The sequence below is a fragment of the Chelonoidis abingdonii genome, chromosome 3 (genome assembly GCF_003597395.2).
Source record: "Chelonoidis abingdonii isolate Lonesome George chromosome 3, CheloAbing_2.0, whole genome shotgun sequence".
Taxonomy (NCBI): domain Eukaryota; kingdom Metazoa; phylum Chordata; order Testudines; family Testudinidae; genus Chelonoidis; species Chelonoidis abingdonii.
Genome location: NC_133771.1, coordinates 21,483,582 through 21,555,670, shown reverse-complemented (window position 1 = coordinate 21,555,670; position 72,089 = coordinate 21,483,582). Strand labels below are relative to the sequence as shown.

General features: G+C 39.7%; 1 protein-coding gene across 1 annotated transcript; it reads right to left on the bottom strand.

Moving 5' to 3' along the window:
- Positions 1–16,562: 16,562 nt before the first annotated feature.
- APOB (apolipoprotein B) lies at positions 16,563–62,966 on the bottom strand. The gene is made up of 29 exons (XM_032782475.1): positions 62,903–62,966; positions 61,238–61,273; positions 55,736–55,851; positions 53,137–53,282; positions 50,338–50,491; positions 50,021–50,176; positions 48,714–48,838; positions 48,466–48,551; positions 46,803–47,022; positions 45,087–45,314; positions 44,784–44,901; positions 44,524–44,670; positions 42,868–43,079; positions 42,304–42,541; positions 41,553–41,729; positions 41,008–41,199; positions 39,799–39,966; positions 38,706–38,917; positions 37,882–38,064; positions 37,530–37,651; positions 36,637–36,847; positions 34,997–35,172; positions 34,642–34,829; positions 34,239–34,384; positions 31,572–31,945; positions 22,828–30,411; positions 21,705–21,819; positions 20,662–20,848; positions 16,563–18,386 (listed from the first exon to the last, which is right to left on the bottom strand). Exons 1-29 carry the CDS (start codon positions 62,964–62,966, stop codon positions 16,569–16,571), a joined length of 13,899 nt encoding a protein of 4,632 aa, XP_032638366.1. The 3' UTR covers positions 16,563–16,568.
- Positions 62,967–72,089: the final 9,123 nt, after the last annotated feature.

Below are 72,089 nucleotides of genomic sequence, written 5' to 3'. Positions count from 1 at the left end.
AGCCCCTGCATGCTGCCATGTATTTGACTGGAAACCTGTCTGCACATCAGTGCTGGCTGAACCAGTCATAACTCCTGCCATGTCCAGTACGACAAACCTACAAGGTTTTGGTGGGGCTGCCAATGGGGATCACATATTTCCCCATGAAGCTGGGCTGCTATGAGGTAGTGAAGAACCTCCCCACGAAGGGGTTGACTCACCACTAGTATTTCCTTGTGACCGACATAGTGTAGCGGTTCTCTTCCCATCAGGTACATCCTGCTGACCATTAATCCTGACCTGCAGTGGTCTGCCTCTTCCTGTGACTTGGCCCTTTGGCCAGGTCACTTTAAAGTCTCTCTCCTTCCAGGGGAGTCAACAAACAAAACCAAGGGGCATTAACACACACACACACAAAACAGTCTTGAGTTCACTGGTAATAGAGGGAAATGGTTCCCCCTCAAGATGCATCTGTATCTGGGTCTCCCTTTCCTCAGGGAGAGGTCATCAGGCAGCAGTTGGCTGGGGAGCTCCTGCCATCAGTCAGCCCTCTCCTCAGGAGCTGAGCACTGAAGGTCTGCTCTCTTCCCTGGCCTGCCATTAACGGAGCTGGGGCTTTCCCTCTTCATCTCTTTGCGCTAATCCTGACATGTCTTATAAGTGCAAGATAGCCTAGACACCTGAGCCCACATTAGCTCATTAACTCCATGTGTCCAGTGTGTGGAATTTCTAAACTCCATCACAGACCCCATAAGGATTAGCATGGAGACAACTGGCTTCAGCTCAGATGTCACTGACCTTTGTGGGGGTTCTGAGATTCATGAAGATCTTGAGACAACCTCAAATTTAGAGGGTAAAACACATTTCCTGTTTACTGGAGGGTGGGGGGTGGAGGCAGAAGTTTCCCCTCTGCCCCAGAATGAATCAAAGGAAACTCAACAGTTTTCCAGAATTAGGTTTTTCCATGTAGAGGAAAATATGGGCTATAGTTTGTACCTACCCCTCTGATTTCCAGTGGCCATGTTTCATGACAGTGTAGTGGAGCTTGGTGGGTGCCTCACGCAGTTAAGTCCTTGACATTAGACAGCATGTTGGTCTGATTGAGATAAAAAATATTGCAGCAATGGACAAACTGGTGAAAGGAATCATGAAAACATATTGGTTTCTCCAGTTGTTTCTGTTTCCTGAGTCTGATGAAACACGTTTCCCCAATTTGGCAGGTGAAAATTGTACTCATATTCAATAAGAGAGGTGTACATTTGGGAAATGAACACACATTTCTCTTGGAATTATGGAAATTAAAGGAAATTAAAGTTCTTTCTTGGACCAAATCAATGGATTTATAACAACCAAAATGTTGTGTTGGACAAACTTTGGATTACCACACAGCTCTAGTCAATCAGCTTTCCTCACCTTTATCAGCCTCACAGCTCATACTCCTCCATTAGTCTAACTCATTCTTCTGCGCAGAGGCCTGAGAATAGGGAGAGTTCCATTGTTCCAGTATGAACTGATAGCTAAAAGCTGATGGAGACTGTCTGAGAGATTTATTTTGGACACTGAAAAATCAGCTCAACATAAGTGTATTATGTGGTAATAACTAGTACTAACGTTGGAGCACCAGACAAGCTCTGACATCACTCTTACTCTACTGTCTTGCTCCTGATATCCAAACATTTTACTAAGATTTAATCCTAGTAATTATTTATGCTAACAAGTTGAGGTTCTCACTTGCAAATCATTGACTAAAGCATGCCATTCTGCTTAGTACTTCAATGTTGATTAACTCCTTCATTGCAACAGCTTCAATATCTTTTGCTGGGAGGTGCCTCCTCACAATCTGCTCTACCAGGGATGCCAAACGGGATCCTTTCTCTTTTCCATGCAAAGCCTAATATGGGCTTTGTAGCACTGCCAGCCCCAGATGACTGAAAGTCCTAAGGGTACTGGTAACATGAACCAGTGTACAATAGGTTATAGGGCCATCTCCTTATTAATGTTGAAGATAGTGTGATGGAAGTCATGCTGTTTTCTGAAAGATCTCTTGGGAAAAAATTGTACTTGGATTTTTTTCCCCCTTAATTTGAGTCAGCATTGCTCCAGATCTATCTTAACCACATTAACATTAAACCCAAATCAACTTGCTGGTAAGCAAAAGTTTGAAGGTAGTGGACTCTTCCTGCCCTTGGCAGATTGGATGCAAACATGAACAGTAGGAAAACAGCCTGTGGCTTGTGGCTTTCCTTTGAAAGTTACAAGTTTTTGACACAGTTCAGTGCTGCTTGTGGAAATGTAATAAAAATGAACTATACTGACTGTAAATTCAGAGGACAATTTGTTGTGTTTGGAAAGAAGAATATTTAAGGAAAAGAGAAAGCTGATGGTCAACTTTCATGTTGCTGTGCTGCTTTCATGTTTGTTTCATGGATTCTCAGATTGTTTTCACACTACCCCTCTAAAGAGAATGAGGGGAAAGGAGCAGCAAGACATAATATCACTAGAATTATAAGAATGCACATGTGCTCTGTCTATTCATGGCAAGAAGGGGCAGTGATCTCGAGAGTAAGCCCTGGCTATTTGGACAAAATGATTCTTTTCTTCTGTTTAGATTCTTTACACCACACGAGGATCAGCCCTTTGCTCCGTGCTTCCCCAGACGTAACTGTGGTAGTGTAATGCATTCAGGCCTCAATCTTTCCTCATGTTCCTACAAAGCAACACATCTGAGATCACAAATGGGGCAAATTCCAGAGAGAGGGCCAAATCCTGGCCACAGACAGCAAATTTCAGTACATGGTAAGTATTGTATTTGAAAAGCTCATTTTATTGTTCTTCCAAGTATTCTGTCTATTCTAGGACCACCACCTACTCCACATGTGCAGTCCAGATACCTGATAGTGGGCCATTCCAGCTCAGACATTCCAGCAGTCATCTGAAAAATGTAGATCTAGACTTATGGAAGAGATTTCATGACTATCAGTTACTGCCAAGTACTGTACAGTGTTTGAATATGTTTTATATAAAAGTTTGTATATCTTTGTGGCCAATAGGAAACTGTCAAGCTACATGAGCTTTTGCACACCTAAAATCAAAATACTAAACCTAATGGTTGGGCACTGGAGAGAAATTTTCAGACAAACAGTGTATTTGCTGAAAAATGCAGTTTCACTTGACCCAAGAATTTACCAAATAGTTTTGGCCAGTGTCACAGGGCACACTGCTCACCACCAGATTGGCACCTCCTTCTGGTACTCTGGTGATTAACTCAAGGCTGACGCCCCCCTGTCTGCAGTTTGCATACTGTCTCTGCCTCCCCACAGCTTCTCTCACAGCCTCAGGAACCACAGCATCCTCTTTGTGGCTTGGCCCTCTGACTGTGTCACTGACCGTGTTCCCCCCTCAAGGAAAGGTTTAGCCTGCAATAGTCCTAGGCAGTCCTCTCACTCACTGCCTTGAGGCCACTCACCCAGTGGCTGGTAATAAAAAAGATAATAATTGGAGATATACTAATCTCCTAGAACTGAAAGGGACCTTGAAAGGTCATCAAGTCCAGCTCCCTGCTTTCACTAGCAGGACCAAGTACTGATTTTGCCCCAGAACCCTGGGTGGCCCCCTCAAGGATTGAACTCACAACCCTCAGTTTAGCAGGCCAATGCTCAAACCACTCTGAGTTCCAGCCCAGGGGCCCTCAGCTCAGCAGTCTGGGCCTTCTTCCTCTGGCCTCACTGCTCTGTCCCTGAACTGCTTCTACTACTGGTTTCTCTTTTCTTCCTAGGCCTACCGTTCCCCAAAGCCTCCTTTCTCTTCCCAGTGAGTGACTGCAATCTCTGCTCACTCCTCTCTTTCTCCTGGGAGTGTCTGCTTTTTCCAAGCAGCCTCTTCTCCTTTCAGCTCTTGGGCTTTTTAGGCCCCACTGATTCCTGACCAGCTGAGCTTCGTTAATCAGCTGCCTAATGGGCTAATTGGACCAGGTGGCCTACATTAAATCCTGTAGAGTGAGTGTGGGGTAGACACCCAATCACAGCCAGAATGAAAAATGTCAGGTTAGGTTCGCAAAATGGCTGGAGGAGGAAGTGGTCCCCACCTCTTAAGTTTTGCCTACTAGTTAGGGCACTCACCTATGATGTGGGTGAGCCAAGCCAACTTCTGTTCCTCCATCTGCTTGATGTGGAGAAGGGATGTGAATGTGGGTCTCCCACACTTCAGGAGAGTGCACTAGTCACTGGGAGATGAGATATCTGGGGGAGAGCTTTCTCAGTCTCTCCCACTGAAGCTATTCCACTTTGCATAAAATACTTGAACATTCACTAGGCTAGAGAGAGAGAGAGAGTTAAGTTAGAAAGACTTTATAGCATGGTCATTCAGGCACTCACCTGACATGGGAGACCCAATGTTGTGTCCTTGTTCCAATTAGTATTTAATGTAATCCTTCTCCCTCCTACCCCCTCCTGAGTCTAGGCCTGCATTTTGGACTAAACAAGATGTTTCGTTTAACCCAAACTAGACTTTTTGTTCCAGGTCAAAAATACTTTTTTTTGATGGTATGGAATTGCCAGTGAATTAAAAAAAAAAATCTTTTTTTTTTTTGGCCCAGCTCTACAGGGGGCATCATGTGAATTTGTGAGACACACGGGAAGACATGGGTTCTATACAGTTATCCATTTAGATAACCATCCTTGCTATTCATAACTGAGTCCAAATGTTTCAAATTACTGAGGACTGAACGATGCCTTACATTGCCTAGGTGTGGGGAGAAGAAAGGAGAAGAAGACTCTTCTTCTCCCTGGTACACCCATACAGTAACGAGACCAGAGATCTTTGGTTGAAGTCCTGTCTATCACATCCCTCAGCGCACCATGCCCTTGAAAACATATAGCCTTCCAGAAAGATCCTTAGTTGTCTAGTGTGCAGACTGAAATCTTTTCAAGTAAGAAGAAGGTTCTCACAGTGGTAAGTTCCACCTTGAAATGCTATGAATCACATTGCTCTGCCTTAGAGACTATGATTTCATAATTCCTCTGTGTTACCTAAGATGTTTGCATTTTACAGTTTGAAGTGAAAACAATGTATGCTCCTCAGATAATGGTGATCACACTTGCTATTAGAGACAGTCCAACTTCAAGTGATTCAGCATTTGGATTCAGTTATGTTAAGTGGATCAAATTTTCAAAGATGCCTAAAACGTTCAATGGACTTCAAAGTCACTTAGGAGTGTTAGAACATTTTTGCTCAGCATCACTAGGTTTGGCTGCTTGTCCAAAGCTTATCTGGACTTATCCAAGCCTCTTTACTCTAGAAACCAACCTGGAAATTTCAAAATACTCTTATACTCTCATGAATTGCTTTTATGATTTTCCAGTTAAAATACCACAAGAATAGCTTCTCCTGCAATACTTAAGGACCTTCTTTCATAGCCCAACCAAGATCTGGAAGTGGAGAACTGCAGCAAGATTTAGATGCTAGGGCATAGGGGACCCCATGGTTTGGCTGTGCAAATTTGTGTATGTCATTTTACCCCTCTTTGTTCTCGCCTTTTGTCTTGTCTATTTAAAACTTAGCTTTTGTGGCAACGACTGTCTCTCACTGTTTGTTTGATATGTAGCCTAATGAAGGCCCATCACATATGGAGCTGGCCCTTTGGGTTCAGCTTCACTTGTGGCTGGTGTAGCTCATCTTGCTGGGTGAAAGGAATTACAGGGTAGACATGTGACAAGAATCAGGTGCTTAAACCAGGCCTGCTGGGAGATAAGAGAAAACTGAGTTCAGCAAGGGAGGGTAGATCTGAAAGCAATTCTAGTGAGACTTAGGGAAGACTCTAAGTAGGGTGACCTGATGTCCCGATTTTATAGAGACACTCCCAATATTCAGGTCTTTCTCTTATATCGGCACTTATTACCTCCTACCCCATCCCAATTTTTCACATTTGCTATCTGGTTACCCTAAGTCTAAGGAAAGTAGACTTGGGAGTCATTATTTAATTGAGAGCAAAAGGATAGTTGGGAAAGGGATTGTGAAGAGCCCTGGATGGACAATGTATAGAAAAATGCCCTGAGAAGAATAAGGCAGGGCAGTTTTGTATTTTGGGCAAACAGACCAGTTGTTTATGGAACCCATAGTGGAGAGTGAGCATGGGCATGTGTTCCCCCATATGGACACCCTCTGAGGGAATAGAGTGACCCTTGCATATGAGGGGAAGAAGAGACTGATTAAAGCCCAGGAGAATGGTGAAAGACAAGGTGACAGAGGACAGATCTTCAAAGGAAGGGTTGTGCCCAGTGGAAGAGTTTAGGGGATGAGATTTGTTTGGGGGCTTATGTTAGACTTTGAGTTAAACTCCAGAAGGCAAGGACTTTGGGATTTAGGCAGAGGGCTACATTGCTTCTGAGATCTGACAGTGCTGGAAGCCAATGAACGACTAGTACTAATAGGAAACTGAGGTAAGGGCAATTTCTGATACGAGATTCAGAGAGATCTTGCTATAGGACCTGATCTTGTTTGGAGCCTTTAGATGTCACTGGAATACATATAAAATAATAATAATATGGAGACTTCCACCCCAACCACATCCAAAAAAAAAATTAGTTAAGGGTTGGAATGATATTTTGCAAAACATATTTTGGGTTCAGTTCAAATGTTGGGAAAGGGTAAGGTCAGTTCTTATTATATCTTCCTTAGTTCACCCTTCATTAGATATATGATGTTACTCTCTGTTATATTGAGTAAAGAATTGATTAGCTCTGTGACAGCCAGAGCAAAGCACATGCTAAGCACAAAAATGCACAAGGAGAAGCTAATTGATGGATGTAGGAATGGTCTGAAAGCCAATTATGTTGAGAAGAAATATGCATCTGATATCTCCTACCACAGCTGTATCAATGGCGTAGTCAAAGGGTAGAATTTTGGGAAATTCTCACTGCTATTATGCCAGACAGACCGTTTGCTTTAAGGGCAGAATTTGAAGTGATGTATGCAGCCAACCAGCAATGTAAGAAAAGACACAGCTAGCTCAGAGCTCTTTGTGAGATAAGAGGAATAGAGCCCTTAGAATATATGTTCAACAATCAGATTAACTGGCAAATGCTGAATGCTTTTGAAAATTTCCCTCGGTTTCCTTGCTTTCTTAATGTACCCGTTTGCACTTGTTGAGTTGCAAAATTCATTGCAGTAAAGGCAATTAAAAAGTCCACCTTCTTAACACACCATTAACACACATACCATACCACAGGTACCTGTTCTAAGTAGACAAGAAAACTGTGGTTGATTCTGCTAGCCCTTTGTGGTAACTGTAAGTAAATGATGACTTATAAATGGTGACCATTTGAAATCCATAATGGCTTTTAGTCATGAATGCATTTAGGCGAAGACCTACTCTAATTTTTCTAATAATGGAAACAAATTCTAACAACTTTTATCTGGAGCCAAGTTTATGTGTTTATTTTCAAAACAAAGGCACAATTTCATAAAGTATAGATACTGCTTTAGCCAAATAATTGTAGACATTCACCCTCTCCTCCTTCCAAAGATGCCTTATCTGGTTGACTGCAAGAGCAACATTCTTAGGTTAATCATTCAAAAGCATCTAGTTGAAAGTAGGAATGTATAATGTCAAAACAAAAGATCACATTTATGAAGCATTCCTTTTCCAAAAGCAGTTTACGACATGTGTTGAAGATAAATTACAGTGTTGTGGGAGCCAATCTGTACCCATAAAAATCATTTTACAGTGATCACTTTCTCATGCTTTTTCATTAGAGTGGGGGTCTAGGATCTTTTGAAAACATGTCAAGCTGAAGAAAGAGATGCAGTTAGATGTGAACAATAATTAAATAGATCCAGTGATACATGGCATATGTATGTCAAGGATCACCAGTGATCATGCTTTAGGGCTGATTACTGGCATACATCAGGAATGAATGTATGAGAAATGTATCAGCTATAGGCCTCTCTCTGACACAGGGAGTTCAATCCTTAGCTGTACTGAGATTGTCTTTGGCATAGATGAGGAAGCGTTGGGGGCAAGGTGCATCTACACCACATTTCTACTTCCCTGATACTGGGCTAGCCAGAGCTAAAACTGCCCCTGGTATAACTTAGAGCAACCTTAGGGCTCCTCTAAGTTATGCCACCCGCATCCAGGGACTGTGGTGGGTCAGAATCTGGCAGAACACAACAAACTCCTCCACCTCCCATGTCAAAGAGCAGAGAAGCAGGTGGGATAGAGGTGCCTACACCAGCTTTGTGGCACCCAGTGATTACCCTATCACAGGGGATTCCTGAGATATTTTTTTAGAGTGGCATTCTGGCTGCTTTGTGCTCCTTCAGAACAACTAAGCCCAAGGTTTGAGCCCAGGCTCTTGAAGCAGGTGGGTGGTTTTTCTGTTGCAGAGTGGCAATTTATCACAAAGAGCTTAGTAAAAGGAAGAGAAAAACTCTTCCAGCTACATAGAATTTTCCTGCCTGTATATGTACGAGGCAAGATTTAGCTCCCCCACCCCCAAACAAACAAAACCTGCATGCCAAATAGCCTTGTGAAACCATTAATTCCAAAACTCCAGCTAATTAACACCAGCAGCAAATACCTTGTTTCTTACTAAAATGCATTGAATTCTTTCAGCTTTGTCAATCCCCACACTATTCAACGTCAGGCCCTGTTACATAATAACAACCCCGGAAATGTTCCCGAACAGTGCTGAGCATCCTCAGCTTGTAGGGTTGGGACCCAAACTACCAACACGTCATACTTGGAATCCCTGCAGTAGCTGAAAGATGGTGGCAGTTGTTGCTGCATAGGGTTATGGAAAAGAGGATGGGGAAAAAAACCTGACCTCAGCCTGTGTGTGCGAAAATACTTCATGATCTATCTTTTTATAGCTACGTTCTAAGCTCTCATTGTCCCCTGTGAAAAACATTGTGGTCTGGATTAATAGAAATGCTGACATTAATTTAGCTAAAGCAAAACAAACTGTTCATTTCATATATAATTATATTCCATGGTGGATATCAGGGTTTGCTGTTTCTATATGGCTGTCAGAGATGGGAATTGTTCACTCCAAAGGTAGGGAGGCTGCAATGAACAATACTCCTAGAAGACAGCTATGGAGAAGGGGGTCAAGATACAAAGAAATGGAGGAAAAGGAAGAGGAGGTGAAGCAGTTAAGCTTAGCATCAAGATTACCAATATATGCTGCAGGACTTTTTTGTGTCAATCATCGCAGGCTATGCTTTTACATCCTACACAGCTTTTTTGCAATGACTTTGCTTTTTTTTATGGAAAAAAACCTCTTATTAAATAAATCATCTGCCCCCTGTAATCTACTAGTTTGTATGCCATGCTAAACATTAAACCAGATGAAATGGGGCTTAGTTACACACAGTAAGTGGCCAGCATTTTGTGGAGGGTAAATGAGATAGCTGTTTGTTATTTCTAGGGGGGAGGAAAACTGGACTAAAAAGAAACATCTCTGTTAGGCAGAATGGTGTCTTTACAAAGGTGCATTATGCTTCAGCCAAAAAGTGAAATGGGTGGCAGATTATTTGCAAAGTTGAAAGCGTATGGAGAAACCACAATATAAATTAACTCCTAGCAGCTGTTTAGGCCATTCCTTGGAGCATTTATCGGCATGAGTTTTTTATACGCTGTATACTTGGCATGTGTGATGGGGGATGGGGTTAAATAGAGAGTTTCTGTCTGATTTAGCACATGAAGTCCAATGCAAGTTTCTAGAACAACGAACATAATGATACTAGAGATAAACCCAGTATAACTACTGATTTCTTGTTGTCATTACGGTGTCTCTACCTACTTATCTGACCTTCAGCATGACCCTACCTGGGCATTTCATAGTTGTTATCCTCATGACAGCCTTTTGAGGACGAGAAGCATTAGCTCCATTTTACAAGCAGGGTACTGAGTCACAGGCGAGGTTAAGTAACTTGTCCAAAGTTGTACAGAAAGTCTGTGGTTGAGCTAACGCTTGAGCCCACACCCCTTGCACTTAGTCCAGTGCCTGATCTACTAGGCCGCCATTCCAGTTCCCACATATGTATTCTCCAACATTATCTACAGCAGAGATGTAAATAGGTGCAAAGGGGAATAACACATGAGGAACAGGATGGGGATTAAGGTTTTTAGGAGAGGCAGAAAAATGGTTACGTTCTAAAAACTAGATTAAGCAAACTCAGACAGGAATATCACACAGGGCCAGACTATGCTCTATAGGCACATCCTTAGGACATCAGCTCCTGGAACCATATGATGAAGGCAGAATCTCAGCTTTCATTAAAAAAAAAAAAAGAAAAAAAGATTCTAGCCTACACAGTTGTGATAAAAGCTTGAAAAATACATCCTGAGTCTGTCTGATGCAGGGACGCCTGCCGAAAACAATAGCTCAGGGAAGTGGGAACTCTCTCTGCATCTCAATAGGATGTTAACTCCAAAACCCAATTCCCCTGGACTCTGTCAAACACCACTCCAGCAGAGAACACTGTCTGTGGCAGATGAAAAACATAGCAGGCCTGGCTTATCCACCCCATCAGATAGTCCCTAGAAGCTGGGTTAAGTACTGAGGCACTCCTTGCTGCCACTCCTGCTTCCTGCGGCAGGAGGAAGTGAGTATGCCTGCCTCTCCAGGTCAGAGCAGGACATGGGGATGGAGCTGTGGGAGGCCCTATGTAAACTGCTTTAATCCAGCCCTGTTTACATATGTGAGTAGTCCTGGTGAAAGGAATACTACTGTCATGAAGGAGTGCTTCTGCAGGAACTGGTCCCAGGTTAATATATAGCTTGACATGTGATGATTACAAACCCTGAGGAACAGGGGGAATGGTGGTCCATGGGAGCCAATAATAGTGTGTAATTTCTTTGTTTGGCAATGCATGCACCATGGAGGTTCTGAGAGTTGATTTTTCATGAGCGTGTACATGGGTGATGTTTCTTTAAGGGATGGCTAGCATTTCTGTGCTTCACAGAAGTGTTTCTAACAGTATAATGCAATGTGGAGGTTGCTAGGTGCCAGCATGGCATTTATCACACTGGTAAGAAATGTTCAGATCAACGGAATGAGGGTCTATATTGTCATAGGTTCAGCTAGAATGTCAGGGTATTTACTATGCAGTGATATGGTGTAAGTACTTTTTCATTATATGATGATAAATTGAGAAATGGGAGGGGGAGGGGATTGAATTCTCATAACTCCAGCATTCTTTACTCATTCATCACAGGGTTCTGCCACATCATGTGCCTTTAATTACGTGAGCACACAGAACACAGCGCCATTCAGTATAAAGTCCTACAACCCAACCTGAACCCGATGGGTCCCGACTGCAAGTGTCTGGTCCAGGGCAGGTTGAGAGGAAAAACAACCAGACCCTTTCAGGCTCGGGTTGGTTCAACTTGCCTCCTCCCACTCAAGGGGTTGGAGGAAGCTGCATGCCCCACTCCTGCTGGCCTCAGCCACCTTGGTGCGCTATGTGTGCTGTGGCTGTGGAGTGAGTGTGCCGAGGAGCAGCAGTGCCTCTCACTCTGCAGCACACACAGCGCCACCGGAGGGGACAGACAGCAGGAGCTGGGCATGCAGCTGCTGGTGTGCACAAACCTCACAGGTAGGGGGAAGATAGACTCCCACAGGCAGGAGGCAGCAGCGGCTGTGGCGCTGACTCGGGTTCACAGGAAGGATTGAGGTCAGCTCAGAAAATGACTTAGCCCTCACAGGCTTGGGTCTGAGTCAGGTCTAAAAATTAGGCCCAAGCAGACTCTAATTCAGTGCACAAGGGGCAGAGAGTTGCAAGAAGAGTAAGGGTATTTTCTTGCATTTCAGACACTGGAGAAGAACCCAGCAGAGTTGGCTCTATTCCTGGATTTCCTATGTGATATTGGGCAAGACTGTACTGTGGCAGATATGGTAATTTTCAGCAATATCCTTGCAAGACCTTATAGTATTACGTTTTATGTATTATCGTGCGCTGGGATCGTATGTAACTTCTCTATAGAAGAGAGGTGACAAATATTGCAACACCATGCAGGGGTCCATTGTTTGCAATTAATGGTTTATTTATGGTGGTATCCTACTACACGGGAGGTGATGGCTGAGAAGCCTAAAGGCTAGAGTGGGTGCCATTAAAGTACTACTAAGGAATACAGGTACAGTTATCCTGAACTGTGACGTTTCATAATATGACTGCATAAGGGGGGCAAATTAACATTGCACAGGCAATCTTCATTCGTGCATTTCTCAACTTGTGAATGCATTACTTTTCAGTCTGAATGTTCTTTCTTTAGATGTTTGTATGCAGTATAATAATATAACTTCTCTCAAACAATGGGATTCCAAAGTGCTTCTCAAATTATACATGCACAACAGGCCAAATCCTACCTCCATTAAACCCAACAGAAGTTTTGCTATTGTGTCAAGGTTCCTTCCCCATTCTGAACTTTAGGGTACAGATGTGGGGACCTGCATGGACGCTTCTAAGCTTAATTACTAGCTTAGATCTGGTACCACTGCCACCATCCAGAATTTCAGTTTCTGGATCCCTCCCTGTCCCCCAAAAACCTTCCCCTCCCTGGGTAGCCTTGAGAGACTCATTCACCAATTCCCTGGTGAGTCCAGATCCAATCCCTTGGATCTTAAAACACGGAGAAATTAACCATCCCCCCCTCCTTTCTCCCACCAATCCCTGGTGAGTCCAGATCTAATCCCTTGGATCTAAAAACAAGGAAAAATCAATCAGGTATTAAGAAAAAGGCTTTTAATTAAAGAAAAGAAAAGTAAAAGAAAACCCTCTGGGAGAGATTAGCATACCAGCTACTTCCACAGACAACAGATTCAAAACACAGAGCATGTTCCCCTGGGCACAAATTTAGTTACACAAAAAATACTCAGTTTGATTCTACCTCTATTTTTGATAAATCCCTTAATGGTACCAAGACAAGTTACAAAGAAAATAAACATAAACCTATTTATCCTTTTCTAAAACTTACTACTCTGATAAGAGGCTGATTCCTTGATCTTTTTCACTCCGGCTGAAACACAGACTCTAAACAAAGGAAAATCTTCCTTCCTTCCTTTTGAAACATCTTGTTCCCCCATTGGTTCCTCTGGTCAGGTGTTAGCTAGGCTAGGTGAAATTTTTAACCCTTTACAGGTAGAAGAGGCATTAACCCTTAACCATCTGTTTATGACAATTGATTTTAAGTGAATCAGGATTTGGCCCGGTATCAGTGAAATGCAACCAACTCCAGGTGTCAATAGGAGTCCCAGGCCCAGAACAAACATAGAATTCGCCTTAATACATTGTATTTTCCTACCTGACTGATACAGTTTCAGGCAGCAGAGTAATATGGAGTTTGGTCTCTTTTACTGAGAAAGTAAATGTCTCATCTTAAACCTTTTGTCTGCAGTCTAATAAAATATATTACCTCACCCAGCTTCTCTCTCAATTTAAATCTTGTAAGGTGTTGATTAATCATAGTGATGAAACAAATTGCTGTATGCCAGCAACAGATACTATACTCTATGGGCTATTGGTCTATATAGCTGTATTCCTATATTCCTTATTTAAAGCTGGTTCTAGGTAACACTGCACAGCCTAAAATTCTGGAGTACTTTTGCTGTCCTGCTTCTTGCAGTGATTTTCCATTTAGGAACACACACGTTTCCTGTCAATGTTATTTCTGTGATGACTGGTTGAGAGCAGGGCATATTGTTCTCTGAATTTCTTCATAAAATATTTTATTTAATTAAACTTTTACAACCAACTGTGCTCTATGTCTAATACTTGTTAATTATAAAGAAAAGCCCCTTCAGCATTTATGAGAATTCCGATAATAAAAAACTATAGGCAAAGAGAAACAATGTCACTGAGTCCCAGATAGCTGATCATTCCTGATATGTTTCTCCCACGTAATGCTATTTAATGAAATATCTAATTTCTCAGTGTAAAAACTAGGCTAAAAAAAAAAAGGACAGGATGGGAGTACTGATATTTCAAGAGATTATATTGCTAAAGTTTCATAAATGGAGCAAATTGTACCATAATTTGAATAATTGTGGTTTAGTTCAAAATTCTATAAAATATCACTCAGGAAAGAAAAGTAAAGTTTGATACAATCTAAAACAAAACAAAACAAAAACAAACAAAAAAAGTCAGAGAATTTAAAGTTATCCTCAGTTGGTAACGTTATTGTATGGAAAAATTAGTTTGTTCTTCCTGTTGTGTACACACACACACATACAAAAGTGTTTAAAATGATTTTTTTTGGGTGTGGAAATCTGATGCTATTTATAATTACAGTGAGAGCTCTTCTCTGAAAGCAGCATGCTGCTACCAGACACTCCCCAAACCAGCCACAGAATGACTGCAAAATGGCTACCACAGAGATTACATCACTGAGAATTTTAATCCATTGGTTCCACTGTTTTGAGACTTGGAAATCACCCTCTAATCTTTCAGCACAGTTTGGTGTGTAAACTATTGTCTTTGCTCTTAGGAAACTTTTGCCTTACCGAATACAGCCAGTATTTATATTAGTTGGCAAATGTATTATTTGGTTTACCCATCCCTGACATACTGGGCCTTCTGTAGAACTGTTATCCCTCCCAAGAGATATAGATGATAGACAGAATAAATAGTCATGAGGAAGACAGAGGAAAGAAAACTAAAAGAAAAAGATACAAATGTTTAAATCTCTCCCTCCCACCCCATGATGTTGATGGTGTTTTTCTGTTGCCATTTGTCTTGTAAATCTTTGCTATGAGGGTGGCATGGTTCAGGATGTGTTTGGAAAATCTGGTTAGGCTCATACGTTTTGGGGGTTGCTGTGATGAGTTAGGTAATCTGAGGTAAAATAAAGATCTGGTGACTCATAGGCTTGATATTCCTTATAAATGAATGTGGAAGGGCTTCTTGCAGCCAGGGTCATGAGACTGAACCAAAAGTCTGCTTGCACTCAGGCACTCAGTAGATGTCATGAAAAGGGCTTCTGATAGCAATGTTTTTCCCAGCTCTCAGGAAGCAAGGGAGGCGGGAAGATGTCTAGATCCAATGTTAGACCTATTTGGAGCAAGAACTCCTTTTACAGATCACAACCCAGCTCTTTCACTGAGCATTACTTGTCATGACTGAGATCCCTGGGGACACTGGACCTGTGGACACAGCTGTGGTAGTTTTACTTTCCAAGGGTCAGTCTTCCCTCCTAACGACTGGATAGATGTATGCATTTGATTGGATGTGGCTGACTCTTTGTTTCTCTGGGTTAGTCTTGCCCATCTGATCCCCATTATTAGTGATATAATTATTAATAGTATCTGGTAATGGCATAGCTCACAATTACACCATGGAAGGAACCCTGCCTCCAAAAGCAGCCAGATCAGGGTGGTGTACAGGCACACGACAAACATGTGCTATACAAAACCTCATATAAAAGCACTCCTTTCCCATGAATAAACAGAAAAAACCCAGGGTGAACCAACTACACCAAAATAAACATACTCACAAAATTTCTAGTGACATTTTTAAAGAGTTTATTTTGAATGAGGCAACAAAGAGTAAAAAGCCTATTATTTCAGCCTTTTCTGGGTCTTTTTGTAAGGAGTATCTACACAGAGTTCTAACTACTGTATATAAGCCTGAAAAAAATTATGTCCACACGTTTTCCTCTCAGAAATGGAAATATTCATATTTTGGCATTTCTTTCATATGACCCCTGACCCCAAGGCCATGGGAGACAGTAGTAAAACTTCCTTTGACTCCTGTGGTGATCAATGTTGGCAGTAAAACTTGTGAAGAATAAAATAATCACACAATTTGATGAAAAAACTAAAATTTTGCAGTGCAAAAAAATCAGAAAAATCCCTAAATTTCTGGGTCACAAAATTATCCCAGAACAATATTTTATTTTTTCCTTAAATTCATGGCCTATTTTTCTAAATAATACTGCTATATACATGTATTGTTTACGATTTGTTTTTAACAAAGCATTATTTATTTATTTATTTATTATTTTTTATAATTTAGTGGAGGAAACTATCTGATTTTTTTTTTACAATGAGAGGAATTTTTCCTTCTTGATTTCATTCCCAGAATTTATTTACTTTCCTCTTTGGTTTGTTCAGAGTGCATGTATTCATCTCCTTTTCTTTTTCTCCCAGAGATAACTATGAGAGTATTTTTGTGGTTAATTTCTATTCTTTGAAATAATTGCATTTGTATTTCCAAGTTGTTCTTTAACAAGATCACAAATCTTACCTTTATCTGAAACCCTAGCTTTTGAGACTATTTACAAAATTTACCATACATTATTTACTTTGTCCAACACACAGTGAAGTCAATGTAAAGACTTCCATTGTTCCTAATGGATCAGGCTCATGGCCCAAGTAAAACTGGTTATAATGAATAACACAGCAGTGTAATAAAGAATTCATTTATTGGCTTTTGAAGCACATTAAAATAACCCGCTGTAGATTATTCAGTTTCATTTACAAGTACAAACTCAGACAGTATCTTCCTGAAGTTCCAATATGTTGATTGCTGTCATCTTTTAAATACAGTGTGATAACAAATTTGTGATTTTAGCTCTTCTACATGTCCATTCAGGTTCTTATGCGCTGCTGTATATTTTCAATAATCTGCTGAATATTCAGTTGCTCATCAGCAAGCTGCTGGTCAATAAATGTTTGCAATTCTATCCATGTCTTGGAGTCTTGGTCCATGCCCTTCTGAATCAACATGCGTGTTACTTCCAATTTTTTTCTGAGTGCCTCCTCATATAATTGGGGCATTGATTGCCAGTCAAATGGTGTAGGCACATCTAGTCTAAGCTCTCCTTGACGAACAGCTATGTATGGCCTTATGCTATCAGTTGTCATTTTCTCAAGATGATGGAGCAACTCCGTGATGTACTGGAGGAATGTAGAGTACTTTTCTATAGTCAGATCAATTAATTTTTGTGTTGCACTGATTAGCCTTTCATAGGCTTGGCTGAGTTGGTTATAGGCATCCTGTATTTTCACTTTGACTAGTTTGTTATATTCAGCAGAACTCTTTTTGGCAGTTTCAGACCAATATTGGATCTTTTCCTGCGCAGCAGAAGAGAGCTCAATGGCTTTCTGTCTTCCTTTTCCATCAGCATCAATAACCAGATCATAATACCTCTGGCCATGGTTTTCCACAAATTCTTGTATTTGATCAGTCAGACGTGAAACCAAGTCAGCAGTATCTCCAATGTATTTGGCATGCCAGTCCACTAGAGCATCTAATAGGCTCTTTAACCAATCTAGCACCTTGTCTTCTACTTCATAGTATTTGACTGACCACCCAACTAAACTTGGATCAAAATATTCCTCCCGCAGTGCTTTTACATATAGAAGAATCTGATGTAATTTCTCTGAAATCTCTTGAAATGTCTTCTGGCTAAAGTCTTTTAACTGAGAAAGGTGTGTTTTAATATTCTCTGTTGAGGATCTCAATTTTTCTGCATAGTCTGAGTTGACGGCATCACTGTACATCTGTTGTGCTTGAACTTTAATCTCTTCAAAATTTTTCGATTGTAAATTTCCAATAATTTCTTCTACATTTTGGAAAACTTGCTGCACTAATTGTTTCAGTTGCCTAAGTTTTTCTGCAAAGTCAGCCTCATGAAGAGTAGCAAATATCTGTCTGGCTTTGTTCTGCAAATGTTTTAGCATTTCTTTAATTTGATCAAGCACTTCACTGCCTTTGAGAATTTTGTCAGAAGCAGGAACTTTAACTTCCATCTCATTGACAAATGCAATCAAAACGTCGAAATACTCCTGCATTTTTGAAATGCATAGATCAGTAGCTTTTGCTGCCTCCTCTGTAGCCATTACATAGAGTTCTTCACCAGTATACTTCTCAGCCAGTCCAGGGACCCGGAATTTTGTGATCTTCAGGAATTCGATGGTTGAGTCAATCAGGTGCTTTACCCTCTTGTGGTATTCCCTTATTACATCCATTGTAGCATCAAAAATCTTTGTTCTTATTTGCTGGTAATCAATCTGGCCTGCTTGATCTGATGCTTCTCGATATAACTGTTTAGCTTTGGCTGTCATCTCTTGGTACTTCCCAGTGGCATGGTAGGCAGCTGTGCGGAGGTCAAGATCCATTTCAGCTATTTTTCTTTTGGCTAAGTGGTATGCTTTGTCAGCCTCGTTTTGCATGATGTTCTTCAGCTTTAGGGTGGCTGCACTGATTTCCATCCCTGTATGCTCACGGTGGTACTTGTTAATACTGTCATAGAGCGCCTCTGTCATTGTAGGTATCTTTTCTTTTAGACCACTCAGCATGTCTGTAGCAGCAGCATCGTTCCAGTTAGTTTTGATCTGAATCAGCTCAGGCTTCTTGAATGATATCTCACATTTTAATAAGTCGATTTCTTTCTGAGAGGCAGACTGAAAATCCAAAAAGGATAAGTGAACAAACAGATTCCGATTCAAACAATTCAGATATGATTACATGCTATTTCAGTTCTAAAAACATGACCCTAAATTATAGAGGGATTTTAGATAAGCATTTTCTTCTCTTGCATTCAATTTTAATATAAACTCAGTTTTGTCTATCATGTGTCTGCATATTTTTAATTGCTGTATTGGATTAAATTCTGTCCTTACTCCTAAAAATAGTGGAATAAGAAAGTAAATCAGGGCAGAATTTGGTCTCATTATTTTTTATAACATCTTTCTGATTCCTTTGTATTACCTGTTAATTGTATCAAAGCAAGAATTACTTGGAAAGGTATCAGTTCTGCTCATTCACTAAGCTCTCATCATACTATTGTTAAGATTCTATTTAATTATTTTATATGATGAATTGAAAGAGATCCACTATCTTAATACAAAAGCATTAGAAGTATGCAATCCTCCAATGCTTTAAATCAACAAGACTACTAGCATAAATGTTACTCTAGTTTTGGTCCCCCCACTACAGAAAGGATGAGGACAAATTGAAGAGAGTCCAACAAGGGCAATGAAAATGATTAGGAGGCTGGGGCACATAACTTATGAGGAGAGGCTGAGGGAACTGGGGTTATTTAATCTGTAGAAGAGAAGAGTGAGGGGGGATTTGATAGCTGCTTTCAACTACCTGAAGGGGGGTTCCAAAGAAGATGGAGCTAGGCTGTTCTCAGTGGTGGCAGATGACAGAACGAGGAGCAATGGTCTCAAGTTGCAGTGTGGGAGGTGTAGGTTGGATATTAGGAAATACTATTTCACTAGGAGGGTGGTGAAGCACTGGAATGGGTTACCTAGGGAGGTGGTAGAAGCTCCATCCTTAGAGATTTTTAAGGTCAGTTTTGGGAAAGGCTTGGCTGGGATGATTTAGTTGGTGTTGGTCCTGCTTTGAGAAAGGGATTGGACTAGATGACCTCCTGAGGTCTCTTCCAACCCTAATATTCTATGATTCTGTGATACTCAGTATGATTAAGCGTTGTTAAATCAGACCCTAAGAAAGTAAATATATTTCCCTGATTTCAATTTTACACAAGTTAAATTGTTAATTTTATGTGATACCTAAATTAACATATTGCTATCTTGGAATATTAAGTCTGTAATTCTGAAGTTATTGTGGTAGATTCTCAGGAATGGAATTTTTTGTTGCCAAACCCAATAAGTGGCTTTTAGCTCTGAGCCTCACAATATACCTAAGGTGTGTTAATGATTCCACACAAAACCCTTGACAGGGACCTAGAACATAGGCTCAGTATCTCATTACCATCACTTCAAGGTTGCTGGTTCTAGTTTGGGCCATTTCTACAGTAAGTACAAGTACAGTAGAACGTCAATTTTTATGAACACTTATCTTACATATGACCAGTTATACAATCCATTTTCCCCAACAGAAGAAAAATCACATAATAAGAGATAATGAGGAGCCTGGTGGCACCTTAAAGACTAAGATTTATTTGGGTATAAGCTTTTGTGGTGAAAAACTGAAGTGGAGTTTTTCACCCATAAAAGCTTATGCCCAAATAAATCTCTTAGTCTTTAAGGTGCCAAAGGTGGGGTTTTTTTACCCACGAAAGCTTATGCTCAGATAAATCTGTTAGATTTTACCGTGCCACTGGACTCCTTGTTGTTTTTGTGGATACAGTCTCACCCGGCTATTGCTGTGATACATAACAAGAGATGTCATGAAGAACAAATCAACATCCCTTCACATTCCCATGCCTTCAGTGCATTTAAATTGCTTTGCAGTGATTTGAAGGACAAAGAGAAAGTAGTGCAGTGCATCATAGAGCAACTTCTGCACCATACCTACTGTAATTGCTCAGTCCTCAATTAGTTCATAAAATAGGGCTTCTACTGTAATCTGATGGCTGTACAGCGGTTTATATGCAATTAGTTTGATGCCCTTTGTTCACTTTTTAATGGATGTATATTTTTGATCTCAAAGCTCTGCCAAGACTAAATAGATAGGGAGCTTGAACTATTTTCTTACCTCTAAAAGTGTTTACAGAGATATTACTTCCAGAATGGAGTTAAGTCATATTGATGAGATTGGATGGCGTAAAAGAAGCTCGCATTGCAGGATTTATGGTACGCTTTCCTTGGACAGAAGTCAGTTTTCAAAACTGTCACTCTAGCCCTTTTAGTAAGCATTACAGTCACTTTAAAAGGTAAAAACCCAAGCCCCATGGTGTCTTTTTGCTTCATTTCAAGACTTGCCTACCTGTTGAGTTTGGTAGTAAATTTTCCCCCGGAGAATATCTGTGTCCATCTCAACACGAAAACCCAGGGTGCCCGCAGAAGGTGAAGATACCGATGAGGAGATCCTGTGCCTATCTCCCCAATAACGCATCTGAACATCAGTAAAGGTTGGGCTGGTGATCTTTAGTAACGCAGTGTGAGCCAAGACGCTGATATAACCAAGAACAAACAGTGTTTAAGAAACAAATGAATGCTAAGCTACAGGGCAGCTCCTAAAGAAATACATATTGCAGTCTGATTTCTTACAGTATCTCTCGTGATTAATAAAAGTATAAAGAAAGCCAAAGCAAGCAAAAAAACCCTAAGAGTTTTACTGTCCACATTTTACCTTGGGACTCTGACTAACACATATGCAAATGCAGGGTAATATCCTATACTGTTTTCTCAGGCAAAACTCCATACTGAGGTTGGTTAGGAGTTTTGGTTGAATTAGGACTGCAAAATAGGCCCTGAATGTTGTTAGCTGATTCTTACAGTCAGATTTTTACAAACGAGCCTCCTTCTTTCTCTATCTGTGTACTGCAGGCACAAATAAGTGTAGATAGAAATTTTGTGCCCACAGTTATCGTTGCTTGCAGTCACTGTTACTGAGCCCCTGATCTGCAGATGAAATCAGGTAATTGGACATCCAAGTCACTGTAAATCTGAGCATAAATAATTGCAGGTGAAAATTAGGCTTCCAATGACTTGTGCTTGCAGAAAGAGAGCCTCGGTGGAGGCTGTGTTGAAAATCAGGATCTTCAATTATATGAAAACCTTAGTTACATCTCACCAGTTATGTGAAATGGCAGGCTCTTCAGAACAGTCATATTCGAGAAGAGTGCTTTCCAACTTCCCAGTTATCTATTGGGAGTGGAGTGGTGAGGGGTAGCCCAGGGAGCAAAGGGAGCACATTTATTCTTTATAATTACCACGAAGCGCTTTGTAGGAGTTAGGTTTCTAAGCCATAGTCTGTTTCTTGTCATTTTGTCTATTATAAACCATGTCACCTAAGCAAATCTTTACCTAAATCCTTGCATAGTCAGATCTTCCTTATAGTCCATACTTATGTCACGATGTGAAAAGCTGGCTGTTATCTTTTCCACAGACACATCACCTTTATATCTGTTGGTTGATACAGCTGCAAAAGAGAAATTTTGCATTGTGTGAATTTCTGGAATCACTGCAGAAAACAGATCACATGGTATCCTGTATTTCAGCTGGATACATCACTGTGGTTCCATAGTCACACAGCACTGTCACTGTGTGGTAAGAAGTTAGATGCCCACAACTGCAAAATACAAAAGGGTATGCATATATCTGTTTTGTCCCAGACATTTTAAAATGCAAGAAATGTACTGTAGCTAGAAAAGGAGGGAAAAATAGGGAAATAGAAATTGGGAATTTTACAATTCCTTCTTCATGTCTTTTATTGTAATTTGGATATAAAAGGCCCTTTTGCTTTGTTTTTTGCCCTTGATGCAGAGTATAAATGGAGCTCTCTCTTCTGCAGCATGTCATTTTACATTTACCTCATGTTTTTACTATAACTTTGAAGTTTGGTGGTGCTCATAAAAGTGGCAAAAATGTTTTTGTGGTATTCTGAGTGTGTGTTTCAATAATTTTTAAATCAGATGTGCTCAGTTTCCAAGCAAAAAGATGGATATTTTTTTTAACTGACAGCCTTACAAACTGATCCTGAGATCAGTCAAGCTGGATTCTGCATTATCATGAGTGATAGACCCTAACTAATCCAGATCCCATTCAAGTCAATGAAAAAATTGCTACAGAAGAAATTATTCCCTTAGTTAATCTGTGCAACCCTCTGAGCTTTCAGTTGATTTTTACAAGTGTAAAAGATCGAGCCTTTAATTGATACTTACTAAAAATAAACGAGTTGATGATGTGCAAGAAGAAATAGAAACTAGCTCTTTCTTTTAGCTGTACTGGCTATGCAGGGCTAACAGGAGTGAGAAGAAATAAAGTTATTTTGTCACTAAAATGAACACAGAGAAAGAAAAGGGATCCTCTTTTACATTCCTCTTTCACAGTACAACTGCACTTCAAACACAAAATAATTGTTGACAAAAAATAATGTTAACATTTTCAACCCAAATTTTGGAGTATGAAATTCTAAAGTTCATCTTACCTTCCAGGTCATATTCCAGGAACTGTAGTGTTGAACTGGAGGTAGAATCAATGGAATATGTAAAAGAGTCCTTGTTGTTTTTTACATCAGTTTTCCAGGTGACATTATACAATGGTGAAGCAACTCTGAAAGAGCCAGTCAAAGCACCGAATGCAGGGAAATAAATTCCAGCAGGAAAGAATATTTTGAGAGGTGGGATCTCTATTTTCTGCTCAGGAATTGTAATTGTTGGCAAGTCAAAGTCTGCAATCTTACTAGCCACTTCACTCAGATCCACATACATATTACCAAGGGAAATGCTTTTTGGAAGTGTGAACTGAGATAGAGTTATTTGGTACTGAGGTACTGTCACCTCAAAGTATGGAATTTTATATTCTTCCAGTGTAATGTACTTGTTTCCTACATCTACTTTGGGGAATCTCATTCTTGGCAGAGAGGGTAAATTGATGTCAAAAGGCATTATGCTTAGCTTGTGTGGAACTTTTATATTGCGCAAGTCAATGGTATACGATGGAACTTGCAGGGTTGTGAAAGGAACTTGAAATTCTGGAGTTGTGAGAACTGGACCTGGAGCTTCTAGATTTATCTCAGGAATAGTGATTGTGAAGCTGTCAGCCAGTCTGTTCACATATATAGGTAAAAAGTAACCATCTTCGCTTTTTGTATAAACTATGGATGCAGAAGTATTTAAGTACTGCTTTGTGTCAGCACTGGTAGTGAGGTCCAGTTTCAAGATATCCCATAAACTCTTTTCATAAACTGGAAACACAACGTTCCTGAGGAAATCGACATGTCCTTCCAAAGACCCAGAAATGTCAAATTGTGCCTTTGATTTTTCATTTGCTAACTGCATACCATGACTGAGAGATAATGACTGAATTTGGCCTTCACCCTTCCAGCCAAGTTTCTGGTTTTCAGTGTTGATGTTCATTAAAACTTCCTGATTAACTGAAGCTATGTCCAGGAAGGAATTTGGCTGAGTAGCTTGTAGCTGAAGAGAAGCTGACATACTCCAAGGAACCAGTTCTAAGGTTACTCTGCAGCTCTGAGTCCCTTTAGTTCTCAGAAGAGGGGTACATTGTGCATAGTTTTCCCCATTGTGCTCCCAGACTGCATAAACACGATGTGTAGATGCTTCAACAGCAACTTTTTCTGTCATTTCCACATTCCAGATTCCATCTGCTTTAGAGTTAGCCTCCAGCTTGACTGAGGAGCGAGCTCCATTAGAGTTCAGGTAGGTATTTGCCTCATGTATTAGCATCCCAGAAAATGGATTTAAGGTGTATAACATTCCATTGATGTTTCCTTTTGTTGCTGTCTCTACAGAAATGTAAGATGTAAGACTTTCCAGAGTAAGTTTGTGATCAACTGCACCTTTAGCACTTGCACCATATCTAAGAGTATCAAAATCATAATTTAAATTAATGGCCGAGGAAACAGTAGGCTTGGACTTAGTGTTTCCTGTAAGCTCTTGCTTGAAATTCATTTTAAAAACTGGAATGTTGATCTTTGCATTTGTTGTCACTGAAGCTTCCATATTCCTCTTTGTGAGGCTAACAGTGCTGTCATGCTTTCCTTCCACAAATTTATTATTACTCAGGGACAATGCTGTGGCCAGTTTCAAACCTCTTTTCCTTGTCAGGCTTGTTGTAGCATCTAAATTAAACTGCAGTGCATCAATGACAGAAGAAGATGAGGAACTGAAGCGAGCAACAATATCAGACTGGTTGAAAAGCCCAACATTTGTATTCAAGGTAATCACACTGGATTTAAATGAAAAGTCATAGGTAATGTTTCCCAAAGCAGGAATCAAGATATGGTTCGAAGGGCTGTGCACTGTGAATTTAGGAAGCTTAAGTGTGCGCAGATCTTTGGGAACATGAAGGACCGGCATCTCCAGCGATGGTAGGACTAACGTGTAAGACGGCACTGAAAACCCAATAAGTGGAATGGTGAAGCCTGTTGTGCTTATTTCTTTGGGGATCACATAACCGAATGCTGGCAGCTCTGCTGTAAAGGGAGACACCTCAATGTTCACAATGGGAATGGTATATCCAGGAATTCTGAAAGTCCGTGGTAGTTTGTTGAATGAAGTTTCTACTTTATATTTGTCAAACTCTATCTTGGCTTTGTTGTACGAACTGGTGAGAAAATCTAATGCATTGTCCCTTCCTTTCTCAAAATGTCTGTTGAAGAAGATGATGTACTGATTAATTGCTTCATGCACTGCTTTTAAGGGAAGTGGGAGTGAGTGCATGTCTTTGTTCTTCTTATATTGGGCATTCAGATTTAAATCAAATGATTGCTTCGTAGTCTTCAATAAATCCTTCAGGCCTGTCTGTTCCCACAGTGAATACCCTTTCATCGCCTGAGAAGTTTTGATTCCAACATAAGGAATGTGAAATTCAGGAATTGATAGAGGAATATTTAGGAAGTCCAGGTTGGCTTCACCATTCATTCCCACATGAGCTTCAATCTTGTCTTCAGTGTTCCCTGCAGACATGCTGTGGGAATATTTGTACTGATTGAACCTGCCGCTAGCTTGCCAATGGACTTGCTGAGCAGAGGAACTGAGCGCCAGACCATAGTTATTCTGAAATTCAATTTTACCAGTCAGTTTCAATGGAAAACTAACTTTCACATTCCCATCATTGTTTGTTGATATGCTAACTTCAAAGGGCTTCACCAAAAAGGCGAAATTATTATTTACGGTTCCAGCAACTCTCCCATTGAGCATAGCCACATGATTTCCTTTTATTTCTACTTTCATTGTTGCAAGCTGCCCTGTGCCTTGTACACTTAAAGTGCTACGACCCACATGTTGCGACTCAACTTCAGACTGAAGCTGAAGTGTTGCATAATTTAGGAGACCACATTCATAATTCACACTCTGATTGATTTTCAGGTATTTACCGTTTATCCTGTTTTCAGCAGCAAATGCAATAATGGGCCCCTCCATCGTAAAAGTGACACGGGACTCATGGGTGCCTTCATCGGAGAAATCAGGAGAAGCCCATTTCCAGTTTCCTTTACCACTGGAAGAAAATGATATGTGTCCTGCTTCTAACTCTGTTAGCATGTCATTCATTAGATCAGCCTGGCTGGAGAGATCAGCTTGTGGGATGTTCAGTCTGTGAGAATATGTTGTCCTGCTCTGCATCAAAATTTTCCTCTCTAGCTTGACTAGTAAGTTGTTGTGTACTTCCATCAAATTCTTTGTAGTACGTAAGCTTGTAGTAGTTTCAGCTTTCCCCTGTACAGAAGTCCCCAAAAATATCACTTCACTGTTGTGATCAACTTTAAGGAGTGTATGAGTGATTTTCATGGTTTCTTTAAGGATCAGTTGCTGCATCTCAGGGGCTGAGAGGCGTGCATCCGCGTTCACTGTGAAAGCAAGGAAATCTAATCTGGATGTTGCTTGAGCTGAAACAGTGGCTACAAATTCTGGGCTGTTTACAGAAGCTGTAGTGTTCTGAATGCCAGCAAAAGTGGACAGTGTGAAGAATGGAGAAGCTATTCTGAAAGCACCAGACAGTTTGCCGAATGTAGGGGCAGTGACTGTGTGTGGAATACGTGGCAGTTGGAACTCTGGTACCTGAATGTTAGGAATCTGGAACTCATTTAGATTTAGTTTAGGGATCAAGAATTCAGGTATTTGTGGCTCAGGTATATGAATTTCTGGGAAAGAAATGTCAGAAAAAAGCATATCTTTCATCTTTAGTTCTCTAAAATACACGTCAGGTACTGGCAACTGAAATTCACTGGACATCATTTGGTCTATTGTTTTCACAATCTTGAGTTTGATTTCATTCAGGTCAATTGTATAAGAAGGAACCTTATAGGTATTTAGAATAGTAAATTCTGGGGTAGTAAACCTGACTGGAATTTGTATGTCTTTAAGTTTTTTTATGTGGATTTGATAAGAAGGGATATGCAGGTCAGTTAATGGAACTACGAAATCTGGTGTTTGAAATGTTGCTTCCCGGAGAGCTCGGAGACTGACTTGAAAGGCAGGTATGTTGACTAGGCCAGTTCTGATTTCAGGAACATTGAAACCTGTTTCAACAAACACATTCACTTTTTCTGCCCATTTTTTTACATCATACTGCTCAGCTAAAAGAGCAATCTTCTTAGAAGCAATGTCCCATTGGTCAGAAATATATGTGACAATGGTATTGTAGAACTGGCTTGCCTTTTGAAGATATCTCTGGCATTCTTTTGGAATGTCCATTTGATAAATCCTGTCTCGTAGATCTTCCAGGTTTTCATTTAGCTTGACTTTCAGATCAGCAAATACTGTTGAACTTAGGAGGTCCCTGAACCAATCAATGACTGCTGTAAGCTTGGTGTCTTTTAATTGTTCCATGAATTTTGAAACTGCAGCATTGACATCCTTCATATACTGTTTTAATACTTCTGCTTTCTGTGAGAGTTCTAGGGTTCTGATTTCATCATTGATTTTCTGGGTAATTTCCCGGATTTTGTTGTTTGTTTGATCTACAAACTGGTTATAATCAAAATTCTTTAGCTGTTTTATAACCATGTCAAGGAATTTGTTGACTTCATCCATCAATTTTTGATAATCAAATGCTTGCACTTGCTTGACAGCATCATCAATAATACTAACAATTTTATCAAAGAATGATCTTATGTCAATTGTTTTCAGGGAAATGGTTAGCTTTTGGACAGTTTCTTTCACTTTATATTGGTCAGACAATTGTATCATCCTGTCCATTAGAAACTGAGCCTGCTTATCAATCTCATACTTCATGATCATGTCATGCATTTTGCCTCGGAAAGCACTGATCTTCTCAGCAACTTCATAATCCTCCATCAAATTGAAGAGAATATCTTTAATTTGTTCAATAATTTCATTCATTTTTTGAACTGGTAATGAACTCCTGATTTTTTCTAGAAGTTTTTTAATGTCAACAGCCAGTACCTGTTGTTTCAAATTTTCTGCAATACGTTTGGCATCAATATTGTGAATCTGACTCTTGAGCTGTTCTAGTTTTCCTTGTACCTGAGCTAAGATTTTGTACTCAGCATCCATATTTTGAATCCAGGCTTTGGCACTGCTTTCTGTTTTGCTTGGGTCATACTGAGCAATAATGGACTGTAAGTCTTGAATAGTGTTAATCATCGTTGCACTGATTTTATACTGTTGATCCAGAACTTTCATTTTTTCAACTATTTGGTCAATCAGTTTTTCAATAACTATTCTAATGTCATACTGATCATAATTATCTCTGATAAGTTGCTCAAGTTGTATCAGGTAAATCTGCAGCTGAGACAGTGCTTCCTGCAAACTGATTCTGGCATTTTCCAGTGCACTTTGGATGTCATCAGTTGTTATTCTATAGTCCTTTGTGAAAGCAACCAATTTCTCTTTCATGCTGTTAACCTTGTTTTTGAAATCTAATTTGTTCATGTAGTCATCCACCTGCCGTGGGAGTTTATCCATAGTTGTCCTGTACTTCCTCATATATTGATCTATATTTATGCTTTTAAAGTACCTTTGTATAGACTGCAGCGTGGATAGAATCACACCCCTGATTTGTTCAAAGTAAGCAGGCAGGTATTCTAGGAATGGAAGGTTGATAACATGCTCGTCCTTGTTCTTATCATATTTCACAGAACCAGAGATGCTGAATTCTTGAGGCTGTTCCTTGGCATCCCTCAGACCTAGAACATCAATTAAATTAATTGGTTCAGACATTAATGGTACTTGAATTGGTGAGTCCATTATAGTGAGGTATGCTAAAGCTCGTCCGCTAAGTTCCACACCAGTTTTTTCTGCATCATTGTAAGCACCAAGGTCCTGTGTGTATACATTATTGTTCACTTGACTCTTCAATTTCCAGGCACTTGACTGCGCTGATGGAGTGAAAAGCATATGGATTTTGTTATCAAGTAATGTAGTGTATTTTTTTCCAGTAGTTAGGATGTGACTGGTAGATCCTTTGTAATCATGGGAGAACGTGAAAGCTAGGGGCTCTGCTTTAAACAGGAATTTGCTGTACAGTTGTCCAGTATGTTCCCCCATAGCAAATAGTCTCCCATCACCAGTGGTGTGTACATCAGCAGTGACAGTAAATGGGGCCATAGCGGAACGTACTACATTGGTGAAATGCAGGGATTTTGCATCATAGTTTGTATTGATAGTAATTGAGGAAGCAAGCCCTGCAACATCCAGGTTAATTTTGTGGATGAGTGCTGTGCCTTGAAGTTTTGCAGCTGTGTCTGTTTTAAAATTTGCAGCCAGATCAGCATAAGTGATGGCGTATGTATGCTTCACTTCATCTGTTCTGTAGGCTCCTCTCACATTACCAGTCAGCGTCAGCTTCAGTGGCTCCAGTCGTAACTGTGCTTTGTTGGTTACATCAGTTTCACTGTATTTTAAGTCATTGTTCAATTTAGCTGTGAGTGAATAGGGCTGCAGCTGTAGCTCAAAATAATGCTTGTGGGACTTGTCAGAGCTGATGGTATTGTCTAATTTTGAAGTAAATGTTAAGGATAAGCCAGGAATGTTCAGCTCATTCACGTGCTCAAGATTCATTTCCTTGTATGATCCTATCAAATTATTTGAAAACTTGAGTCCTTCTCTATTAACTCTAAAGTTTAAAACATTTTTGCTGTCCATGCCCAGAACTGTGCTCTGATATACACTTCCTAGTGCTATTTCCGTTAGGGCCATTCTTCCATCAACGCTGAATTGTGCATTGTGTTTACCATAGCGCCCCTTAGCAGTAACTGCCAAGGTGCCTCCAGAAGCATCAATTCTAGCATTCATTTCTTTCTGCAACATTAGTGGATTAAACTGCAGGTTTGTGGTTGCGCTGCTGGCCAAACCATCCTGATTAATCCTTAATGTAGACTTATGTGCTGCTCGGTTTCGTTGACCATTCACAGCAACATCACAATTTAGTTCAAGACCCTGGGAATTAAGGGAACCTGAAAGGACGGTGTAATACCGGTTTTCTTCATAAGTTGCTTGGTATTCAGAGTGAACTGCAGCCATCTGCTTTGCCAAAATTAATTCAAACTTGTTGAGACCTGCGAGATTTTGGTATCTTCCATTTGTTTCCGACTTCACATTCAGTCGGCTCTTTTCATACTTCAGTGAAGCTGTGTTTGTTATGATGCCACTCTGAATATTAGAGACTGAAGTGACTGACAGTACATCATCAGTTCGCTTGCCGGTTATCTGGTTGGTAGCGTGAAGGTAAGATGAGTCAAACGTCAGATTGGATTTCCCAGTTAAGTCGTGGCTGTTTTTGTTATAGGTGCTTGAGAGAGTGTAAATTCCTTTAGCAAAGGCTGAAGCAACTCTCAACTCCCCTTCCATTTGTACTTTGTTGATATTCAAATTATTTTTCTGGCTGAAATCCATATCTGTAGAAAAGGAGAGCTGAGTGCCCAGAGTGCTAGATGCCATCAGTGAAATGGTCTGTTTTACAGTGAGAGTAGGTTCATATTTGTTTGTCCTGATATATTTAAAATTTGAATCTAGGAGTCTGTGATGTAGGGAACTTTCATATGTGCAATCAAATGTATTTTGATCATAACATGCTTCTCCAGAACCTGGAATAGGAGATAGGGAAGGGGGAAAACAAAAAATATAAAGGTATAATAAATATCTTACATTTCCAAGACAAAATAATATACTATTTATGATACCATTAAACTTTCAGAATTGCATATTATTTTGTTCAAAAAGCCAACACTGTTTTGGTAAATACTAAACATTTCTATAATATTGTATATTTGCTGTCTGTGGCTAAATTTTCAAAAACAGCCTTTAAATTAACTCTTATTGTGATAATACATATAAATCTATCAGATGAAATAGGCCATACCATTGTTTAAACTTGAAATGAACAAACTGTGTGCCAAACAAATCATCCAGATCACAGTGTTCATGACACATCTCTTTCATCGTCTTCATTTTTATTGTGCATCATGCTAGGATTTTCAAAAAAAGGCTAAAAGTGTTAGGCAGGTAACTCCCACTGAAATTTAGATTTAGATGCCCAGCTCCCTTTGAAAATCCCAGTTTCATGATCTATTCCTTAGAGTAGCTAACAGTCTAGAGCATCCATTGACCTCTCAATAGGAGTTTGAGTTAATTCAAAAGGAATTTGTGACACCTAGCTCCTTTCAAGATCAGATCCTTAGGCTGTGATTTCCTCAGGGCAAGGACTTTGTTTACATACATATATGGTTTTGTATATATACGTATAGGCACACATACACACACGCTATGGTGCTGTATAAATAATTAACGATAATTATAGCAATACAACTGCACCTGCATATTTGCATGGAAAATTGTTTGTGCACAGAAATCAGTGTTTGTGACCTAACTACCTGAATTGCAAGCACAGATAATTGCAAATACTAGTATAGGCCCTGGTTCTGCAAGCACTTAAGATTCCTATTGAGCTTAATGGGACTAGTCATGTGCTTAAGTGTTTTCAGGATCAGGGCTTCAGAGGCTGGGTTGTGGCCCCTTGGAAAATTTGGATCTGAATTTTTTATTAAAACTATTTGGATTTATTTTTATCATCTAATTAAATAAAGTTCATATTATATATTTTAAAAAGAAGAAAAGATTTGAGTTTACACAACCATGTTTTTAAATAAACAGTTTGCAAATGAATCTCCTTTTCATGGTACATATAAAAATAGAGACATTTTAAAAGTAGATTTAAAAGTGTAACACTATTAACAAAAATTCTTACCTTGCACACTGTATGAAAGTAAGTCGAAAACAGAATCAGCTTTCATCAGGTAACTAGTTCTCAGACTGGAAACATTCTTTGTGGTGTTAGCCACTGTATAAGATCCAGACCAGTTGTAATAATTGCTGTATACGTTTGTGGAGACCTCTAAAGTGCCCAGTAAAGGCACACGAAGTTGGTAGGACTCTGGAACAGTAAATAGTGGAAGTTGATACTCTTGAGATGGTACATTTATTCCAATTGATTTCATTACCAATGGACGTGTTTTTACAGTCTTTGGCAGGCTTATATCATGCGATGATCTTCCACCAAATGGCAATGGGATGTTAATTAGAACATTGTCCTTGTTCCAAATATATTTGATCCGTCCATCACTGTAACACAAATTACTCACTGTTATCATTATGTAAAACTCTATGAAACACACAAAGTAGTAGTTATTAATAATAATGATAATGAGGTAATTCATAAATACATTAATTTTAAGGGAAGAAAGAACCATTATGATCATCTAGTCTGACCTCAGCACTCCACATATATCCACTAATTAAAACTCTATGCAGGTAGGTACGTAAATGTTGTTATCCCTATTTTACAGACAAGAAGACTGAGAGATTAAGTGGGCCAACTCCACACAAAATGTCACTGGCAGGGACTAAATCTTTCCCCCCAAAATAAATTGACTAGACCATGCTGGTTACTTCTCTAGTTATTTTTTCCAAGGAAGTTAAACACAAGACTCTTATTTTGCTCCTCATTTTCTGCTCTAATTAATACTTTGCATCTGCCATTTGAAGACCTTAATATGCTTTATGAACAGTAATGAACAGAAATGAGTGTCAGAGACAGAGGTATAATATACATTTTATAAATGAGGAAACTGAGGCACAGACAGAAAAAGTCTTTTGACCAAGGTCACATTTTAATAGAGTTACAAAATGGACTCCAGTTTCCCAACTCCCAGAATAATGCTCTAAGTGCTCTAAATGGCATCTCTTGATTGGAAGCCCTTCCTTTCTGATATCATTGCCACACTTATGCAATATGCTGTGTGGAATAGTAGAAAAAGGGATCTGTTCATATTCTTGTGAATAAAAGTGATATGTTTGTAGAGTGTTACATGAAGGGCTTCATTGTTATTATTATTATATTCTATGATAGCTGCTGGTTATTTGCATATCTCAACATTTAATTAATTTTAGGAGACATTATTTATTCGTTCAAAAATTCATACTGGAAAGTGTGTTCATCATTATACACTACTCATTACTCATCTTTCAGTACCTATTATTATTTTTCTTTAGAAGTTCCAGTCATCCCATCGGGTAACAGAAATGATACCATGTGACTGTGAAAAACTCTGACTGGCAGCTGTAAACAGGTTTGGTGGGGCTGGGGGATATTGTTATGAACAGAGAAAAATGAAAAGAAATTGCACTGTAATTTATAAGATCTGTGCTTTTGGCAAGTTCTTTTTGTTGTTGTTTGCCAGTATCGGTTTCTCTAAACTGGCTTTAGATTATACAATGTTTGGGACAGAGATTGTCTGCTATTTTACATGTGTTCTGTGGCTAGAGCAACCAGGGTTGGAATCTTTATGTGCTACCAGAATATTAATACTCGTAATTTAATGATCCACCGCACAGCACAGTGAATACCAAATAGTTAAACTGAACAGTTTCCAACACCATAGGCTGAAATTATTTGCATAAACTGTTCTGTGAATACTAACAAATAATAGATACATTTGCTGTAATCAAGACTGATTCATAAATAATTTGCAAATAGTACAACAGCATTATTTGTAATGATTATTCTATCAGCTATACTTGATTAAGTTTTTTTCCCTCCACATGCCTGTAAGGACCACTCCAAACTTAGAGAAAATACAAAGTCCATTGGCACATATGACTGTCTACAAAACAGTTTTACTGAAGCATAAGATTTGGAAATGTATTAGTACCTTTGGGCATCAGAAAATATGTTTTATAAAATATGGTCCTAAATGACAGTCAGATACCACACGGGTGAGTACGGTGCACACTCCAAGACAAATAGCTTAGCTAGGCAGAATGTGTGCTGCTGAATAGAAGTGAATGGCACCAAATAAAAAGTTGGGATTTTTAAGAAATGGCCGATAAATCAGAGGCACTGAATGGGAAATGGTTAACAAAAATGTAGTGTAGGGCAGCAGAATTAGCCACTATTATAATAATGGGCATAGCTGGTAAGACTGTAGGAGAAAGATCACTTGGTTCCTAAACCATATTCAGCCCATGTACAGACCGAAAGCAATGAAGATGCTTATGCCTAATATGAGCTTCATGTTACCACAGTGAAAGAAAGCAGAAGGAAAAACAATTTGTTTTCTGCTAAGGGATATGGAGGGCATGATATATTTATATGTGATGGCCCAGATCTTCAGCTGGTGTAAATTGGCTTCAATGGAGCTATGGCAAATGTCACTAGCTGAGGATTGGCCCATACATATTAATTATGTATGCCATTTAGTAAACATAATTATATATCTCGGCTCTTACAATTCTTTGTTATGGCCATTATGTGCTATTGTCTAAAACAAAGTCCAATCATATTTTAAATAAGAAATACGTGAGAAAGTTTCCAGTTTCAGTCCCCTATGGAGACTGTTCTCATTTCTCCATTTACCTTTTCAGGAAAAGTTCCTCTGGAATGGTGATAACAGGCAGCCCCATTGTCTGAATGTTCAGTTCCTGCAGTCCATTTAGCTTATCTTGTAAAGTTTGGGCATAAGGAATATCCTTGGATGCCTTCTGCAGCCAGGTGCGGGTTGCCTGCAATGACACAGTGGATGTGTTTTCCAGAGTAGTATGAAATAAGGGTTAGCCTTAAGCCAGTGGGACTATCCATGTGCTTAATGTGAAGCACAAGAGTAAATACTTTTCTGGAGAGGAGCAGATGGACCTAATAATGCAACCCTTACACACCCTAGTGATTACTTACACAAGTAGTCCTAGTAAAATGTGTTGCACTGCTCCTCAGGGTTGCATGATCAAGCTGTAATATTTTTAGAATAAGTATTCACACTTACCATGATGAATTGTGAGACAATATGCCGCAATGTCATATCTGTATTAGCCACTTTCCGATCCAGCAGCTCATTGGCATGCTTCTGTAAAGCCTTCGGGTAGTCTGCAAAGTCAACAGGGAAGTTGGCAGACATCTTTTTCACTGCCGTGCTGGTGCCTGAATTCCACTCTAGTTCAATCTTCTCATTATCTGAAAATCATGAGTTCAAGGGTGGGGGAATAAAAATTAACAAAATCACATTACTCTTGTATGGCTCATGGTGTATAGAGATGTACTAGATAACGGATGTAACAGGAGATTACATGTCTGGTTTTCACAAATGGATGAAGTTTCTACATCATGATCAATGCCCATACCATATCTGAAAGCAACTCTCTCTGAAATCGAGTTCCCATAAACCGTTACAGATGAGTCCATCTGAAGAGAAACGCTGTTCAGTGAATGATGAAGCAATGCTTCAGTTATGAGTTCAGTCCGTAGGCGAGGGATAGAAATGACACCTCCCAGCATTGCATCTTTCTTCCCATCATATCTGTGAAAGCAAAATAGTAACAAACATGAACATTCACCAGTTTGGCTATATTATGGCTGGCACTTTTTCAGGAACAATTATAATTAAAACTGGAAAAAGGAATTCTAGGTCTTACAAGGAATGGGTTTATTTGGACCTAGGAACTTGACCCATGAGCTGATTAGTGCTCTGAAATTCCATTGATTTCCTTGGGACTTCACTGATGTAGGAAAATTATTATAATACTATTGTAGAGCTCTTTCTGACCAGGTATATATGGGCCAAATCCTAAAATCCTTACTCAGGATAAACCTCCCATTCATATCAATAGTAGTTTTATCTAAGTGAGTAAACACTAAAGCATTTGACCCTCTGTGGGCAATAGTTTACTACTGAGTCCAATCTTCCTCTAGCTTAAGCACTGTACACATTTGTAACTTGCTGGCTTGAGTAGACTTAATCCTGATTTTACATTGGTGTAAATGAAAGGGAATCAAGGTCCTTGAACTTTGTTAATGCCTCTGGTGTTAAAAGCAGCTCTGCACGAGGAACATCCATGGGGCAGCATCAAAATAAGAGAATTCTGTTGAAGAATGAAGGGTATTAAAGAGTGTGAACAATTCACTTCACTGTGGGCCTGTGAGGCTGATAATTTTAGGATCAAGGGAAAACTGCCATTAATTATAAACTCTTCCATAGGTGCTACTGGAAATATTCTTATCATGAAGAGGGGGATTCTTATAGATAGCTCTCTGATGTTTTTATTCTTATTATTTATTGAGTGCCAGTGGCACACTTGACACTCTACCAGTATGACAGAAGATACAGGAATTACCTCAATGAATTTGTAACCGAAATTATATATGTCATATATAGTGTGAAGAATCCATTCTGAAGCTAGATTGTACTTATTTTCTTTTTATTTATCTGTGGTGGATTATAGATGAATGGCTTTATGGTAGAAATGTGTTTGAAACAGGGATTTGAGTGAAGGGAGAGACAAGTCACATGGTGCACGTAGATGACGGTCAATCTCTGCGTATCTAGAACAGAAGTCAGCAACCTTCAGCATGCGACCCATCAGGGTAATCCGCTGGTGGGCTGTGAGACAGTTTGTTTATGTTGACTGTCTGCAGGAACAGCCCCCGACAGCTCCCAGTGGCTGCAGTTTGCCATTCCCCGCCAATGGGAGGTGCGGGAAGTGGTAGCCAGCATGTTCCTGTGGCCCGCACCACTTCCCTCAGCTCCCATTGGCCGGGAATGGGAAACCACGTCCACTGAGAGCTGCAGGGGGCCATGCTTGTGGACAGCCAACATAAACAAAACGTCTCGCAGCCCACCAGCGGATTACTCTGATGGGCCATGTGCTGAAGGCTGCCAACCCCTGATCTAGAAGAACATACTCTTGAAAACCCTACTGTTAATAAAATATTCAGTTACCTAGTTTCAAAATATTCAGAAAGTCTAACAGGATGTCGGGATTACCTTATGCGACCAGTAAGAGTAACTTCGGGAATCTTCTTGTTACTGATGTCTAAGATAAAGGTATATGCCTTCCTTTCCAGAGTGGATTCATCATTGATTCTGAAGTTGGTACCAAAGTCAATATCAAAATTTGGAATTTGGACATCACTGGTCAAAATCTTCTTGTCTCTGTTGTATCTAAAGGTCAGCGTGGCCTCACTTTGTCTTACACCTGAAAAATGCACCATTAATTATGTCTTTTTAGGCTTTTATAGAAGGATGAATGAAAAAAAATGAGCATCTGAAAATAGCATTACCCCAACTATCTAAAGCAGACAGTGAAGAGAACAATTTGAGTACACAAGTTGAAATTTGCTCTCCTTGTTCTTTCAGATTTCTAAGGATTCCATCCAACCTACTGGAGATGCTATATTGTCTCTAATTACCTCTCTGCTTGCTCTCTCTCTTTATCTATCACTGATCTTCTTCAGTTTGTCTCTCCATATAATTTGATGTTGGTTCAACTCTTTTTTTCTGTAACAGATTTTCAGTATTTCTGTGGATTATTGACTAACCATTTATTTTCATATTTCACCTAACAATGTATCTTTCCTCTTGCTTATACGGTGCCTCATAATTTCCCTTCTTTATTGCTTTCATGTACCAAGGTAATTTTATTATTTAACATAGCAAAACATTGAGACACAAAATATAGCTATAGGCTTTCATAACACCTGTGCACTGGAACTACTCATGTACATAAAACTGAGGACACACGTTTGCAGGTTTGGGTATAAAGATTGTTTTGTATTGTATGTTGTAAATAGGAATCCTAATTTTGTTAATCTGATTTTTTTCATGTCATTGTCACAATTCAAAGATGAGCTAAGTCTGATTGTTCTTTAGATTCTTACCTTTTGCCTCAGTGGTAAATTTCAAAGTGTCTACCAGGCCATTTTCCTCTCTCTGTAGCTCATAGTTAGCATTTGCAGAGTATTCATGTACTGATCCTGTAGGCTGTATTTCAATTTCAATCCTAAAGAATGGGGAAAAGGTCACCTATACTAGTAACTAACAAATCCAATTAGTATAGAAAATGGTAAAAAAAACACATCAGTTCCCAACCATCTTGTTTCTGAGCTGATCCTGCCTGTCTTTTGTTAAAGTACATGGAAAAAAAGCAGTATGTGCTGCAGCCATAATAGACATGGTTGACGTTTGTGGGGTAGACAAAAAATAGATACAGTCAAGGATGACACGACTGACCTGCTTTCCCCAGTCAGTGGGTAGTATGGTGCTGCATCTGTGTAGCTGGCATTAGAGTAAGCTACTTTAGTACAGTAATTTAGACCAACGAAGAAAGGTTTGCAAGACGTCCACGACTCTCTGTTCTCAATCAGAGGTGGAATCACTTCAGTTTTGGTTGGAGAGACCAAATATAATGTGTTACTGGAAAAGAAAAATAAAGTCTACTTATTCTCAAGACAGGTATCTAAATATTACTGTTATTTGATAAATCCTATTTATGAGATTACTTTTCAAGTAAAAACCTTCTGAAAAAATATACCTATCACAAGCTTAAGTAACAGAAAGCTTTGGAAGTAGCAAGTAGTGAGAAAATGATAAAATTATGTATTAATAATTATTATATAATAAATAACCTGCATGCATACAGATCCTTTCATCTTAGAATCTCAAAGTGATTATGATAATTAAGTATCACGCCATCACATAGATTTGCATTGTTATTACCAACATTTTATAAAACGGGAAATTGAAGCATAAACAGGCAAATATTATGAAAGTGAGTAGCAAATTCAGGAATCATTCAGGCCTTACTCCCGGGCCCTAGTCTGCTCTCACTACTACATTACACTGAGAAGGAAGTTATCCTAGCTTTACAGTAGCAGTCATTTTCCAGAATAGCAAAAAACAAACAAATAAAGACAGAAATCCAAAACAAAAACAAAAACGCCAACCACCATCAAAATAAAATCCAGTACAATATTTATCATTCAGAAGCAAAAATGCATGCAAGAAAGGAGGATGCAATCTTGAAACAGCAAATATTCTTATCCAGGTTCAAACACCTGAAGCTGAAGAGCTTGGTAGGGGTCTTTGGAGCAGGGATGCTGAGTTTTAATTGTCCGGCTCTCAAACCAACTCGGGCTTCTATTCCAGACTCATGGTATATTTTGGAGATCATCTGCACACCGCTTCTAGCAAATGCTGGGATGTTTGCTCCCACATGAGTTATAAACTCAATTGCCATCGAGGGTTTAATGATCAGGTCTGCTTGCATCTATGGGGAAAAGACAAAATGATATATTTCATTCCCCAAAGAACATCATTTAGTTCTGATAATATCAATGTAAGAGTAATGTTCTCATTCTTATTGATGGACTAGATCTAGATATTGGTAGGTTAATTTATCAAATTAATGTCATTATTCAGTAAAGTTTGGTCACTAAGACACACTATAGAATCTGAAGGAAAAAGGAAGTGATATTTGTTGAGCACCAAATATGGGGGGAGATAACTCAGGGCCAATGAACTTGCTTTATAGTTGAAGCTGTTCCCACTGCAGAGAGACTTTGAATAAAAATTGGCTGTTTGGAGAACCTCATGCAATTTAAATCCTGTCAGAAGAGACTTTTCCACAGTGGGAGGTTTATACTAAGCTCCAGTGAGTAAGAGGTTTGACAAATAGGAATGGGACCAAATATCTATCTAAACTTTCCCAATGTATAAGAGCACTCAGGCTCAAGGTTTTAATTTGGTTGATTAACAAAATAGAGGCCAGATGCAAAATCTGGATGCAGATTCAAAAATTTACAGCCCCAAATTTCAGAGGTGTTTGGACTGGAGATTTTATTCCAAACCTATTTCTGGTGACTCAGCATTTCAGGGAAGTTAGCATGCTAACTTCGGTTAATTTGGATGAATAATCTTAGATAGCTATATAAAACTCAGGCATATTTTAATATTTGTTTTGTTCAATTTGTTAGTTTAATATTGCCCTCACCCAATAACAACCTGGAAGCATTGTAATTAATAATTTAATCTTTGTTTCTGGAATATTCTGTATTGTCTTTGACAACTTGCGATATCTCTGCTTTATTCCCAAAGGAGATGGCACACTTGTTAGGGTAATATAATATCATGACAGGAATTAAGACTCACATTCTTTGGTTGAATCTTCACCCCAGCCTTGGCTCCAGGAGTTGCAATTCCAGAGAATGCAACTTGGAGTTGCAAACCTGCTCCAGTTGGGAGCTCAAATTCATTGTCCATAAAGATGTAGTGAACAAATAAGTCACCCTCTGTACCTTTTGAAATGGCCTGCACAATCTGTGAATCAAATAAGGAAACATTAAACAATTAAATACTTTAATGTAGGCTTTGTAACATTAAAATGAATCCTAAAATGAGGTATAAAGGTCCTTTTAAAATATCCTTTAATCATAATCACATAATCTAAGACTCTAATTCTTATAAGTACAGAGACCAAGACGGCACAAAAATATTACTTTATGAGGCACAAACAAAAACATTCAAAAAGAACATTTGTCAAAATCTGGCTTTTAAGAAAAATATAATTTCTTCACCTAAATATGAGGAAACAATAGTGACCATATGATTACATGGTGATAGGTGTAATATAATTACCTAGGTGGGTCAGATTAGGTAGAAGGGAGAAATCCTGGCATCACTGAAGTCAACGGTAAAACTCCCACTGACTTCAGTGGGGTCAGGATTTCACCCAATATCCCTAAAGTGCAATACATTTCCTATCCTTTTCAATATTATAAAACATTTTAAAATATTCCTGTACATTCTACCTTCATTAACCCTTTAGCAATATAGCATATGGACAAACATTAAGATTTTAGGGATTACTCCCATGTTGGTCTCAGTCCTGCAATGGGATCCTTTTGGAGTCAATAGGTGCAGCCTTGTGTCTCAGCAGACCCCCACTGGCTTCTCTGGGACTCTGCGTGGATCTCATTGGTGGATTAGATCCACAGCATGAGAAATCAAATGGAATAAAGATACAGAGATAATCATGATATTGAAGACATTATTATGAATCTCACATTCTTCTATTGTTGAGATGCACAATTATTTTAGGTCCAGATTCTCAAAGATATCTAGATACCTAATTCCCATTAGATGGATTTGTTTCAATGGGAGTTAGGCACCTAAATAACTTTGGGCATAGGGTCTTTGTCTTTTTTTGGCTAAATTTTGACACTACATTTTAAGTAATTTTCTTTTTAAGTGACTAGTACTCTGTTCAAATATCTGTGCTTTATTTGGAAGATAAATATAAAAATATTTGATTGAAAATATTTCACATTAGGTTTTTCTTTCTGCACATCAGAAACATACCTTCTCTGGAATGGCTTGCAGAGTTTTAATGCTCTTTAAAATCACATTTCCCAGTAGCTTGAAATCGTTGAGTTTCATGTACCCAAGTTCTTCTCCCAGGATTCGGAGGTAGGCCCTAGCTTCAGGAACTTCTTTGTTTCCCATTTCTTTTATCAGTTTTTCAAAGTTCAGCATTATTCCTTTCATCACATCCTGAGAATTCAATCAAAAAGTACCACAAAATAAAATCCCCTTGCAACAAGTCTGAGAATTTGATACACCCAGTACAATTACATAATGGCTACCAGCTGATCTGCACAGATACCCTTATTGGAGACAGAACTCTGGAACTTTGGTTCTTAAAACAAAGGATTCTACGAAATGCAGTAAAGGAAAATCAGCTTTAGTTAGGTGTAACTAGGAATTTTATCTTTTGTAAATTAACCACGAGAAGGCAATGCTCCAGATATACAATATGTTACACATGCCGGAAAGTACAGAACACAGATGAATGCATGTGCAAAATATTTATAAAACACTGTCTAAAGAACTCCCTGAAAGTATACCTGTTCCTGTCTGTCATCCTTGGAGTAACCAAAATAGTCAAAGAGCACCTTGGAGACATGTTCTGGAACTCTGCCGTCAACCCAGTACAAAGCCTTGCTGGCACTGTCGGGAAAGAACCCTTTCTGCCCAAACAATGCTTCTACCATTGGCTCGAAACTCTTCCCTTCCATGCCAATCTGAAACACAACAAGACAATGTAATGACTGAGACAGATTCCCTGCTTCTAGGGAGCTTTACAGCAAAGAGACTCTCTGGTGAAAAATTGGTACATTTTAACATGTAAAGTGCAATGACAGAAAGCTATAGAGAAGGCACATGCTTGCAGCTGGGGAGCAGAGCATTTGATCTCTCTTTGGGTGAAATTCACCCCCTTTCAGAGCATCAGCACAAGACCTATGAATTGCTTACATCCCTCCTAAACCCTAATATGAGTGCTCAAGTGTGACATTAGGGTGCATGCACTTCAAGTGGGGCTTTTGCATAGGGGTGAATTTTATGCTTAATGAGATCTTGAATGACTCAACCTAAGCCTGAAATGCTCACAATGGTAATGAGTGCCAAGAAAGGGCCAGTCTGCTCCCAAGCCCACTGATGTCAATGGCAGGGCTCATTTTAACATCAGTGGGGTTTAGATCAGGATCTTGGTGCTTGTAAAACTAACATATTTAGTCACTGCAAGTCAGTATAAGCAAACAGAAAGAAAATATGTAAAAACTGAATAATAATGTAAGGATTTGACATCTGTTGTACCTCAAAGATATCCATTGGCCTAAGTCCATACAACTGCAGAGTAGTTTTTAGCATGGTTTCTTTAGGAATGTAGGTGTTTGGATCAAATATCAGATTTCCTTCTATTTTGGCTGAGACAGGATCATTCCCGGGCAGGGAAATACGTTTGGAAATCTGATAATTTTGTGAAAACTTTCTGAAGTCATTGGCTGCTGGAATCTGAGATCCTTTAAGAGCTTCTTGTACTTTGTTTTTAAGACTAAGAAAAAGGAAATTAATTGGAATACAGTTAGTAAACATTCCAGAAATCAGCTAGTCTTCAAACAATAATGATTTCTTCTGCCACTTGTCTTGACTGTATTTAGTGAATGCTCTCCACTTGTTCATGTAGAAAAAGCAAGGGTAAGAGCCAGAACCTCAGTGGGTGTAAGCTGGCATATCTGTATTGAAGCCACCAATTTATACCAGCTGATTATCTGGCTCTCTGACTTTAAATTGTTTAACTGAGGCTATTTCAGTTCACCATTCCAATTGGGCTTAGAACTTCGTTCCTATGTAAACAATGTACAATTTAATTGTACTTACTCTTCGATGCCTACTTCCTCAGAGTCCAAGATGTTGGCAATGTGGGTAGCAACAAAGCTTTTCACTTGTTCACTTTTGTCCCTTAGGAGCGCTCTAGTGACCTTGTTGAGATCAGATGCGGAAGGATCTTTCATCAGCATGAGATAGGCTGCCAGACGTTTATCAACTGGAGCATCGGCATTTTGGAAAGCTTTCAGAAGCACAGTACGGTCCTGTACCAACAATGAAAGGTACATTAGTGCACTGATAATCTGGCTAGCAGATGATATTGCCAGTGTCTGATTGGAACATGTTGGGTCAAATGATTCCCTTAATCATACCCATGTAACTTTGTTGCAACTTTACTGGAGTTATAGAGCAGGGAAGCTACTTATTTCTAGGATTGGTAAAAAAAAAAAATTCATTAAAACTTTGTTTTGATGGAAATTTTCATGAACAAAATCTGCTTTTGTCAAAACTGAAATTCGTTTTGGTTTCTGGCAACTGAAAATGAAAACTGTTGTTTGTTGGTTGTTGAAAACCAAAACATTTTTAGTTTTTATTTTGTCAAGAAAAGGCCAAAAACTTCTGAAGAAAATTTTGATGAAAAATGAAAAGGTTTTTTGCTTGACATTTTTCTTAGGGAAAAATAAATAATTTCCCAACCAGCTCTACTTATTTCATATATATTGCATAGTAATTCTGATTACTTCACCTTCATAGTACACAAAAAAAACATTCCCTGAAATGTATCAGAGGGGTAGCCGTGTTAGTCTGGATCTGTGGCACCTTATAGACTAACAGAAGTATTGGAGCATAAGCTTTTGTGGGTGAATAGAAGTTGCCACAGGACTCTTTGTTGTATTCCCTGAAATGTTTGGGGTGATGTACAACATCTTAACAACTATTTAAAATGTGAAAAAAGGTCCTGTAAGCTCTTTGGAGATGGAACTGGCTTTTTCTACATTTCTGTCTAGCACAATGCAACCAGTGTGGGTTAAACAAACCTGATGCTGCTGTAGTGCAAATACAAATAATATCTAGCTCTTACACAGTGCTTTTCATCTATAGATCTCAAAGCACTTTACAAAGGAGGTCAGTACCATTATCCCCATTGTAGAGATAGAAAAAATGAGGCACAAATAGGCTGACTTGCCCAAGGTCACCCAGAAGGCCAGTGGTAGAACCAGAGATAGAACCTAGGTGTTTGTCTAGTGAATTACCCACTAGACAACATTACCAGAACAAATATCCACCCAGTAAAAGCAATGAGCCTGCTTCTTCTCCTCGCACTGTAATTAAACCTGTGTAAATCAGAGGTAACACTCTTGAAGTCACTGGGCCACATCTTCATTGTAATTACTTCATTGAAGACACCATCCAGTAGCAGTGGACATATCCATTTCTCCTTTCACATAATTCAACCTGTGTAAAGCAGGTGCAACACAATGGAGCTATGCAAATTCACATATGCTAAAGATCTGACCCATTGAGAATGCTGTTGTGAGAGGAGTATCAGCCCTGGTAAAATCAAGGAAGGGGTTCTAAAGAAAGGCTGGAGAATAGATAATGGGGAAATAGCATAAAATATTCATGGATGGAGAAAGCCTGCTTTGTTTAACCATTAACTAGACGCATACAACTGAGATGAGCTAGAACTATACAAGATTGATTTACCTCATCAGTAATAGTCATTCTTCTCAGTGCCTGGATGGCTGCTTTCTGAACAGAAATGGACGCAACTTCACTTTTGATACATGTCTTCAGAGCAGATTTCAGGTTTGGATTAGCAACCTCCATTGCCTTGCCCATGTTTCCAATAGCCTGTGAATTATGAAAACAAGGCAATACATATATTTCCCCAATCAATAAGAATGTTATACTGCATGCTGTGATTTTAAAATAGATCATATAAAGAGAGAGGCAAATTAAAATACCCTAAGTGTGAGGAAGGTTAACTCGTCATTCCCAGAGCACTCATTGCCAATCACTGACTCCATAAAGTTTGCAACATCCATTATTTCCTGTGTTACAGTGTTCTTGTCCTCGTAGAAACTAAGGGAAGATAGAAATGAACCAAAAACCATTAGAAACACCTTACTTAGGTGTGTGTAGGGAATCCTTTTTTAAGTCAGTTTGCACAAACATAGTAATCTGAATGATTAAATCTCCACATAATGATTGTTTCAGAGTTTGTCCTAACATTTTTTTTCTGTACACATATATGCACCTATACTCACTTGGTAACGGCATGGCTTAAAGCATAAAAAGTAGCTCGACTTTGCTGATACTGGGCCATGTTAAGAATTTCCCGTATTCTTTTGGTACATGGAAAAGGCAGGAGTCCAAGACTGTATGTGACTGCATCTGCCACCAGAGGATCAACATTTCCAGTTCTTATTATTTGAAGTATAGAACCCATGCAATCTGGGGTACCGCACTGAATCAGACCCTGCACTGTGATGGAACTGAAAGGGAAAGAGATTATTGACATTAGTCCAATGTTCTTGAGTATATATCCATGTTGCATATTAGAAAGAAATGTGCAGCCAGTGTCTTAAAACTATATTCAAATGAAGATAGATATTTTCTACAATAGAAATGTTTTTAGGTCTCTATGGAGTCATGAAATTCAGATCTGAGATTCAAATCACAAATCAGAACTTCATGAAATCTGGAGTGGCTCAGAGTCAGAGTTTTCCAGTCAGGTCCACTGTAGAGACCAGTCCAAACCCTGAAGTTCAAATCTAGATCCAAACTTCCACAAAGTCCAGAGGAGGGTTTGGAACTGGGGTTTTGGTTCAGGCGTATCCTTCTCCATCCCATCAATATCTTTTATATCTATGTATTCTGTGTCTCTATCCAGATTTGTATGCATTCTAGTGTGAGTGATATATCCATATATTTCTGTGTGTCTTAAAATATATCACATGAATGGCCATTAAAAATCAGTTAAAATCGTATTATTTTTACAAATTATGCTAATATCACAACCAGCTATGAACTGTTATTACTATTCGTTGTTTGTATTATTGTAGCACTTAGGAGCCCAAATCGTGGCTCAGGAACTCATTGTGCTAGGCACTGTCCAAACACAGAACAACCAAGACATGTAGTCACATGTTTCTCTCTTGAACTATCTCGCCCTCCGCACATCCACAAACCAATCACAATCCGCAGACAGTGTAACATGAGTTAAACGGAGGCTGCTTTTTTTCTGCGTATGTGTAATGGAATAAAATGCAGCCAGGAGGGAAATGGTGGAGCAGTAGATTTGTGCCCCACTCCTGGACCTCCAAAAATGTGCTGTCCACAACTGGAGATTTGGTAGTGATAGCACCTGGTGCCAGGGCTTGCAATCAGTGCATATTAACACATCTATTCCCTGAATAGCCTGCCCAAGGTCTAATCCAGATTTATCTCACAGTAGTAACCTATTCCTGGGGGAGCGGAGGGGAGGAGTCACAGGGTGACTGCTGACATCTGTGATAAAGGCTTATTATGCTGTTGTGCAGCATTTATTACATGACCATTTAAGGGAGAATTGGTACAAGTTCTGGATTTGATCCCATATAATACTGAGCAGTATGATTTACACTTAGGAGTCTCCTCCCCCCAAAATATACTAGCATTTATATATATATAAAAGGAACAGTTAATGAGCAAATGAAAAATATTACTATCTTGTGGAAGGTAAGAATAAACCTGTTGAAGTAAATTATTACCACACTGGACTTGTTTGTTTGTGGGATAACATTTAAATAGCTTTATGTCTCTCCCTCAAACATACTCTTAGCAGTCTCTCTCAATCTCCAACTATTACAGCATTTAAGATATTAATTTAGGCTATGATTAAAACTGTTTACAGGAGAACATCACCTCTGGAATTAAATTTGATTCAACATTGCCAGGCTTTGTGTTTACACAATGCGAGAGCTACACTTTTTATACATTACCTTGAGGTCTCCATCATCTTCAGTACAAGAGACCTTAGAGTGTCATTGTGTAAGCTTCTAAGTCCAGTTACAAATTTGTAAAAAAGACTTGCTCTCTGCTGGTTCTGCTGGGAAGCTGACAACTTCTGCAGTTCCTGGAGGACCTTCAGCACAGCATCTCCGTGCCGGAGGGATTTGGTATCAGCACTTTCCAAGAAAAGTTTTTTCTTTTCCAGTTTATCTAACAAACAGGAAAAGCATTATTTCTTTCTGTAAGGACTGTGATCTACAAACCCCACACTGGGCAGCCAGAAGCCCAGAGCAGCTCAGCTATCCCCACCCTGCCACACTTGCAAGACATGAACAGGCTGGAGGAGGAGTTAAAAGGGAGCAAAGTAGCTCACTGGTGGCAGATCAGGGAAGACAATGGACCTGAAACTTGCAGCTTCTGAGGAAAGGGCTGAGGGAAGGCAGGACCTCTCCCAACAAAAACTTCCTGAGGGAAGGGAAGACTGCTAGAGGGCTTTCCCTTCACCCTCTCCCCTGGTTCTTGTTATGCAGACAGAAAGCAGAAGACCAGAAGTCTGAAGTGCAGGCAATGAAGTGTTTATTGGGGTTAGTTCCAAACAAGCATATTCATAGCTCTACACATTGGCAGAGTCTGTTTCTTGGTGTTCCATTCCCAGCTCCGATGCCACAGATCCTTTACCCCGTGTCCCCCTTCCCGTCTCCGATGCCGCAGACCCTTTACCCCGCGTCCCCCTTCCCAGCTCTGAAGCCGCAGAGCCTTGCCTGTGTCCCTGTTCTCCATTCCCCTATTCCCCATTCCCATCTCCTCCTCCTTAGCAGGCCCAAATATACCTGCAGTGCACGCCCCTAGTCACACCCTTTAGAACTTATGGTCCTGTTCCATTTTTAAGGGTCATGAGTTGGGATCTTTGTTCCACCCCTTTTGTACTCCATGGGTACAGACTACTCTGACTGGCAAGAGACTGGGGACTGACCTGGCGAGAGGGCCAAGTCACAAGAGGAGGCAGCTGCTGCCCTGAGAGAGATAGAGAGCACTGCTGTGCAAAGCACGGCCATGAGGAATTGCCCAGTGGTGAGCTGACCCCCTTCACATCTTCTTGTCACAGACTTCAAACTTTGAACCACAGTGGGATGGTAGGAAGTTGCCTAGGGAGGGCAGCCTTAAGGATTTCCTGGATGTCAGACCTTTGATAGCCCTCACAGGGCCTTGAGCTGGAGCCTGGTGGAATGGGAGGTCCCAGGCTCCCCTACACCCCGCCCCACACCCTGCATATCTAAGGCCTAAACCCTGACCACTAGGCAACACTGCCCACAAGGGCAGGCCATCACAGAGACATTTTAGTTTCTGACTCCTTGAAGCATCCTTCCTGTTTAAATAACAGGAGCTTTATGAAGTTTTATACAGGTACTGATGTAGCTGAACAGTGCATTTGTTTCCCAATATCTAGAATTATTTCACATATAGGTGAATACACACCATTGCTATTTCCTGAAGGTGGCATGCTGCTTTTTTTATTGTAGGTGGTTAGGCATTTCTTAACAAAGCGAATCTAATTTGGTCAGTGGGCATGTTTTATGAGGAGTGCATGCCGAGATGGGAAGCCAGAAATGTGCCACGATGAAACGGAAACATGTTTCAGTACTGCAGACCTACCTTCATCAAAGTTTCTGCTGTTGATTTTGGGGGTTTCAACAAGTTTCAGAGTCTGCGTGACTTGTGCCATCATACCATACTGATTTCTAGTAAATAACAGAAAAATGCAGTCCTTTAGTTGTGGCTAAATTAGTTGTGCTTCAGTTGTACTGAATCCATGGGCAGTAAATCAGGGCAGAATTTTACCTATTAGCATTCTTTATGACTATTTACAAAGGAAGGGTAATGATATATAACATGCCACCTACTTGTATGAGGAAGGCAGAAAGAGGTGGTTTTCTCTGCAGTCTACTTCAGCCACATGCTTTCTCCTTAAATCTATAGTGTACTGACAGGATTGACTGCTGCTGAGCAGGGTGGCTAGTGGACTGTTCTGTAAAACATAGTTTGAGGAACATTTAGTATATTTTGTTTTAGTGAAACAAGCACATTTCTGAGGGCTATTTTTACTGAGCTGCAACATTAAAAGTGACAGCACATTGGGAGTGGTGCTGCGGTTTAGCTAATAATTTAAATCACAGTCTTGTCTAAAGAAAAACTGTGCCAATATATCAGTCCATACCCTGCAGTCTCTTCACAGCCAACACTCCTGAAGATATCTTGTCCTATGTATCAATGAAGTTATTATGGTGTTTACTTGAGAATGTACTGCAGGACTGAGCCCTTACAGCCAGTTGGAAAGGACATGGCCAAATCAGTTTTTAATCTGTAATGAAAGAAGTTGCCCGGGCTCAAACAATTAGGTGCTAGGGCTCAAGTATTTTTTTTACATTCATAATGGATGCAGCAAACCCAGAGGTGCCACAGCTATGAACTGTCCAGCCTAGAAGTGCCCGGGCTCAGCTCTGGCACAAATTAAGCACTGGCTCTTATCATTATGAAGTAATTTGCAATGGTTAGAATAATTTAGACACTTTAAAACAGTGTATGTACTTCACAATCCTCCTATGGACTCCATAGTTACAAATGGTTTAAAGATTTCCTCAGCAACAAACATTAAAAGAATAAGCACAGGAGCATTTGGTACCAGGAACAAATCTTCCAGTGTGTGTGTTTGCTTTTTTGTGCATGTTTGCACCCAGCCTACTTGCACGCGCAAATACTCTGAGTGCCTCTGAGGATGGGGCTTGTCAAAGGATTTATCTTGGTGCATGCAGAAACTTCAGCTACTTTCATACAAGCTACTCTCATACATATGCTGGTTACATGCAATGGGCATATGCATGTTGGAAGATTTGGCCAATAAAGTTTAATGGGCTGTCTAGAAAACCTTGGGCCTGATCTCATAAGGTGCCTCATATATAAAATCACTTATTCCAAAGTATTCTCCTAAAAAAACAAACAAACAAAAAACCCCAAAAACCCACACATCGCATTGCAGTATTTGTGAGAACAATGTGAAAGAAGTTGAGAGGATATGCATTTCCCAAAGTTCAGACTTTTCCATTGTCTACCACTAATGGCAGGAAGCAAAGGCAGAGGGTCAGATTCTGAAGAACTAAAATAACTATAATGAAGGACTTTCTTAAATCACATTATGCCCTGATGTACTTACCAGTCCCTTTATGAGGGCAATTGGGCTGACATAGTCTCTGATGGGATTGAAGCTACCGCAGGTTTTCAGATTTCTATTAATTGAAATAACTGATGCTGTGTTCCCTCTCCTATCCTTGACTTCAACTTCACTGTCGCACTTCCCATATATGGTATCCTGGAGAGCAAGAAAAATTAACATCATTGTTCATGTTACCCAAAGGGTTCAAGTCTAGTCTGAAATCCCATTGTCTGAGTAAGAACTTCAGGACAGGGCCCACTTAGTGGGTTTTGCTGCATTTGTTAAAGAAGTAAATTAACTGTTCCTCAGCTTCCTACCATGGAGATTGTTTTTAGATTGTCTTCTGTTTCCATTGGCACCATAAGTGCTGAGATGATCCCTCTCTTGATGTTCAGAATGTTCATTGGTTCATCCTTCTCTGAATACAGCTGGACCTTCTTCCCATCCTGAGTGCTAAATTTCAATTCATACCTGCCCCCCAAAAAAACAGTAGGTGTGAGACAAAAATAAAAACAAGCTAGCCAAGAGCTTACCATCTTAATTATTGCCAAATGCTCCATGTATATCTAGATGTAGAATTATTTATTATTATTCATTTTGTGGCAAATTGCCGGTACTGTTCTGCTGGGTCTCGCGCTTTCTCTTCTCTGGGGTAGGTTCAGGGCGCTATTGCTTGCCTCTGAACCGGTTCTTAATTACTCCACTAGTGTCCTTTACTCCAGGTCCCAACCCAGGGGCCCTGGGGGTTGTGGTGAACCACTTGAACTAGCGGTTCCTTCCCCTGGGTTACTTCTCTCTCCTACCCTTCAGCTTGTGAAGGGCTTCTTGCCTCCCTTCTACACAAGCCTGGTGCCCCTTACCTAGGGTTTCTTCTGGACTTCACAATCCACCGCAACACTCCTCCAAACTTTCTATTTCTCTCTTATCAAACTCTTCTCTTCTCTCACTTCTGCAACCTGCACCCTGCTCCAATCAAACCTTCCTCCTTCAACTCCCACCCTGTCTGACTGAAGCAGGGGGTTTATCATCACATGACTGAAGTCAGGTGCTCTAATTGGAGTCAGGTGCTCTAATTGGAGTCAGGTGCTCTAAATGGCTACAGGTGTTTTAGTTAATCTAAGGCCAGGTCTACACTACGCGGTAAAATCGATTTTAGATATGCAATTTCAGCTACGAGAATAGCGTAGCTGAAGTCGAATATCTAAAATCGATTTACTCACCCGTCTTCACCGTGCGGGATCGATGTCCGCGACTCACCATGTCGATTCCGGAACTCCGTTGGGGTTGGTGGAGTTCCGGAATTGATATAAGCGCGCTCAGGGATCGATATATCCCGTCTAGATCAGATGCAATATATCGATCCCTGAGCAATCGATTTTAACGCGCCGACGGCGCGTAATCTAGACGTGCCCTTAAGCAAACCTTCCTCCCTTGGCAAGGAATAAGGCCCCCTGCTAACACTCTCATGCTGCCCTCTGGCCATGCTGTATCACAATTTGTATTAATGTGACTCCCCAAAACCCCAATCAAGATTGGGCTCCATTGTGCCAAGGACTGTACAAACACACACATTTCAAATAATTTAAAACAGCATTTAAAATATTCCCTAATAAACCAGTTTCTGCATCTCTGCCTTCCCCTTTTTCATGAGAAATAGTTATCTTGGGTTCACTGCTTATTATTTTATATTGCTTTGTTCTTTTCCCCAATCCTGTATAGACTATCCCCAACCATGACTCTACTTAGTATTATTTCTCTTTGAATACTGAGTAGGAGACTACTGACCATTCATACCACCTGCATTCTGGTGTATATACTTAAAGAATAAGATGTTGTGAACTTTGAGGACATTCATTGAAGAGCAACAAGAATGATTTGTGGTCTGGTAAACCTAATTTATAGTGACAGGATTAAGGAGCTGAGTCTATTGACTTTATTGCAGAGAAAGCGAAAGGTAAAATTGATGGATCTGTAAGTATCTATACAGGGAGAAGATTTCTGAGATTAGAGCACTCTTTAACGTATCAGAGGGGTCACCGTCTTAGTCTGGATCTGTAAAAGCAGCAAAGAGTCCTGTGGGACCTTATAGACTAACAGACGTTTTGGAGCATGAGCTTTCGTGGGTGAGTACCCACTTCGTCGGATGCATGTAGTGGCTGTTCTTTAATGTAGTGTGCAGATGCATAACAAAATCCAATGGCTGGTAGCTGAATTTAGACAAATTCAGACAGGAAATAAGATGTGATGTTTTCAAAGTAAGGGTAATTAGCTGTTGGAACAGACTACCAAGCAATGCAGTTGATTCTCCATCATTGGACAAGCAAGCAATGGAAGCTGGTTTCACTGGTGGACCAGAGGGGACAGACACAATAAATTACCAGTGTAGGAAGGAGCTAAGTTGTGAAGGACATTAAAGGTCAGTAGCAGAAGCCTGGGCTGTATGCTTAGGTGGGCTAATGTTACTTTGTGCTGTGTAAGCCAAGCAAAGTAGTCTGAAAGTGGCTGGACACGGCCATTTGACAATTCCTCATGTTCAGCGGAACTTTCCTCTGGTAGAAAACTCAGAGTGGACTACACTAACTCCTACACCAGCACTCTCTACACTTCTGATATGAAGGAGAGAAGGAAGCAGGCTGTGAACATTCCAGTGTCAGAGGGCTCGTCTCCACTTACTGGTAGATCAATGCTGCAGCGATCGATCCACCAGGGCTCAATTTAGCAGGTCTAGTGAAGAGCTAAATCGACCCCTGGTGGTTAGTTGCTAACGTAAGTCAAATTGTGTAGCTTAGATTGACTTTGCCCCAGTGTAGACCTGCCCAGAGTGTAGATGAGACAGGGAGCTGAGCTCTGCTACACCCACGCTTTCAGTGACACAGTTCAAGGCTGTCTCCATGAAGCCCTAAATTGTTCCACAGACAGGTGGCTCTGAATCAAGGAATTGCAAGTAGCTCCCTTCAGCCTCCTGCTCTCTCAGCATCACAGTTCATTCCAAGTCTGGGACAGCACTGCCATACACCACCCCTTCTAAAGGACAGAGCAGGTTGTGAAGTTATAGTCTATCCCGAATTAAATAAGGACGGATTTGTTAGCAAAGGCTTGAGTAAGTTTTTGCTCACTGGGCCATGGCTCTGGCAAAGTCATCCGAGTTCTTTGACTGTTTCAGGAGAGTCTTTCCCTCAGCGTCCACACCAGACATCTCTCGCAGGGTACATTCGCTTGTCTTCAGGATGAAGCTACACAGTTGTGGGACCTCCAGCTCAACCTGAAAACATACACAGCACATGTTTGCACTCCTGAAGAACTACGTGGTTCATATTTTTAAAGATACAGGAGATTTTTTAAAATTTATTTTTAAAGTAACACTGTATGCAAGGCCAGCTCCAGCTTTTTTGCTGTCCCAAGTGGCAAAAAACAAACAAACAAACAAAAAAAACTACCCGACTGAGCTGCCACCAAAGTGCTGCCGAAGTGGAAGACAAGGAGTGAAGGACCCGCCGCCGAATTGCTGCCGCAGACCCAGACATGCTGCCCCAACAACCCATGGATTGCCGCCCCTTTCTGTTGGCCACCCCAGGCACCTGCTTCCTTCGCTGGTGCCTGGAGCTGGCCCTGACTGTGTTCACTGTGCACTTGTATAGTAGTTTTTGTGTAAAGATTGAAGAGTGCTTTAAGTAATCTTACAATATCCAGGTGGAGTAGATGTCATATAGATTTGTAGAGTAGCTAGTATGTAGGGGTCCTGGTCTATGACTAGGGCCCCTAAGAGCTATGGAAATACAAATAATTAATAATATATTCCTCATATTAATGATAGGTAAACTGAGAGACAGACACATTATGTGACTTTCCCATGATCACATAGTAAGTCAATAGCAAAGCCTGAAACAAGTACCCAGGTCTCCTGCTCCATCCATTTTACCAAACTAGATCTGAACCAGTTCCTCACTTTCTGCTAGTAAAGAATTTTCAGTTAAAACTATTTTTCAACAGAATATTGGGCTTTCAGTTGAATGATTTTTTTGTTGAAAAAGTGTCAGCTTTCCATGGAAAACTTTGATTTTTCATTGAAAAAATGAATGCTTCAAACCCAAAATATTTCTGTCTCATGGGAACGGTAGTTTGGTTGGCTCACATCTCTATTCTCCTCTAAAGACTGGGTTCCCCAGCCAGGTTTTATCTCCTCAGATACATCATGGCCATTCAACTCCCATGATGCACTGCCTCTCCTCACCAATAGGGGAGAGTATTCCAACCAGAGAGTCCAACTTGTAGAAGAAAATGGGAGCATAAGGCACCTAAACTACAAACTCCTATAAGGCACTTCAGTGACATTCTGGAATAGAAATATTTTGGCTAAAATAGTTTGGATATTTAAGATTTAGATTTTTTTTTGCAATTAAAAATTTGCCACAGGGTGGGAGGACCATTTATCCAACCTGCTCTTTCTCCAGTTCTGTTTACACAAGCTGAGGGTACAGACCTTGGACTCTCAAATCTTTTTAAAAGAGAGACTGCGTATTATCTCCTGAAAATATTCACAATGGACCAAGTCCTCTTGGCTCTATTCTGGTCCAACTGATATCAATAGAACTACTTACCTAAGGAAAGTGAGTGTGACATGGTCCAACGTTATTATAAAGTTCAGAATGATTGTTAATCAAATAATATTAGAACTACAGCTGGTCAAAAAGTGGGAAATTTTTTGCAAAAACTTTTTTGGTAGAAAATGTTGAAATTTGAAATGTTATGACCAGAGTATTTATAGGTATTCTTACAGTAATGATAACAACATGTGATCTTACTCCCATTGACTTTAATTGGAGCAGAATCAGGTCACTAATTTATAAGATTTCTTACAAATGGAATGTGTCAAAAGTGAGTACATTTCAAGCAGAACAAGCATGAGGATGACTAATGAAAGACACTGAACATTTGCTCCACACCATACTGTATGCTAGATGCAAAGACCAGCAATATTCACTGTAAACAAGCAATCTGCAGTGTGGGTCTTGACTTTGGCTTCAGAACTTGTGAAGAAATTTGAGCATTATACAGAGGAGTATTTAGTTGCTGGGCAGAACACTGTAATACCCAAAAGCTATTTGCCCATTTACTCAATTAATGAAGCAATATTGTGAAATGTGACATTTTGAGGAAGTTGGAAGGAGAATAGGATAGGTTATCAGGCTAATGGCCTGTGGAGCCTTTCACCCCTAGGATACCAGATCCTGACCCAGGAAGATGATAACTGACAGTTTTCATCACCGGGTAAGTATTCAGTGTTCTGCATGAAATCAATTGATCAATTAGCATCCTCAGTTTAGGCTCTAGTGGATAAGCATTGAGTGGCTCTATTGGCAGACTCAGAGGATAAGCCAAATACTGAATGAGCCATGCACTGAGTTACCAACTCTGCTGTCTCTTCTCTAGAAGTAGAAAAGCCTGGTCAGGTTCGAGCTGCATTGGCAGAGTGGAGTGAAGAAACTCTGCCAATCTTGCAACTGCCTTTTCTGTGGGAAAATAAAGGGCTTCAGACTTCAGGGCGGTCAAGTGTTTACACTTCACAAGCACTACATTCACTAAATAAAAAATGGAGGAGGAAGGGAGATGGAGGGCATAGGAAAATATGAGGGAGGAGTTTCCCATTGTTAATCCCCATAGTGCCCATTATCTTTTTTTCTGATTGTAGTCTGTTCTTTCTTCCTCTTTCCTTACCTTGCAGCTAATTTTAGAGCCACTTCGTGAATCTGCTGTTCCTTTCACTCCACTTGCTATTTCTGCTTCATAGTTGTAAATGTATTTTCTGAGATGTTTAAATCTGGTTGAATCTTCTGCGATTAGAAAAACAAATACATTTTTCATGAATAGCACAGACAGATGCATATTTAGATCATCACAATACAGACCAAGATAGCATTGTGCAAAGTGGAAATAATGCCAGAAATGAGGGAAATATTAGCATATCCCTATGGCTGATTTCTTCTTTGGTTTTGTACATACATTTTTTTTTAAAGATAAATCTGTAGAAGGGATATGGTGAGTTATCATTACTTGAAGCCCTTAAATCAAGATAGGATGCTTTTCCAAAACGTGTGCTATAGCTCAAACAGAAATTGTGGCCTTGATGCACAAGTCATTGGATCCTTTCTCTTGTATTATGCAATATGACAGCTTAAATGATCATAATGATCCCTTCCGGCTTTAAAGTCTATGCATCTCAGATTTTTTTCCCCATTAAAGTCAATGGTAAGCACAGTTGGGAACGTAGGCCCCATCAGAAGAAAATGTAAGGGATAAATGAAGTTATGCAAAGGAAAGAAAGCAAGAATAGTAAAAGGCCAATATGGCTCCATCAGGAGCTCTTTAATGTCATGGAAATCAAAAAAGAAACTTTATAAAAAGTGGAATGTGGATGAATTGCTAAGGAGGAGTAAAAAGAATAACATAAGCATGTAGGGACAAAATCAGAAAGGCTAAGGCACAAAATAAGTTACGCCTACCAAGAGACATAAAAGGCAATAAACAGAGGTTCTTTAAATATATTAGAAGGAAGAGAAAGATGAGGGAAAGTGTAGGTCTTCCACTTAGTGAGGAAGGAGATATAAAAGAAGATGACATCAAGAAGGCTGAGGTGTTTAATGCCTATTTTGTTTCAGTGATCATTAAAAAGGGTAATGGTGATGAGACACTCATCACAGTTAATATTAACACAGGGCAATGAATGCAAGTCAAAATAGGGAAAGAACAGGTTAAAGAATATTTAGATAAATTAGATGTATCCAAGTCAATATGGCTTGAGGAAAACTTGGAACTGTTATCAATTATGTCTGAGAATTCATGGAGGATGGATGAGGTACCAGAGGACTGGAGAAGGGCTAACATAGTACCCATCTTTAACAAGATGAGCAAAAAGGACTTGGGGAATTATAGACCAGTGAGCCTAACTAATATATGGAAAGATACTTAATTATTTTTTTGAGCAATATAGTTATAAGCACACTGAAAATAATAGGGTTATAAGGAATAGCCAGCATGGATCTGTCAACAATAAATCATACCAAACCAACCTAACTTCCTTCTTTGACAGGGTTACTGGTCTAGAGGATAGAGGAGAAGCAGTAGATGTGATATATCTTGATTTTAGTAAGGCTTTTGATAAAGTCCCAGATAACATTCTCTTAAGCAAATGAGGGAAATGTGGTCTAGATGAAATTATTATAAGGTAGGTGCAAAACTAGTTGAAAGACCATACTTAAAGAGTCGTTATCAATGCTTCACTGTCAAACTGGGAGGTCATATCTAGTGGGTCCCACAGGGTTGAGCCTATTCAATATTTTTAGGTATGACAGAATCAATTTTTGTTATAATTTTGATGGATAATATGCATACTTATTTTAAACATTTTAAAAAATACATTTAAATCTTCAGTTTTGCAAAATTATGGATTTTAAGCCTTTTTAAAAAAAAAGATTTAAATTTTCACAGTTGTTACAGGAAATTAATGGAGGAAGTTTAGACAATAATTATTTAATGACATTAGATATTGAGATTTAAAAAGTTAAAGCTTTATAGCCATTAAAACACAAATTGTCAACATCACATGTCAGAATATACAAAGTAAATATCCTTAAATCAAACTCTAATAAATTCTCAAGCAGCTCTTTTCTTACTTTGCCTATTGGTAAATTTAGAATAGTATGGATGGGAATATTTTTTTCATTGGTTTCTGTGTGTATGGTCAAATTGAAAAAATCTAAATCTAAATCCTTCCAAACTTAAATACGTTCATTAATGACTTGGATGATGGAGTGGAGAGTATGCTTATAAAATGTGCAGATGACACCCCAAGACTGGAGGGCTGGAAAGCATTTTGAAAAACAGGATTAGAATTCAAAATGACCTTGATGAATTAGAGCATTGGTCTGAAGTCAGTAAGAGGAAATTCAGTAAAGACAAGTGCAAAGTACTACACAATGCACAGGTACAAAATGGGGAATAACAGGCTAGCCAGTGATACTATTGGAAAAGATCAGGGGATTACTGTAGATCACAAATTGAATGAATCAACTATGTGATGCAGTTTCAAAAATCCCTACATCGCTCCAGGGTGTTGTATGTAAGTCACGGGAAGTAACTGTCCTGCTCTACTCAGCACTGGTTAGGCCTCAGCTGGAGTACTGTATCCAGTTCTGGGCACCATACTTTAAGAATGATGTGGACAAACTGGAGAAAGTCCAGGGGACAGCAATAAAAATAAGAAAAGGTTTTAAAAACCTGACCTATGAGAAAAGGTTAAGAAAACTGGGCATGTTTAGTCTTGAGAAAAGAAAACTGAGGGGGGTCCTGATAACAGTCTTCAAATATGCTAACAGCTGTTGTAAAGAGGACTGTGATCAATTGTTTTCCATGTCCACTGAAGATAGCAAAAGAAAAAAAGGGGCTTAATCTGTAGCAAAGAAGATTTAAGCTAGATATTACGAAAATCTTTCTAACTATATCTGTAGTTAAGTTTTAGAGTAGATTTCCAAGGGAGGCTGTGCAATCCCCATGACTGGAAGCTTTTAAGAACATATTGGAGAAATACCTGTCAGGGATGAGCTAGGTTTACTTGATCCTGCCTCAGCACAGGGGGCTGGACTTAATGACCTCTCAATATCCCTCCCAGCCCCACCTTTTTATGATTCTATGCAGACAATTAATTAGATTGTTTTTTAAAAGCCTGTATTGGGTTTCTTTAAAAGTGGTATTTGCTTCCTTGATAACAACAGAGTTCAACTCAAATTTGTTCAGTCACAATTCAAAGAAAACTATAAGAGCCAATTTATCCAGGAACTTCACACGATTGATGTTTACAAAGATAAATGTGGAAATGGAGTGGAAAAAAGAACCCCCAACACCAGAACCCCTAATTGTAATTGTGCAAGAATTTAAAGAATCATCCTCCTGTCCAAAAGTTTCTGGGAACATGAGATACTTTTCTGAGTCAAACTCACACCTGAGTTCATGGACTCCCTGGAGTCCTTCCTTTTTATATTAGTGGATTTAAAAAAAATATTTTTTTTTGACGTGTACAGGACCCAGATTAGGCCTGTGCACTATTTAAGTCCCTAAGACAATATCAGCCAGGAGGAAATGTGTTTAGAAGCCTCTCCTAAGAGCTCAGAGGACTTAAGTGGCACACAGGCCTTGTGCTGGGCCTCTTCACACATCTGTCCCTACTACCTGCAAAGGACATTCAGCTTTAATATTATTATTATTAATTATCTGTATTGTAATGAAAGCAGAATTTCATTCACTGTCTCACAGGGATATGAGATCTTCCAGTGGCAGGCCTGAAAATGGTGGGCCAAATTCTGTAGACAGATAACTGCCTTTCTGTCTGGTGGCAGAACTGGAAACTAACCCTGATCCTCTTTGGGAGGAAAGAAAATCAACTTCATCTTGGAGTCAGCACACACAACTCCAGTGAAATCAATAGTTTTTCCTCTTTATGCCAGCACTGTGTTTGGCTCAGTGAAGTGCATTATATTCTCAGCTAGGCTCCTGTAGCACATTTTATCATGTCAGCAGGGAATGTCTCAATAGAATCTGGTAGGAGTTTGTCTGCTTTCTTTATATTTTGGTACAAGAATTATGCTTCAGAGGGAAAAAGAGAGAGATCTTAAAAAGAAGCTATACATCGCAGAAGAGGAATATATGAGACAGACTAAGCTATGGAAGTGCGGACTGAATAATTTCAAATCAGAGAGCTAAATCTTCAGATGGTGTAAATTAGCATAGATCTGTTCAAGTCGATCTGTGCCAGTTTACACCAGCTAAGTATCTGGACGAGAGTTTACTCTGACATCACTGGAGTTGTAAATGAGAGTAGAATTTTGCTGTAAGTATCCTGTTTTTTTTCCTTAAGAAAAGAACTAGGGATACTTGTGGCACCTTAGAGACTAACACATTTATTTGGGCATAAGCATTCGTGGGCTAAAACCCACTTCATTGGATGCATGCAGTAGAAAATACAGTAGGAATATATATATATGTATATACACACACACACACACACACAGAGAACATGAAAAAATTGGTGTTTCTTGGATTTCCAGAGTCCGTAAGCCTTATCTATTTTCCTCTTGATGTCAAGTATTTTATTTCAGACCCCATTGATTTATTTATTAATAAATATGAATATGATAGCAATAAATACTTAATATGGTATAGTTCTCTTAATCCTCAATGATTTAACTAGTCTGATCAGCCAATTATATTAATTACAGTCATACAAACTGTTTGAAGGTTATCCATGTAAACTTCAGCTACCTTACACTCTACCATATTATAATTGTTTGTATACTTTCATCAGTTCTCACAAGACTGATATCTATTGTACTAATTCTAGCAGACATAATTTCCCTCCAACTACTCCTTCATTTCCAGTGTTTAACATGAAGCTTATCTGTTATAAAAGGAATGAATAATGATGAAAATAGTAAATAAAAAGAAAGTTGAGAAATTGACAGCGAAACCCAGAAAAAAAAAAATCTCTGAATTGGTTCAGATGGATGAATTAATCCTGATCACCTGTAGATGGTGCTATAGTGTCAAATAAGAAAAAGAAAAAGCTCATCAAGGACAAAGATCAAAACAACTCATTGGACACTGACCCTCCAGAGGAACATTCTGTATCCAAGCAAGCAGCCAGGGCCAACCAGGGTTCATTACAAAGGTTGTGCATAAAGTCAGCATTTCCTGTTTCTTGACTAGGTTGGTTTAATAAATTATTATCGCAGCTGATAGAGTTATTGACATATTCGGTATTTGAGCCAAATACTTGAGTGTAGCAATAACTGAAAGGAGTAAATCAGGAGTGAGATTACCAGTGTACATTGAAATGAAATGCATATGATTTCCTTGTTAAATCTTCAAAGCCAGAGAAAGGGGACTTCCAGAATAAGGGACCTTGAACATCAACCAAGCAAATAAATGTGATATTTATTTGTGGAAAGATTTTTAAAACTCAGAGCCACAGTCACTGCTATTTAGGCTGATGAAAAGCCTTAAAATTCTAGTTCCTGAAGTCAGCAGGAGTTTTGTCTGAGTAAACATCTGTTTTAAAGGAAGGGATATATGGAAGCGGAAAACAAAAAACCCAAACCCTCAACTTTGGGAGGTATAGTCAGTTAAAATAATAGTAGAGCAAAAGGAATACAAAAGGAGAACCCTTACTTGAGCAAGCTGAATTTCCACTTTCAGGCCCATCTTCTGTAAAAAAGCAGAGCATAAAATAAAACTTTTACAAATTATTAATATCAAACAAATAAAATAGAAATACGTATGTACATTCTGCATCACAGTCCAGAGATAGATATGCTGCCACAGTGGGGCCTCACTAATTTGTACTATCAACTAAGGGCTTTGTTCTACAAACACTGAGGTAAAAGACAAAATTCTCATCTACTTAAATGGTGAAGTTGAGCATTAAAAACACACTGCAAATGACAGAATTTTGTGAATTAGCAAGCAAGGGCCTGATCATCAGATCACTGAACTCAGTGGCAAAATGCTCCTTGATATTAATGGTGTATGATCAGGCACTAAATGTACAACATGATAATAAAAAAAGCATTGTGATGGGGGAAGTAGTACAGTTGATAGATGACAAACAGACCAAATGCATCACAGAATATACTTTCTATACAACACTGAAAATTATAGGTTAGTTTTAAATTATAAAATTATTGAATAGTAGACTAATAACTGTACTGCGGTAATATTTCTTTGTAAAAATAATGATAGCTTTGCTATATGAGACCCCTGTACAGCTCTCTGCTATTAAATCTTGACTAAGAAGCAGGGGGAGACCTCTGTTTTTGTGTCTGAATTATAAAATTTGTGGACTGGTGAAAAGTAGATAAGTAAGAGTCACCTGTATTGATGACAAAGGTAAACGTATTTGTTGAAAAATGTGTTTAATTCAATCAATATTTGGATTACATAAAGCTATGCATTCACTTAAGGTTGTTTGAATAGCGAACCTTTATTCTTTCGTGAGCCCTGATTCAAAGCCCACGGTCTTTTCTTTGACTTAACTGATCAGATTCATATTGTTTTGTATTAGGAAAAAAGTAACTTGTTTCAAGTAATCTAATAACAATACCAGTAACAATGTATAGGACCAAACACATCCTTAGTGTAACTCTGATGAAGTCAATAAAGGCACATTGGTGGTGAATATTATCATTACCTGCATATAGGACCAGATCCTGCTAAACACCCATTTATTTCAATGGTGAAGGATTGGACCCATAGTTCTATCCTCCTGAAGGATCCCGAAACATTTTACAAACTACAATACCATTGAACAGTCTGAACAGACACTCCTAGGCCAGGAGGGAGTTATCTTACAACTCCACCACACCACATTATACCAGATGTATTTTTACTGAACTGAATCAAAATTACGACAGTGCCTCCTACCAGACACATCATGTTTTATCACTCACATCCCATCACACTTGAGTAAAAAGTATTAGCAACACTCACACTAAATCTGCAGAATACTATACAACATCTCCTTGCAGGTGGGCAATGACCACGGTAAAGAAAAGCAGCTAGGCAAAAATAAAGGATGCTGATACCACTACACTTGTAAAACAAATTAAAAATAAACCAGAGAAATGGTGAAATTTCCAGCTTTTCCTTGTATGGATTCAATATGGGTCCTGCTATTAGGACACACTCACATCACAAAAAGGGAATAGATTACATATTTCCCATCCTTTGCTTCTCTGATTCTGTGATTCATAGTCCCATAGATTTCCCCCTCCCTGATATTTTAATAGATTTGCACATAAAGCAGCAAAAAGCCCTGGCACATAAATTGCTACTTACGAGTGAGAACATCACTGCTGAGCAGCAGCAGCAGCAGCAGCTGCCAGAGCTGCGGAGGGCCCATGGTGAGCACCGGACCCTATTGCTGCTGTCCCCTCAGTTCTTCTCCTTTCTCCCTTCACCTCCTCTACCCAAGTTTCAGGGAGAGAATGAGCCTCTCACTTGGACCTGCATTTATATAGTCTGTTGCAAGCAGCTGAGCCAAATGGTTTAGAAAGTGCAGAGCAAATTGCAAAAGGTCCAAAGGTGAGAGTCCTGGATCCTCTTTGCAATTCTGCAGAAGGCTCAGCCTGGGCTGCGAAGGCCCCAGAATGCAGAAGAAGACTGAACATTTATCTGTGGTAAATGATTGTGCCACTTCAGTTGTATTTTTCTTTCTTTAACTGAGTTTTAACAGCAGAAGATAATATTCCAACAAAAAGGGATTTCCTCCTTTTAGCAAGAAATAAAGTAAATCATGTAAATTACTGCGGGGAAAAGCTAGCACTACAGAACTTTGAATTAGTATGGAGGCTGAGAGGCTTGAATGGTAGTTATACATGAGAGTAATTAGATTGTGGTATAATTTAGGCATCTTCTCTTTACTTAATGTGAACATGCTGTCATATGGCCAGAAGAGGCAGAACAATCAATATTACAGATGCCCTTTATAGGGTCAAAATTTGCTTCACACCTTGCTCAAAAGTAGTTGCATTCCAGACAGGCTGGTAATATCCAGGCACAACAAATGTTGGGATTAGAAAATTCAGTATTCTTGCTGGTTTCAGTTAGCCCAGATTATTAGAGTTCATCTCCTTGTTTGGTAACAACAACAAAGAAATGAGAGGTAAGGATAAGAAACGACCATTATTATTCAGAGAACTAAATGAAGGAAATTCAAAACTGTACAGTATTTATGAACATTTAAGTGCATATTAGAGCTGGTCAAAGATCAGAATTTCCATCCCATAGGGAATTCCAATATTTCAGAAAAAATTCCCAAATCAATATGAAAAGCAATTTTTTTTTCAGAATGGAAAATTCCCAAAAATTCAATTCAGTAATGTCAAAATATTTGATTTTGACATTTCTGACCACAATGAAAAGTTTTGACATTCCCAAATCAAAATATTTCTTTTTGTTTCATTGAACCAAATCAAAACATTTATTTTTAGCTTAGATCAACAGTAATTTGGTTTCCCCTAAACTGTCAGGGTGCCTCATGGGAATTGTAAATCAGGTACCTCACGATTTGACTCTTCTCTGTGGGGTAGGCTCTGTTGCTAGATTAATATCCCATGCAGGGCCGGCTTTATGACCCGTGGGGCCCGACTGGAAAACTTGGTGGCGGTCCGGGGCTTCGGCAGCACTTCGGTGACGGGAGGTCCGCTTTGGGTTTTCCGCGGCACCGAAGGACCTCCCCACTGCTGAAATGCCACCAAAGAGCCCCAGAGAGGACCCCCCGCAGCTGAAATGCCACCGAAGACACCTGGAGCAGGGCCCCCTTAGGTGCAGGTGCGGGGCCCTCTTCGGTGCAGGGCCTGATTCCCAGGAATCGGGTGAACCGGCTTAAAGCTGGCCCTGCTCCCATGATATATCATGTTCACATAACTCACATGATGTACAGTGTCAGTTCAGCAGGAAGGTAGGTAGCGCATCATGGCAGATATAGTTCAATCAGGGAGCCCAGCCCTGCCTTGACGTCTCTGGGGTTAGGATTTCATCTAAAGGCACTTGGATGGGCAAGTCATTTTGGTCAGACCAGAAATCTCATAAGAACATAAGAATGGCCGTACCAGGTCAGACCAAAGGTCCATCTAGCCCAATATCTGTCAACCAACAGTGGCCAATGCCAGGTGCCCCAGAGGGAGTGAACCTAACAGGCAGTGATCAAGTGATCTCTCTCCTGCCATCCATCTCCATCCTCTGAGAAACAGAGGCTAGGGACACCATTCCTTACCCATCCTGGCTAATAGCCATATGGACTTAACCACTATGAATTTATCCAGTTCTCTTTTAAACCCTGTTATAGGCCTAGCCTTCACAACCTCCTCAGGTAAGGAGTTCCATAAGTTGACTGTGCACTGCGTGAAGAAGAACTTCCTTTTATTTGTTTTAAACCTGCTGCCTATTAAGAACAGACCTTCCGTGCTTTGGGTTGAAAACACCACAAGAACATCTTTTCTTACATACTTCTGTTTCCATTGCTGACCTTGTCTAGTACCCGTCAGATCCATCAAAGTATTGGAGAAAAGCATTTTTGTTTTCCAAAGAGCCCATTGTGACCATTGCTGCCCCAAAACACAGAATGGCCTGTTGCACTCTTTTTACTTTGAAATGTGACTGTACCAGAAAAGCAACTATATGTGTTCTGTGTATTTAGTCATGTCTGACTTTAATGACACATATAGATCTTTATTACTTTTTACTCCATTTAGCACTACACAGCTCTGGAAGAGTGAGAACTCTCTGAATTGCCGACCATTAACAGGATTGTTAATAAATTCTATTGTATAACCTCATTTTCTACACTAAGGATTCCAGTTGTAAATCAGAGCAGATTGTTTAGACAATGGGTTGGATCAGTATAAATGAGGGCCAAATTTGCCCTCAATATCCCGCCTCAAACCAGCATGTATGTGACACACTTGCATTATTATTAATAGTGGTAGTAGAATTACCAGAGCACCTAGGAGTCCTAGTCATGGGCCAGGATCCCATTGTAACTTCACAACAATATATGCTACAAAATGCTACAACACTACATTGAATCCCTGTCTCCCAAGACCTAGACTAGTGTCCTAATGACTGGCCCATCCTCCCTTGCCGTCATGCTCATATAACGTTCCTGGGGCATATAGCTTACAGGGAACAGTAATATCAGGAAAGGATTGCAGGTTTTAGATACCTTTTAATGTAATGTAACCATTAGAAACAAGAAGGAGGATCTAGCACCATGTAACCAGCCAGAGATCAAGACTACAGCTGGGGAACATCTGCATTAAAATATTTTACACTCTTGGCTCAGCTGTTGTTGTTTTTTATCTTAGATAAGAGGCAGAGAGACTTTTTTTTGGATAAGTTATTGATGAAATATATGGAAGCGAAGAAGAAAAACTATTATCTTCTACATGGCATTACCAGAAATGATAATCATAATGAATGAAACATTAGAAGATAGACAGCAGATTTCAATGCTAGGTGGAGACTGAACTTTAAACAAAATATAGAACAGATCATAAATTCCTGTAGCTTTTGTCATTACTGGATGACGAAGTGCTACCTACTATGCTTGACTTTTTGAGGGATCAGGGAGCAGGTAGTTATATAATGCCTGCATCTGTAATTTTCACTCCATGCATCTGAAGAAGTGGTTTTTTACCCATGAAAGCTTACGCCCAAATAAATCTGTTAGTCTTTAAGGTGCCACTGGACCCCTTGTTGTTTTTGTGAATACAGACTAACACAGCTATTCCTTGATACTTGACACCAGGGAGTTAAGGTTAGTAGTAATGATATTAATAACCTTTCACTTATAGGTTGCCTTTTTACAAGCAACCTTAGCGAGTATTAGTCTCAATTCAGTTCCTAGAGGACAGAAATTAACAGCATAAAAAAACATTACTGTAACTAGCACTACTTTGCGTTCCCACCAGAGGCCAAGGATCAAAGGGCCATGGGAAGCGAACTGTCCTTTCACCTCCTAGAGAGGTCCCTAGCTAAACTGAGAACTTAGGCCCTGATTCAACAAGGTTGTTGACTTTAGGCTTGTGAATAGTCTTATTGAATCATGGGGCTTGCTCCTGGGCTTAAAGTTACTCATGTGCTTAAGTATTTTGCTGATTCAGTAATCCAGTTTATTTAACCAGAATTACAAATCATATGACATTTAAAAAAATGTTTAAAGAAGGACAAGTATCCTAGAAATTAGTGTCAATCAAAAGTTCTTGAAAAAGCATAGGGGCATCATAGATTACCTGTCTAAAACAGGCTGAATACAGCCAAGCAGTGTTTTTACTATCAGGTCATTAGAATGTAATTAATCATTAAATTATATTAATTATATCCAGCCTTTATATACAGCGTAACACTCCACATCAGGAAACTGCAGCATTTTGTAGCATGTTGTATGCATGTGAATAAAGTGAGAGGCACCAATAACATACATTTTCATTCTGGTAACTCATCTAAAATGTGCCACAACTTTATTAGCGATTCTTTGATAATAGTTTACTGCAGGAGATGTCTTTTCATATGGCATTATTATTAATGCTTGAGTGATAAACAATAGAAAGCAACTGAAGAACTCACCATGTTGAAGTGACTTTATTTGTAAGTCCAGTACCCTCTTTTCCTTCAAATCCTTCCTAAAGACCCCTTTCTGTTGTGATGCCTACAAAAGATTATCCAACCAATGATGGCTATGTTGAGAGAGAGATTTTTCTTTGCATGTATTTTTTAAAATAATGTTCAGTTGATTTTGAACCATCAAGTTGTGAAATAGATTTGCTTGATTTAGTTTTTGTTACCATTGTCTTCCCTTCTCTCAGTTGGATACTGATCCAACAACTTTTAAAATCAGTTGAAGAACTTTCACTGATTCACAGATTTTAAGGGCAGAAGAAACCATTGTGCTCATCTAGCCTGACCTCCTGCTTGAGGCAGGCCATAGAATCTCACCCAGTAATTCCCACATCAAGCCCGCCTCTTGTAGTTTAGCTATAAAACATCTTGTAGAAAGACACTGGCTTGATTTAAAGATTTCAAGCGAGGGAGAGTCCGTCACATCCCTTGATAATTTTTTCCAATGGCTTACTGCTCTCACAGTTAAAAATTTGCATTCTGTGTCTAGTCTGGCTTTGTCTAGATTCACCTTTCAACCTCTGGATCTAGTTATGTCTTTTTCTAAATCGTTGTCCTATGTATGTGCTTATAGGCCAGAAACAAATAATCTCTTAACCTTACATTTGATAAACTAAAAACATTGAGCTGCTGAAATCTCTCACTAGAAGGCATGTTTTCCAGACCTCAAATACTTCTTGTACCTCTTTTCTGAACCATTTCTAATTTTTCAACCTCCTTTCTGAAGCGTGGACACAACATTCCTGTAATAGTGTCACTGACACTATATACAGAGGTAACAGCACTTCCATACTCCGATTCAGTATTCCCCTGCTTATACATCTGAGCAGTAGTACTAACCCCCTTAGCCACAACCTTGCAATGGGAGCTCATGTTCAGTTGGTTATCCACCATAACCCCCAAATTCTTTTTCAGAGTCGGTGCTTTTCCAAATGCTGTCTCCCATCCTGAAAGTGTGGTCTTCATTCTTTGCTCCTAGATGTATGACCTTGCATTTGGCTGTATTAAAATACATATTATTCAGCTGAACTTAGCGTATCTGGCAGTGCTGCCTAATGGACAGAACATGGGACTCAGGAAACTGGTTTTATACCTAGCTTGATCACTAGCTTGCTGGGTGACCTTGGGCAAGTAACTTCACTACTCTGTGCCTCAGTTTCCCCATCTGTAAAATGGAGTTATTGGTACTGACCTTCTTGGTAAAGTGCTGTGAGATCTACTGAGGAAAAGTGCTAATAATTTTTATGATTGATTATAATTATTAATTTATTTTATTTTATTTTATTATTATTAACAAGTAATTCAGATTGCTTTGTATAACTGACCTATTCTTAGCATTATGTACTACTGTACCAATTGACTTCACTGAGCATTAGATCAAGTGCCTATTGCTTGCTAAACACTTTTGTTGTGTCTTGTTTTGAATTAGACTCTAACCTCCTGCAGGTTGGAGCTGACCTTTTTTGACTGCCAAAGTAACACGGTAACAAGATGGCCTGTCCCTTTAAAGGCTAGGAGGCCTGGAGCTAATCAGCCCTGTCCCATCAGCCTCAGCTGCACTACAATTAATTAGCTGCTTCCCAGCCTGAGGGGGGGGGGGCAGCTGATGCCTAATGGGCCTTATAAAAGGGCTGAGAGAGCTCAGTGTTGGGGAAACACTCATAGGAAGCAAGTGGTGGTGTGGGGGTGTCTTATGGATCTCTGAAGCAGAGTCTGTAAGTACTTCAAGGAAGTAGCCTGAGAGTCAGGGCTCAATCCCAGAATATAGACAATGGAAAGATAGCCCAGAGGGGCTGAGTCGGTGGAACGGACTCCCAAGGAGTAAATATGGAAGTTAGGGCTGTAGGGATTTAAAGGTAGCCCAGAGATATTAGGACATGGGGCTGCAGCAAAGTACTTGAGGATGAGGGGGAATTATTCATAAACCCAAACGTGTAAAAATTGAATTGTATCAAAGTTTTATAGGGTACTTCATGGAAAGTGAAGAATTTCATTGCACCCAGCATCTCATTATGGAACTGTATTTCATCATTAAAATAACTTTCTGGTAATTAATTGCCAAAAACCTCAATGGTTATAGTGTGAACCACCAATATAACTTGTATATTCTGCTTTTGACTTTACAAGATACTATATGCTATAAAAAAATAAAAAAATCACGCATCTATGCAACTATCAATACTGTCTTATGAGAGGCTGTTTGGGGCTACATAGTAAATAGTGAATAATCAATCTAAGGTAGAGTGTTGTTGCATATATTTCTTATGCACAGCCTCCTGGAAATAAAATATGTGATTACATGAATAGCAAGGTGCCAAAGACTCAGAAGTTCTTTGTTGTTTGTTATATTTTTAGGGTTGAAAATCACATTTTGGACTTCAGAGAGGAAAAACCAATAGTGCCGTTTTTCAGTCTGTGTGGATTATCAGTTATTTGTGTTTTGTTAGTGAAGTCTATACATCAAGTGTAGTAAAGTGGTCTTGCTAGGGATAACTGGGTTACTCAGATTATTATGGGATGGATCCATGCCCACCTATCCCTTATCTGCTGCATAGTTAGTAGTAATTCCCTACCCCCCACTCTGTTGTGGTGCAGCTAAACAAAACGGCAAGTTCCCAACCTGAAATCCGATAAGTAAATTTATTTTTGTTGCAGTGAGCAGTCCCTTACAAAATCATGGCTCATACTGGATGGTTCCTCAGCTTCATAAACCTGGGGTTCATCTTTGATTCCTCCCTCTTCTTCCTTTGATTTGTTCATCTAGGCTATTGCCAAGTCTTGTTGTGTCTTTCTTTATCATATTCTGAAAATCCAGCCATTCTTTTCTGTCTCAATGGGCAAAATATATGCCCTGGCTCTGGTCACCCTCTAAAGTAATTAGTAAAATCTCTTCTGTAGTCTTTCCAAATCCCATACTACAGGGATGAGCAACTGGCAGCCTGAAGGCCACATCTGACCTTTCAGATCATTTTATTATCCACCACAGCCTAGCATGGGGCAAGCAGCCTGGTAGTTCTGAGGCCTAGAAGGGGATGGGGGAGGGCCCTGCCTGTGTGTGTGTGTGTGTGTGTGTGTGTGTGTGTGTGTGTGTGTGTGCCATGTGATGCTGTGGCAAGAGCCAACAGGATGGAGTAGGAATCTGGGCCCAGCCCTGGAGTATGGGAACCACCTCCAGAGTGAGGGCAGGACAGGTTCCTTCTCCAACCGCTCCTCCCCGGGCCTCCCACCTCCTCGGACCTTCCCCACATCATACCATCTATGGTCAGGATTTGACCTCCCTCCCCCATGTCACAGCCCCTGGCCTGCCAGAGGGTTTTAATGGATGTTGTGGCCCTCTATTACCTTACAGTTGCCTTTCCCTGCCATCTGCTGTGGGTCAAAGGAAATCTGTAGTTCTAAATTTATCTGAGTCCATGGACCATAATACAATTGGATTTGTCCCTCTCCACAGAATGAGTTTGATCCCTTCCATTAGACAAATTGAGTTAGCCCACTGAAACTAATTTGAATAAAGAAGCAGCCAGGGGTGAAAGTAAGATAGAAGACTTACCGGTACGGGGGCACAGCTGGAAGGGGCGGGGCCTCAGGCAGAAAAGGAGGGCCTGGGGTCAGCATCCTCCAGCCAGCCCATCCGCACTGCTTGGCCCATGCCAACAAGGGCTCCGGCAGCAATTTAAAAGGGCCTGGGGCTCCAGCCATTGCTGCGGTAGCAGTGGCGGTGGCTGGGAGCTCGGCCCTTTTAAATCCCCGGTCCAGCTACCCCTTTTACACACACACATGCCCCCCCTTCGGTGGCCCTGCCAGTAGGGTCCCTACCTGCCAGGCTGCTGATGGGGGTGGGCTGGGCAGAGGGAGTTTGGCGTGGTGAGGGGCAAAAGGGGCAGTGATGTTAAAGCACTGCCGCTGCGTACGGCCTGGTACTGGCAGCTATTTCTTACTGGTATGCCGTACCATCCCCTACCTACTTTCACCCCTGGAAGCAGCAGTCATCTAATTAGAATGAACCAACTCTCTATGTAATTTGAATACATTTGGAAAAAAGCAGCTTCTGAAATCAACACAGGTAGCTACAAAAATTGTATGGATGAAACGATAATGCAATTGGTTTGTGGACTACTGTCCTTCAGGATCTCACCCAACATGAGAGAGATCCCTTTATTCAGAAAAATAAGATTGGTATCTCACTTGGAAATCACTTCTGGAGTTGTATTGTGAGCATATGGCATCTGGAATGGCCATGTCTTTATTTGTCCACCACACATACTCATGTCCATTTCTGGATACACACTTCCCCACAAGCCCAGGTGTTTCCAAATTTGAGGTTTAGGTTCAGACTCATTTCTGATATTAGTTTGTTTTAGCTGATGTTGGAAAATCCACACTATTCTTGCAAAGACACACTCCTTTGTATAGTCAGAAAGAATGATGGCGAAAACAAACTTGCTGTCATTTACCCACTTTGCATGTGTGTATGATGACATCATGTAGAGCTAGATTGTCAAAACAGCTCAGATCCAGTTTAGGCATCAAAATATTTGCCCTGATTTTCACAATGGGGCTGAGCTATTTTGAAAATCTGGCTTAAATTTTGGATGCTTGGAAAATCAGGCTTGGAAGTCTTTTGAAAATCTGATCCTTAAGAGTCTGACCTACAAAGATCATAGAGACCTAATCTTATTGCCAGAACTCCATTAACTCAAGAGATAGATACAATTGTTTCTGAGCTGAAGAAGCAGCATTCTAGTTCATGTTATGATGGGGTGTGGATGATTTTTATACATCAGTCTGTCTACAGCACAGCAATTCGTTACAATGGTCTTTCTTCAACTGAACTAACTTTTTTAAT

Excerpts from the sequence above, each read along its gene's own strand:
- APOB (XM_032782475.1), bottom strand. The coding sequence starts at position 62,966 with ATGGGCCCTCCGCAGCTCTGGCAGCTGCTGCTGCTGCTGCTGCTCAGC. Across the intron at positions 47,023-48,465 it reads CAGCAGAAACTTTGATGAAG|ATAAACTGGAAAAGAAAAAA; the intron begins GTAGGTCTGCAG and ends CCTGTTTGTTAG. Across the intron at positions 41,200-41,552 it reads AGGATGACAGACAGGAACAG|GATGTGATGAAAGGAATAAT; the intron begins GTATACTTTCAG and ends TTGAATTCTCAG.